Source organism: Argiope bruennichi, chromosome 1, assembly GCF_947563725.1.
Source record: "Argiope bruennichi chromosome 1, qqArgBrue1.1, whole genome shotgun sequence".
Classification (NCBI taxonomy): domain Eukaryota; kingdom Metazoa; phylum Arthropoda; class Arachnida; order Araneae; family Araneidae; genus Argiope; species Argiope bruennichi.
The window spans coordinates 44772265-44844353 of record NC_079151.1 but is presented as its reverse complement, the minus strand read 5'-3'; positions in this window follow the sequence as shown (position 1 = coordinate 44844353).

Here is a 72089-nt window from a genome sequence, read left to right as displayed (position 1 = left end):
ATTAGTATGGATTAACAAATTAAATGTTTTAATTAAATTTATATTTTAAAGCACTTATTTAAAGGAACTAATTAGTTAAATTAATCAATTTCATAAAATCTGTTGCCTGGCAACTTGACAATTATAAAGTACTTTTGGTAATCATAAAATGATTAGCACTCAAAAATGATTAACGAACGTATTCAGGAATTATTTAACAATTATAATAAAAAAAATAATCCAGAATTTATAACCTCTTCTCAATAAAAATATAATAAGACATACAAAATTTACTTTCACATTTCCTTTGTTTACAAGACATTAAATACAATATATTTTTCTATTGTTCAACTTATTATAATTTATTAAGAAGCGTGTAAAATTATGAATAGTGTTTTATTTTCATGAATTATCGTCAAGTCGAACTTTTATGCATGATTCATGTAAAATACGACATATAATAAAAGTCTGGAAACAAAATTATGCTTCGTCTTTTGGAGCTCTTTTCAGATTTTTCAGTTCATTTAACATTTTTTCAAAAATCATTTTTTTTTCTTTTTCATCTTAAATTCTATTTCAAAATACGTGCCCTGAAGGTATTCATATTTTATTCCTTTATCACTTATCTCATACATATCTTTCATCTTTTTCTTCAATAGTCCATTATGTTACGGCAGTAAACCCAGCACAATTTTAAAATAGGTAGTTTTCAATCAATAAATTCTCATTCTAGTGTAAACAACTAACAAAAGGCTCGAAAAAGAATGGGAAAAAGCAATTTACGACCGCCGCTCATAAATTGGTATTTTATTGGTTCTTCAAAAATGAAAGTTAAATAACAATATGTATAAACCTAAAGTAGTCCAACTCTCAAATGCGTCGTTGTAAGGCCTGGACTCACGCCAAACGGCGCCAGATCCTACCACCATTTGCACAAACAAACCTTGCAGGGGCTTCGGTCAAAACCACAAGATTGAAACGCCCCTTCGACGGTGCTTTTCATTTCACGGAGTAATATTTCATTGGCTTCCAAACCTTTATTCTCCATAGACCGCTCCTGAAACACCCAAACTAGATGCATGTGTTAGTGTCATACAGCAAATCGCTGCTGCTTGCTGCTTTTACACTTGGCCTATAGCCAACCGTCTCGGTTGCCTCCTCTCCTCAACAACGGGAAGGGGTTTTGAATCTCTACCGAGTAATGCATTTCCCACAACCAGAGTTATGGCAGTTAATAAATAATGTAATGCAATGAACAGACGGCATGTTTTCCTAGGCAAAGAGTAAACATGATTTGTTTCAGCTTCGGCCCCCGCAGCGAGATTCGGCGTTGGCTCAGACGTTGGGTCACAGATTTTAGAGGGAAATAACAGGTGGTTCATCCCACCCTTTTCTTCTTTGCTTTGGCATTTGCAGGAATGAAGGGGATAAAGCGGCTCCACCGCTAACATTATAACCTATTGTATTGTTTGGTTCAGTTAAGAATGCCTTCAGGAAAATATTTTTTTTCGAAAGAAATTTTAATGAGATGGCGAGTCGTAAGTTTTATTTTCATGGGGATCATTATGATTTGTATTAACTGCTTTTCGCAATGGTTTATGCATTAAAGTTATCAGAGATTTAGATTTATTTGAAATGCCTTATGTTTGTTTAAATACATTTGCTTTTCCTTCACATAAGTTGAGTTTAGTTTAATGTATTCGCTTATAATTCTTAATAATTTATTCCGTTTGAATTTATCTAGGAAAGCTTTTATATCATAGAATATCTATTTGATTTTCATTTCATTTTACAATCATGAATAATGTTTATATAAACATTTATTTAACTGAAAAATTATATGAATTTGTCACCACATAATTTCTGAAGAGATGATATTTGCATTTTTTTTTACATATCTCATTCTTTTCAATGTGTAAATTGAACACGCCCTGGAGACCGCCCTGAAAATTACACGCTGAATAGATTTTTATCTCTAAAAATTCTACTTGGTATGGTTTAGAAATATCAGTAACGTTTATATAATAGAAAATGATGTGGATTATATTTAATATTATTTCTAGACAATTTTCATTCTTTAGAACAACTCGGACTACATTCTGAAATTCCAAAGCTCAGCCAACTTAAAACTTTTTTTTCGTGAAATAAAATTCTATAACTTCCAAAGTCAGATTCATGGTTATATATATATATTATATATATCCCTTGTTGAATTAAATCAATCCATGTAATCTAGCTTGCAAATAGACATTTCAGTTGATCAACAGGCTGTGGAAGCGAGTCTAGTCCATTAAAAAAAACTTTTTAGGCCAATTTTAAAGAAAAAAAAGAAAGAAATAAAACATAAAATATATATCCTGTACTCATAAAATACTCTCATAATCTTAACCGGATGCCTTAATATGACATTAAATTACTGTCAAGACGTAAAATGTTTTCATTCTGAATTCGCATATTATGGTTTTTTAAATTTTATTTATTATTATTATTTTGCATAGGACTGACTCCGATCAGATTTTCTTTTAGCACTGATAACAAATAAGTCTGTAAGTTCTACTGCAATTTCTTTCTCTTCTGCAATCTTCTCACACTCGTTTGGTACTTTCTTTTAGTCTTCAATTTTGGATGTTTTGATTAGTATTCTTTTCCTAGTCGAGGATTTACCATCGGCAAAATGATTCAGAATCTTATATCTGTATATGTAGCATAAGATAACAGGTAACCATTAATACATTGAAGATGTATTTTAAATTGGACCTAAAAATCTTTAGAGCGAAGAACATATTCACAAAATATAAGTTTTAATGCAAAATGTTTTAAAATAAAACATCAATTGGCAAAAAGAATTATTTAGAACAATAATTAATTAAATCACGTAAAAATATTATTTCATTTACAAAAATCAACTTAATTATTTCGTTGTTCCAGGTATGAATATTAATCGAAAATAAATCTCAAAGTTTGCCAAAGAAAGCTGCATCGGCAAATTTAAATTAAAAATCATAACATTTTTTTTATTTAGCTGTTTATTAAAAAGAGTGACTTTTCTAATGAAACAAAAAGTACATTAACAATTTGAGAAAATGCCGAAATCATTTCCCTAATCTATGACTTAACAACATGAAAGAAGTTAATTCGAATTTTAAATATAAATTTTATTACAATAGTTCCTAAATGTGCCAAGCTGTTTATATTTAAATTTTATAAATGTTAAAATTGAACAATGATAAACATTAATACATATCCGTTCTTTAATGTATACGGGGTATTTATAATATCGTAAACCCATTTTTTTTACAAAGGAATACAAGGCTAAGACTTTTTTTAAATAAAATTTTACATGAACAAATAGGCTATTAAAAATTAATCCAGTATTTTATATGCTATCTATCTATCTATCTATCATAATATGAGATAATAAAGCCATAAATCATGTCATTCATATAGTAAATATATCTCTAATAATCACTAATATATTTCTAAAATCATTCTGTTATCTTGTACCAATGAGAACCGTTTGAAATAAGGCATTATTTTGAAGAAAAAAAAATGCCGTTTTCCAACTTCATCTCATAAAACTTCACTAATTACCGTGATATAATGATGCGGATTATCGTGGTATAAAACGTTATACTTCAGATTGAAATTCCGTAGTCACAGAAAAAAATATGGAAATATTTGGTTGAGTAAAAGACAGAAAATATTTTGAAATGGATTGTTAAAGTAAGTTACTCGAAAGGAAATTACTTGCATTTATTTACTATTTTTAGAAATGCCACCGTCTTGTTTTTCCCTGGGTTTCTACAATTCCTCGGTTTTCTTCTCTGAATTAAACTATGAATTGTTGGAGAGGAACGCAGAGCTACCTGGTGACGCAATGAATTATTACCCTTTCCGATTTAGTTATAAAAGTGAGTTATTTTGTATATCAGAATTGTTACAGCTATTTTAAACAAAGCGTTATGTAAATAATTGAGAAATTATGAGTAGAAATATTTTGAATTTCTGGGGCCTTCTTTCTTTACAAAACTAAGTTTGGTACCAAACTAAAACTAAATGAAATATGGATAGCACGTAAAATTTATTATTCATCATATTACCGCTCCGAATACTGATAAAAGGTTAATTTAAACATATTTTTATTTCATAAAAAATTACTATTTCATAGCAGCTTTTGCACTTTTCACACATCGTGTTATATTCCTTAAATTAAAAGAAAAATCACCTTTGAAAAAAAATGATAGATAGGTGATAGAAGAAAACTTGTGAAGGTCTAACATCCAATATTCAGAAATATTATTCAATTTTTGAAATTCGAATTATGTAAAAATATTTCAGCATACAGTAAATGTGTACTGTTAGAAATAATAGATTGCTTTATACTTTATTTGCCGGTTATGATATTGATACAAAATCTGCTCTTTTTAGTACAAGATGGAGATGTTTTCCTAAGTAAAATGTATTCTTATTATTGAATATTCTTTTGCACATGCATTTTTACTTGGATAAAGTTATTACATCAATTAAAAATTTATCCATAATCCATAAAATTTACAAACTGTTGTTCATTCCCTTGATTCGATGTTGGATATTTTCATATACCAGGAATTTAAATAAAATGGAACTAAACAAAAATATAATGTTGGAGTTTATTAAAAAAAAAAAAAATTGAAAACGCTTACACTCCAATGAAATTTACAATTATTTATGAAATGAATTATTTGTGTATGTAAAAGGGCATTGTAAGCAAAGTTTTATGATTATTCTAAAAATTTTAAAGGTTTGTCTTAGATTTCTTTCTAAGCGGTTAACGAAAAGCACATTATTACATGCAGAATTCGTTATTAATATTTAACAAAATGAATTATAATAACATTAAATATATTATAATTTATTTAGTTAAAAATTTTACAATTCAAAAGACATTATTCTAGATATAAAAAAAATACATTACTGGTTAAAAGGTTAAGATACGCCCCTATTAATTCCTAGGATTGCCCTATTTTTACCTCTTATTCATCATGCCCTTCAGCTGTGTGCATTCTTATGTCATTTAAAATCAGGGTAACTTCATAATTGGTTTCAAAAAGATTTCTTTGTAATTTGATGCTATAATCATTAGTTGAATATATTTAATTTATTCGGTAATAAGAAAAATTTAAATTTAATATAAATTTCAAATTAAAAAGCATTTCTTGAAGGACTAAAATTTTCAAAAACTTTTCCCTATATCGTTGAACATTTTATTAACTATAAGATTATAGTTTTCAGAATATGATTATATAAAATATTTTATAGAAAAATATGAGCCAAAAATTTAAAATTCGAATTGAAATTTAAGTACTTAGTCTTTTCTGATTCTATTTAGTGTACTTTAATTATTTTATTTATCTCCTGATTCTAAGTTCTATATATATTGTCACGAAGATGTAAAGAACTACGCAGTTAGTTTAAACAATTCGATTTATTAGGATGAAGCAATTCATAACAGCATGAGACAGAACTAACCCATCACTAATTTGCCTCAGGTTTTATACATATATAGAATGTTCGAGAACAATTCAATTTGAATATTTACGAAAGATATAGAACCTTCAAGATCTTAGATAAACATTAGATAACATTTTAAATAACCAACCAATCAGAAATGAGATGCTCTGCCGAATCACGGCGATTACCGATTATTCTGATTTGTGCAGTAGTATATATACAGATCCAAAATATATATTCATTAAAATTTAAATATACATCAAATTCAGTCATTAAAGAATTAGGAAGACTCACTTACATTTTTATTTCAAGAATATAATTCTTTTGTATATTTTACTATAATTTAAATTTTTTAATTCATTTTTAATAATATTTTTATTAAATTAATAACTTTTTTCTGTCTTTGATATTTGTCATTTTTTTAGATAATTATCTAAGTTACCTTTTTTTTAAAATTTTCATCATAACAATTTTACAATTTTTCTGCTTCTTTATTAAATGTTTTTACTCTTAAATCTACCGAACATGTATTAGCTCTTTAATATTGTTTAGAAAATGAATAGCATGTGAAACTTTTGTATTCACATTTAGAAAGAGTTTATAAACTGTTTAGAAGACTACTGCTTGATGTTCCTGGCAATCCATTTATTCGGACCTCGTTTCTTTTTGAAAAATTTCAGAAAATTTAATAGCATGGAACGCATTGAACTCAGTGCCCAGACTCAAGATGATTCAAAAAGTTTTTGCAAGGAAGACACCTCCATACACCCCAAACTGTTGTGGTAACGCTTGGCTCTAGAATTTGCATTTTTTCAATGAATACTGATGAGAAAACTATTCGGAACAACAACAACAAGGCGCAACCGGAAAAGGAATTTACATTTGTTTGATCATTTTTCGATTCATTTTTAACTCTGCGTTTTGAAGACGGTGCTTGTAATGATTGACAGAACGTTCTCCTTACCAGCTGTGACTGCATGCAAAACTTGTTCCTCTACGGTGATAAATCTCCATCCTCCAGAGCTGTCTGTAGAAACAGCATGCATTTATTTTTTGTTGCGATTTATATTATTTATGGAGGTAAGTATGTATTTTAATGCTTGTTTTGGCAATATAAATTTTTTTTACGATGTTCATAAATTTCAAACAAACAGTTTATCCATTAATGCATTACGGATTTTCTATGAATTAGTAGCAATGAAAATCTGGAATGTGTTCTTCAGACGAAATAAACTATAAAATAACTTATATTGCTTAGTTAAACATGCAGAAACATCTATTTTACTTAATAGCAAACTCTATTAATATTTTCTACAGTAAGTACTATTGTATAATATTTATTTACAAAAAAACCTTGTATTTCTGAGGAATTATTTTTTTCGACAACTCGTCTCATCGAGTTGCCTAGAAACCACAATTATTCGACATTTCTTTTAAATTAAATAATTCTAAATTGTAATTGTTTATTTGTCCTATTTAGATTTGACACTTATTTGTTGTTTGATTTTGTATAATATATCGAAATAGTGTTAGAAAACAATTATATTGAACCTCATAATGTTACTTAATGTTTCAATAGGTATTCACCGGAAAATATCTAATAGATGTTTAATATTATATTTCAAAATTATCATACAAGGTGGGGATTTTAAAATTTTATATTGTCATCTATCAAAGTTCAATAGTAAAATAAATGATAAATAATCGAATTTTTATTTTTATTTTACATTTAGTGAATATTAGCTTTTATAGACACTTGTGTCAAAGAATGTACTATTCTGCACTATTCTTTAAATATTTGGAAAACATATTAATGATTTTCATCCAAGAAAAAAAAATGCAAATAGACATGAACACATTTCATGCAGAAAATGTAGTTTCGAGCAGATGATTAATTTAAAGTTTTTTTAGCTGCATAATATTTAAAAATAATGAAATATTTTTTTTTCATATTCAATAACAAAAAAAAAATGTTTATGGATTTATTGAACAAGTATGTTCTTGCACTAAATAAAGAATATAAATAGCTAATATAACTTCTTAAGCATTTTATTTCATTTACCCATTCAAAATTCCTGCTAGTTTTCCTTCTGTAAGCATATTAGACATTTTTACATTTGAAAGATAGTTGGCAATTTTATCGATTTAAATTAAGAAGTAAATGTTTGATGTAATATCCAAATATGTGATAATGAAATAACTGTATAGCCATTTAGGGAAATTGGGAGCAAGAAATAATTGGGAAAAGCTAATACATTGAAACCCGGTGACATTGCATTTCTTTCCCGATTTTTTCTGACAAAATTAAGAACAGAATGCTTATACATTACTCCAAATTGAAAGTATTAAATAGCCAGGGCAGCTCATATGCTGTATTTTATGATATAAAGATTTATTTGTAGAGAGAACAGTAAAACCGCATTAACATTAGATACTTGGTGAAGAGATGCAAAATTTTGAAGTAAAAAAGCTATTTTTTTTTAATCATTGCAGTTATATTTTTTCAAATCTGTTCATGAATTTAATCGGATGCAAAACTAGATGTTACCAATTACTCTATAGTCTCTGGTGTAACTGGGGACACATCTATGATCGTGTATTGAGTTCTCGAGAGCACTATTATGCATTCACATAAATTATAGATATATTTTCCTTCCCTTAAAAAGGTTTTAGAACGAAGAAGATAACAGTCTGTAAATTGCATTATCGATTTCACCATCTGATCTTATACCTTCAAAATATTATAAAGAATATAAAGTATAAAACAAAAAATATGAAAAGGAAGATCAAATTGTTTTTCAAATGAATATTAATCATTTATATGATGTTCATTCAAATTTTGAAATTTTATCCTATTATAAAAAGTTTGCATCTAATGAAGTAACTGTTCCTGAAACTCTACTATTACACCCTGGAATAATTATTTACAAATAATTTTTCTGGTATATTCTAGTATTAGATATGATATTTTATATAATATAAAAATGTGAAAGAATAAAAAAAAATAATTTTAAATTATATTAAGAATTGAAATTGATTTTAATAAAGCAAGCGCACCGTCTTTATAAATGAAGAGAAAATTGAAGGATGCTTGATGATAATCTCTCATAAAACATGAAATGAGTAAGCAAATAAAACAGCTCAATATATTGTTAATTTAATTATTTAATTCAAATGATAAAACAAAACATATACAAATGGTTTTTTCCTTCACTAGAAAAAACCATCTTGGAAAGATTTGGTTCGGTACTGTCTTATTAATATAAAGAATCTGCAAGAAATGACAGTTTTAGAGTCAAAATAAGTTAATTATTTTATGCCTGATTTGAAATCCTATCTAATTGTTAATTAATTTCAAATTAAAGTAAATAATGTTTATAAAAGTAATTTTAATTTTATGATGAAAAATTATGAAGTAAATATTATATTCGTAATATTTATTAATATATCAAGGATAGTTTTACTTATATATTATTAATTTAAAATAAAAAAGAATATTGTTATAGAAAGAATAACTTTTGGGAAATAAGAAACATTCTGTAGTTGGTTATAAAGTTCAAGACAATATGTAAATAGTTGCTCCTTGAATTTTTCTTTAAATGTCTGATAAGTTCATTTAGATGTAATTGTTTAAGTTGAATAAAAATATAATAAATCCAAATTTCAAATTAATTATAATTAACCACCTACTTTTCAAAAAAAGTAAAATATTTATAATCAAAGTAATCAATTCAACTAATGTCCAGTGAAGTAATTTCAATATTTCACTTTTATTTATTTTGCATCAAGTTATTTGTTGATTATTTGAAGATGATATTTCGAAGTCAAAGTCTTTAACCCTTTGAGTACATTTGACGTATTAGATCGTCATGCATTTGTCGTAATCTATTGTAATATCAAGTGCCTTAAGTTACATCAGTATCCAATGGAAATATATATAATGTGAACTAAATATAATTTCGCATAATATTTACTACTTTACAAATTGAATTTGTTCCCTAAACAAAAAAATTTGCAAATAAATGAGTACCCAAAGAGTTAAAGGTAAAGTAGGGGAGGGGGGGGATGTAAAATACTTGAATATAAACTTATGTATGTTATCAGCAATTTTTTTTTTTTTTTACAAGGCGAATGAAATTTCCAAAATGAAAATGAAATCTTGTTTGACAGTTTTTTTCAAAGTAATCATTATTCATCAAAAGTGTAATGATTTTCTATCAGAAATTGATTTAAAAAAAACTGCTATTAAAATTAAGTCTTTGAATCTGTACTTTTTGATTCTACATTGAATGAAATGTCACGTTTGAAGTTACAATATTCAATTGCATCTAATTACCCTCCCCTTTTCATGGATTTAATGATTATAGGTGGATTAAATGGTGCAGAATTCTCATGTATCAAATGCTGCAGATCAAATAATTGCACCATTATGCAGATCAAATAATTGCACCATTATTTGATCTAATTTTTAGCAAAATATAAGAAAGACGGATTCATAAAGGCAATTTATACACTATAGGTTATAATAAGAAAGAGAACATTTTAAAAAACGTTAAATCATCTTAACCATGATCAAAAGAATTGTATCTCTTATACTTGATGCACTTATTTGAAAGAAATTGAATTTTAAATAAAGTATTATTTTCTAAACGGTGTTCTTAATTTAATTCCACTGCAAGTAAAATGGCATGCTTCCATTTAATGAAAATATATTTTCTATGTAGAATTAAAATACAAACCCTTGGCATTAATTTTAAATGTCAGATTTTCATAAAATGCAATTGTGTTAAATTAAATTAGAGTGACTTAGAGAATTAAATAATCTTTTTACAGCTTACACTGCGTCACTTCATTAATTAAACTCGAAAAGTAAAACAAGTAATATTTAAAATAGAGATTCTCAAGTAGATACGTTAATTAACATTTTCTTCTTTGATTTTAAGTCTTAAATGAAATTAAAGCACTACATTATTTTTACAGACTGGATTCGAGATTTCTATTAAAGCAGAAAATATATGTCATTCTTTTAAAATGTAGCTTCACAATTTTAACGAATTATTTCTTGTTAAGCAGATTTCAAAGAAAAGCTAAAATTTAGTTTTCAGAAATTCAGTCATAATGCTTACAGCTAAATTTAATTTTATTTATTTACTCTTAATGGTGAAAGGAAAAGTTATACAATATTGATGGGTCTTTTTTCATAGTTCGTTAGGAAATTATCGTAAATTATTGTGTCATTTATTCATTTGTTTCCCAAAGAATTCAATAATTTAAAGAATCCATGCACAAAAGAATATGTTTCGCTTTGAAACAATAGAAGTCATAATCACTGTCAGTAATTTTTTGCACGATAATTCAAATAATTATATCACAAAATATTCATACTAACAAATGAATTAATCATAAATTGCTCATACGTTAAATATTAACTTTGTATTGATGCAAATTGGTTAAAATTTTGATACTGAACATATTCTGATACTAACCTTCAGATTATAAAAATGAGAAGTTTTTATGCCCCAATCTCTAAATTAGGATGCGAATTTTCAATGAATCATTAATATTTGTTCAATGGTGTGGAATAAAAGTATTAAGATAGTGAGTCATTGCAAAGAAATAGTCTCTAAATAATTAAAAAAAAGGATCTTTTATTTCTATGTTCATACTCTTTCATATTTCTTATCTGAAGTTTGAGTATTTTCTCATATTTGTAATTACAACAATTTGGGACAAAAATTATTTCCCTGATATAATGTTCTGTATTTTTACTATTTTTGCATAGCTTTAACCCTTTAAAAAGGGCCATTTTTTTCTAGTCATATGTTAAAATATTTTTAGGCTTGAAATTAGAATAAGAAAAGTGTTTTATTTAGCTTATTAGATAAATTTAATTTGATTTGATTGATTAATTAATTTGTTTAATTAATAATTAAGTAACAAATCAAGACACATCATTTTGTCTGAGATAAAGAACTGAAGCATCTAAGTTTCTGACTTACTAAAAATATTTGTCAGAACTTATGCCAACCTACATAATTCGATACAAAAATTGATAAATTTGGTGGGAAGCATACTTCCCACGGCCTTAGAAAGGGTTAATTAATTGTCAAAATTGATTTGGAATAATGATCTTACGAAATGAAATATTGACTATAAAATATTAGGAATAATAAATGTGATATGAAATCTCACAAAAAATATAATGAAAGTACAGTATTCAGTACATTGTAGCAACATTTATATGAAATTATTTAATTACATCGAAGTTTCTAAAAACTAAAATTAAAAACATAAATTTTAAATATATATGTCTTCTATAATTTAAAACTACATCAACTCAGATTTTGATAGCATCTATTCTGTTTCCTAACTATAGATTTGAAAATGTAATGGATTCTTATAACTAACCTAATTTAATAAAGCATCTTTGGATGATCTAAATTTAATCATGCGAAATGAAAAGGGAGCAAATGTAAGAATTTATTAAGCTTAAAGTTCTGTTTGAGTTCTACAGAAAGAAATCAGAAAACTAATTACGTTGCTGAATGAAAAGTTGCAAAATGAATGCGTAATTCTCTAAAGCTATTTTCATAAGTTTGCAATCAAAGGAAAGCTGTCAAGTTGATGTATAATCCATTAAATTCATGTTTACTTTTGGCATTCAAGAACTTCAAGTTTTTAATATTTGATTTGACTTTGTAAGTGAATAAAATGTAGACAATTATTTATCTTTTAGGGTATAATTATAAAATCATTATTTGTCTGATAAAAAAATGCATCGTTCGTAATATAACGAAAGAATATAATACATGCCATTATTTTGACCTTCGATATCTGTGTAATCTTAAAATAAAAAGGATATATCATTTCTCGAAGTCATGTTTGAAAAGATGCTACAGGACTTTTAATGATTAAGATTTATTAAAGGAATTTGGTAAGGCAGTGTTCAGTTATATTGGGTCGTTAAAAGGAAAATTAAACTTATTAGAAAATATAGAATAAAAAAGTTTCTTCTGAATTTCTAAAATTTCATTACAATGCTTGGCATACCTGAGATGAGATTTCAAATGATTTTGCTTGAATAATGTAAATTTATATATTTTTTTGTCTCTATATAATACATAGGATACAAAAATAAAAATCGTGAAAGTGAAATATAGAAATTATTTTTGAAATTAGCTATAAAATTTCAGATGTTCCTGACAGCTTGTATGATTTTTTTTGAAATTATTTCATAGTGAACGGCATTTTAAAAATATTTTTTATGGTGGTATTGCCTTGATAATTAGGAATGAAAATTGTTTTATGTATCGTTCGTCTTGGAGAATTCTCATTAAAGCACTTTCAATAATCATGGTTATTCTCATTATTTTTTGGAAATTCGCTTAATTATTCACTTTTTATAAAATCTATTTAATTTTTACGGAATCGAAATTCGATTACCCTCAATCTTTTAAAATCAACACCAGAGGAGTTTAAGAAATACCATACAGAAAAAATTATGTCCAATAAAAGCTAATAAATGCAAACGTATCACATTTTGGTCATAATGCAGGTATACTATTGTACCAGGAGCTATGGAATTATAGAAAGTTACACTCTTGAGAACGAGAATGTAAAACCTTGAAAAGATTTTCAAGAGAACTACAACTATTTGAAAGTGCTTTTTTAAATCATTACATTCTAACAAAGATACAAATTTTAAAGATATACAATATTTCAACCAAATTTAACATTAAAAAAGTTTGACTACAGTTTGTAGAAATGTTTTTCATTGTTTTAATATAAATAACATTTCTATTTTCTCTATAAAATTTTAATTACACATCTGTTATTCTATTAATATCATGAAAGATATATCTGCTTGTAAATTGTATATTATTTATTTCCATATTAAAAAAAATGTATAATTAAAATTAATTACATAATTGAATTACACAGAAATATTTGATTTTTATCTTTGTGTTAATTTTATAACAATGCAATATAATATTGCTTTTTATCAATAAATAAAATTTTGTACAGATAAAAGCAAATTTCAGATAAATGAGTAAACTCTACTACGATGTTTCTTCTTTTTTATTTATTTGCTCAAATAAATGTTATTATAGAAAATATTTTAATAATATTATACCTCTTCTTTTTGATCACTCCGATATTTATTGTAATTTCTCTTTCTGGTTATAATTCAGTTTTATAGATATTAACTTTATTTTATTACAAATGGATGGCATTCATAATAATTTTAATATGCTTGTTGAACGATTTTGAAATTCGGATTTTTGTTTCTTTTGGAAATTTAGTGTAAATATACTAAATTTGCCTAAATTTGAATATTACAAATAAAAAAAAATAATGAATTTCAGAATATTTATTTAAAATAAATTCCTGTTATTTTCTTCTGTAAAGAAATAATTTCTTTTTTTTTAGTTTATTTTTTGTGGAAAAGTTAGATTGGATTTTGCATTTTCTTCAAAGTAAATTCTACCTAATGAAATTTGGTATTTAATTCAACTGTACTTTATTCAATTTTGATATTATCTACTAACCGGATTATTTAATTCAGGTTCAATACATGAATCCTCTTAGATTAATAATATATATGTAACATTTAATTCCTGAAAGCAGAAAGCAGATGGGGCATTTTACATTTTAAAATTAATTTTAATATCCATTCCGGGAAAACAATTTATTTACAAGCAGGCGCGGACAAGGCACGTCTACAACAGCGCGAAACAAATACAGAAGTAAGAAAGGGAGAAAAGGCCCAAAGAAATGATCATTAGTCTTAGATAACATGTTATTTCCGGCCATGTGGCGATAAAATACACGTATTGACCATTGACAAGGGCAACGGAGGGATCATTTTCACTTGATACGTAGAATTAATTACGCAGTAATTTTTACACAGCTTCAGTTGAATTAATTAAAGTGGAATTGTATCAGGAAATAAGAGTATGAAATTACTATGGGCTAAATTAAGATACAGCTTTGTAAATTAATTTGGATTAAATAAAGAGTTTAAAATATCATTGCATATATATATATTATATTATATATATATATTAATAATAAAGAATAATGTATGTCTAGCGTGATTGTTTGCTCTAAAAGGACAGACTAGCAGACTTAAAGTAACCAAAGTCTACAAAATTCATTCCAGGAATAATAAATGCATCTTGGAGGAATTTCAATGGAAATTTAAATCCTATGCTAATAAATTAAAACTGCAAAAATTTTATGCTTGTAGAAAATTTTGAAAGTTATGGCATAAAAATGTCAATAATTTTTAAAAAATAAAACATATCACTTAAAATACTATTTAACATTTACTTAAAAATAATACTTCGTATTTAAAAATGGCAAATTGAGAAATTAATAAGCTAAATACTTTAGCAAAGCAGCACACTAATTACACTGCAAAATGTTTCCATTCTCTAAAAAATCTGAATAAATCTATTAATAAAAATAATACATTAAACCTCTCCCCCCCTTTTTTTTTAAGTATCAACCCATTCAAAATTAGTTCCCTAAGGAGGATTCATTTTTACATGGTCTTTTTTGGCGTTATGGGAAAAAATAATAAACAAATGTTGAAAACTTTCTTTTTGATGCATCACTACCCCAATACAGAACACTATTGTCATTTGCCTCATGCATTGTATCCTTTTAAAGAATCCGTGATACAAAACACAACATCTATGTCCTCTTTTTCTCAGGCTTGCTGACAATTCACGTTCTACGAGAAGCTTTCAAGAATAGAAGATAGATTTGTCACTTACATCAGACCAAAAATATCACTGACACAAAGTATTTGTATCAAACTATATTTTTCTTTGAGGCATACTGTGTCTTTCTTGTTTATAGAGTTAGTTTTCAGCATATATCTTTATCTTTTGCTTATTTTTACTTAGATTATTTCGGCTCATATTAAGAAATTATTTCATTCGTGAATATAAAGAAGAGTTTTATAAGCTTTTCTAAAATCAACGTAGCCATTTTTATTTCTTAATTGAAAATTCGCAGAATAATCATCATCAATTAAACAGCTTGTAATATGACATTTCATGACAGTGCATATTTATTTCAAGTCAAAACCATTAACAATTAGGTGTATAAAAATATTTAAAAAAATATTTCATAAGAATCCGCATCTATTGGAAGTCCATGCAAAAAAACTTTGCTGTTCTTACGAGCATATCAACTACAAATTACTTGCTTGTGTGAGTGAATGTGTATTTATATTATATAGCAGGCTTCATGAACGAAACAAAATTTCATACACATGCAACCATACAAGTGTGTGTATGTGTGTGTGTGTGTGTGTGTGTGTGTGTGTGTGTGAAATCCTGTTTCATTCATGAAGTATGCGTGAGTCTGTTTAACAACTTTTATACTTCATGATTTTAAAGAAAATACTTCATTTTTATCTTTTATCAAAATTTATTTGTTAAAATGATGACCAGCATGGTGCAGCGTACTGGATGGAAAAGAGGAAAGCGGTAAAAGTTTGACAAATAAAATTTACTACACAGTTTTAACATTTATAGTTTATATCTTATTAAGATTTTGATGCGAATTCGTTAAAACTTAGGCCTTTTATCGGTTAACACTTTCTTATACATGCAATATCCATAGCTAAAAAAGGCAATGACTTCAACAAATGAAAATTTTATGCAACGTATAATCTAAAATTTTATGTTGTAAATAGCACGTGAAAAAAATATTCAAAAAAACACAGCCGATTTTTTGGTACGCAAGTCATGTATTTGAAAGATTCTAATAACAGCTGTTAACAGAAAAAAAAATCAGCAAAAACGCTAGATTCAACTCAAAGATCAATCTTTTGTAGTTATTTTTCAGCTTACAATTAATATACATGTACAATCCTGTTTATTTCTGTTATATATCATATACATTTATTGTATTTGGAAAAATAAAAATCTACGCACTCACGAAATTTCCAAATATAAAATATAGATAGTGTATGTTTTATATTGAAAAAGGAAAATAACCTCTTTATTAGAGATTATATGAGAACATTTCTCGAAGACTGTTTCCTCAAGTTGTACAAAAAAAAAAAAAAAAAAAAAAAAAAATTCATTTGAATAAAAAGTACTGTTACTCCTATTAACGTAAAATATATAGGCTCCAATATATATTTTATAATTAAAAATTATTTAAAACTTATCACTTTAAAAATTAAATACTGATAAATTTTTAAAAGTGATTTCGAATACATATTTAACAACTCTGACAGAATCTGCTATATAGATAATTTTAAATTATAATAAAGGAAATTTATTAATGCTCTTTTAACATGTTTAAAGTCAATTAAAACTCATACAATGAAATAAATTAGAATAATTATCCTTAATATTGGCAATAAATCCTGTAAACATTTACTTTTATTAAATAATTTACACTCTTATCTGTTTTGAAAGGGACACAGCAAAATAATCAACAGTTAATTTTGATTCAAAAATAATAGAGGAAAACACCAGGAAGAATAGCGTGAGATTTATTTAATAACACAAAATAAAAAGGAAATCTTGATAAAATTGAAAAGTAAAGGCGCTTTCTTTTTAAATTAAAAGCATTCATATTTCGCGCGGATAGTCACATCTGCTCAGACGAAGTTTACCGCTTTCCTAATTAATACAGCCTTATGTTAAACTTCTTCTATACTCATTCATTATTCCTTACTTATTCCTTCCTTTTTCTTTCGCCCTGAAACATCCGTCTTCGCTAGCTTCCATCACAATAGAGTGGGTTGTTATTGATTAATGCGAAAGTTTGCATATTTTTTTTTTTTAACTTCGCACTATTACCTGCCGTTTATTCTCCCAGAGGTTTTAACGCTTAATTTGCTTTTCCCACCATTTTTTAATACCAGATACGAAATAATGAGCCGGGGACTTTTAAATGAGAGAGACTGAATAATTTGATTGTATATATTATGATCGGGAATAGATAGTTTTCATTGGTCATAGATTATTTTAATCAACGATCGGTTTGCAATAATTAAAACCTCTCTTGGCAACTATCATTATTCTTCATTTGTGATTGTTAAAAATTCTCAGCGACGTAGAATATTTCTGAAAATGTATCTTTATTCTATATATGTTAATTTAGAAACTACGAATTCTTTCAATTTTAGATATCCTTTGTGTATTGTCTGTGGTAAATTAATATGGACAAAGGATCTGTAGGTTTGTTTAAAATTCCTGGTTCTCTGATTATGAAACATTTTTTTAAGTGAACAGTATATTAAACTCAAACTATAAAATGTGCATTACATTCAAATAATAGAATATTTTTATTTTAAAATCTTACAATAATTTCGACTCATAAATCAGTTTTTTTGAGGTCATTGCCGATTTTTTCGTTGGATTTGAAATTCAGTTCTTCCATCTTATTATATTTACTTATTTCCTCATCGGAATTTCTGTTTTATCATAAGAAAGGAGATTATTTTTTTTAAAGTTACTTATTTTATGTAGTGTTGATAAAACTACAATAGATAAAAAGAAATCAATAAGGAAACTCGAAGTTTTTCCAAGTCATTTTTCTCGTCAAATGAAAGATCATTTCTCAAAATCGTTTAATTGTATTGATAGCGGATTCATAAGGAAAATAATAATTCTTTATTAAAAGAATAAACCTCAATAAGTAATACCCATTAACAGGTAATTCTGTTACTTTCCCACCGTTCTTAAAAGATTTACCATGAAATAATTTTCAAATTTTAGCTTTAATTATCACTGAGTAATTTTTTTTCTTAATACAATTTGATTTGCAAGACAAATATAAATGTTTTATATGTTGTAATATGTATTGTAAATTGTGTTTTCATACCAACAATTTTCATTAAGAATTAGATGATTTGATTTAATTCATTCAAAATTGAACAGTTCACATTTAATGTAATGGTTTCTTGCAAAAACATATCCTTCATTTACAAAGCATCGTTTCTTTTACAACAGTCTTGATTCCAATTTGAGTTATAGAAAATGAATTAGAATAAATAACTACGCCACACCACAAATTTAAATATATAATTCATACATACACTTCAAATGAAAAAATGTAACATTTTTTTTAGCAAAAATAAAAGAAAATTGGAACAAAAGCTATAATGAATTATATTCTAAATCAGACTGTTAATAATAAGACTTTAAAACAAATTGATATTTTGTTCATGTTTTATATCATATTTTAATGATGTATTTTTGAATTTTTAATAAAGCTTTGAATCGTAATTCAACATTGGCATTATTTGTAAAATTGTGTGCAAATTATTTGTAAATTTGCTTCTTTAAAGTTTAGAAAAGAAGCAAATTAAAAAAAATGCAATGCAGATGGTTAACTATTAACTCTAATATAAGAAAAACGTATATTGAACGTTAACAATTATTGCTTTGTTTCCATTAAAAATTATACTATTATCGTCTTTCTAATTTAATGCTGTTATAATGAATAAAAAATTAACATTCTCTTTAAGTTTAGAGAGTTCTGTTTCAATTATCTTGAAAGGACTGTAGGAGGCATTTACATTCTGAAAATGCCTTTCAAATAATAATTAAACAATCAAATCACATATTTCATTTTATAAAAATTGTTTCATAAAACTAAACTACTTTCTAAAATATTGAAAAAAACTTGCAATATGTTGATAATTTAACAACGTTTTTTTATTAGGAGCAATAGTAGTGAAACGTATAATAAAACAAGAATTTTCAAAATATATTGCGAAATTGAATGGAAAAACTTCTATCTTTAGATAATTAATTTAGCAAATATTTTGAAAAAATATTTTAATCAAAACAATATTAGTAATGCAGTAGAAAGTCTTTCCTTTTTGATATAATCTCTTTGTAAATGTGTTTTTTTTTACCAAAAAAATTGAATCATCGCAGTCCAAATTGAGAAATAAAAAATAAAATTATACATTATTCTCCAACCTATCAAACAGCAAATTAAATGTTATTCACTTTTCAATTTGCTTTTGAATACTTTGATTTACAAATCACATCATTTAGCTTAGGTCTTCCAAACAAAGCACATAAATTTTGGAAGGTGAAAAATGCACACCTTGGAAGAATTTTTAATTTTATTCAAATTTTAACTAAGAATTTGGCTTAATTTTGTTTTCCTGTGGAAACTTCCAAAAATATTATTGCTCAAAAAATGGTTTTGAGAATGAATATTATATTATATATATATATATATATATATATATATATATATATATATATATATATATATATATATATATATATATATATATATATATATATTCTTTTAACTCTAGTAGTTTAATATCCGTGCCATTTTATTTTGAAATTTGCAATTAAAAAAATTGCCTAATTTTCAATTATAGATTATACATTGTTAATTTAAAATTTAAACCATTTTCATTGCTTCAGAATATATGGAATAGCATGATTTTCTTCCTTTGTTAAAAACTAAAGAAAATGATTCTTTTAATTATCTGCATTGTTTGCAAGATGATTAAAAAAGGGAAGTTACAATATAGTGAAATTTAAAAGATAGGGGAACAAAATATTTACTTTCTAATAGCGCTGTAATAATATACAATTGGCTCCATAAAAAAGTTCTATTTACACAATAAACATAATTTGTGTAAAACAATACAAATTACCATGCTTGTGTAAGACACTGGTTCAAAATGTTTATAATATGAGAACACCATTCTTATAATAAGAGAAGAGATTAAAAAAGAAGAAATACTATTCTGACGGCTTTATTCATTTTTCTATGCTACGCGATTATTAAAGTAACTTTGTATTTTCTAACTCAAGAAAGCACAGATGATTTTTTTTTGCGTTGATTTTATTGATTTACTTCTTGTCCTGCCAATTTCAAAAATACAAATTTCCATCTTTAATATAAATACTTAGTTTTCCATCTCCTTTTCGACATTTTCGCAGAATGCTATCTGGAAGAAATTGCTTTTCTAAAAGAGTGCGTTCTGTTTCCGAGCGTTTTTATTGAGAACATTCAAATGTCTTATGAGTTTTCCGGAAACGTGTGAACTTTCATTCGAGTTTGTAACTTGCTGAAAATACTTTAATAAATTTTCTCTTTCGCCTTCCTCAACAATACGATCTAGTATTTCGATTTATTTGTATTGAAATAATTCAAGTTGTTCAATTTCTTTTATCCGTCGACATGTTCTTTAAAAGTTGCTGGAAAAGAACGATTTTGCCTTTCAAGGAATGAGTCTTCAGTTGCTTCTAATTATTAAAATATTTATGTAAAAACACTTCTGAAATTTAAATAATAAATTGTTTTCCCTACTTTTCGGCAAACAATTCATTTTGGGTAATTTTTATTATTTCTCACTTAACATTATAAAAGTAAGGAAATATTTTAAAACTTTATTTTTACACCATAATAAAATAGAAAAACTGTTCGATTTCTTATCAGATTAATGAAGAAACTAACCTAAAAATTATAATAGACTGCTTTAGCGATAGAGTTTTTTGAATAAAATTCATTATTATTAATGTTTATAAGAAAACATGGGTTCTTCTTATTACTGTTTAGTAAAAAAAATGAAAATGTCAAAAACTATATAAAATATTTAAAATTTTTCAACATCATAATATTATTTATTTTATACAAAGTTCTGATATTTTTACTGGTTTCGAATTTTAAAAAAATGATCGATTGGGAATGTAAACTATTTTATATTATATCCGTTCAAAGCATAAGTATATATTTTCCAGATGTATGTATTGATTTCGATCAAAAGGAACACATGTGATTTCTCTAAAAGCAATTTTCCATATGATACGAATATTAAAAATTATGAGAATATATCATTTAATCTATCTAAATAATCACAGATAATTTCGCTAGTGTCATCGTCAAAGATCATAAGTAAATGTTTGCATTGCCATTCTTATAAAATGATCTTGACTTTCCAGTTAAGAATTCAATATAATTAACTTGAATTTCCACTTGAATTTAATACTTATCAGTGTTCTGATGGAGTTAATATAGTAAGAAACGAAAATAAAATGATGCTTTGATTACTTGAATTTGTTTAAGGACGAAGATAATTTAACTTGAAATTTGTTTCTTCATTAGAAAAAATGTATTATAGAATGATAATTGAGAAATTTTGGGAATATCCCATATATTTACATTAAAGATGTTAAAATATTACTATTAAGGTACTTGATGGTTTTAAAGCTATTAAGTAAGGACAGAGCAATAATTGCATTACAATTTTACGACTTATATTCAATATTAAGGAAAAGTTCTTTAGATATAAACAGTTTTGTAAGGGAAGAAAACAATTTATATAGAAATATGTTTCTTCATTAGATAAATCATTTCATGGAATTATGATTGAGAAAAGTTGTCAGTATCCTATATATTTCACATTAAAAATGTCAAGATATCACTATTAAGGTACGTAATGTTCTTAAAGTTAGTAAATAATTAAGCAACAAATGGGTCACAACTTCATACATTGTTCATATGAAAAAAACCTACTGCTTCTTTCATAATTCATTATGAAAGAAACAATTTCTCTTTCAGCAGCTTTCAAAAGATAATTTTTTAAATCAGGTTCAAAATTCGTTCCACAGATTTAAAACAAAAATGTAGAAAATTATAAAATGATCCGTGGGAAAGCATCTGGAGATTATACACTTTCGAAAATGAAGTTTTGCCAAAATTTAGTATTTATTTCAGTAGCGCAATTTTCACGTAAAACAGTAGCAAAGTTTTGGAAAGATAAAGTTACATAAAATAAACCCAGATAAATGTATAAAAGCAAAAACTCCAGGAATCCAAAGAGTTAAGTTTGAATTCAAATGTTATAACATAACTTATTTTAAGAACGCGGTGTAATCGAATTATAGCTTATATATAAAAGCGCAAAATTCATCTACTATTTTTAAAAAGAAGAGTAACCCGTTATACCTTAAAAAAAGAACAAGTGCAACTTTACCCGATTCTTTAAAAATCAAAATTAATTTCCTTAAGTATCAAAACTGATTTTGTAATCAAACTTTCAATTAGAAGATAAAAATTGCATTTAATGCACATATACATTTTGAAAGAAATAAGCAGTGTAAAAGAATCGAAAATTAAATACATTAATTTTTAATGCTATAAATTTATTTAGAATGCTCAACGAATTATACATTTTCAGCAAACTTTATCTAATAAATATTAATCAGTTCTACAGTTTATAAGTGTACAAAAACTTCGTATTTTTTTAGAAAGCAAACTTTAATACTTTCAATCTCCACTTATCTTTATGAAAGTGCTTAATTTACCCCAATCTAATTCACAATTAGATTGGAGTAAATTGAGCTAAGTATCATAGCATATTTCACCAATACATATTATCTTATTTTAAGTAATGCAACTTATTATATGAAATTTCAAGTACAGTATTGATCAATATCTTATTCTATTACTTATCGAATTATCTAACTGTGCTGAATTCCCTTCATAATATAAAGTGAATGTTGCACTCATTTGATTTTTGAATAAACTCATAAGTATTGGAAGCGACACCTAACAGATGTAATACAAGTTTATGATAATTATATATATTATATATAAAAGTGGTATACAAATTCAATTAATTCTCTTTATTAGCTGTCAGATTTCTCCCTCATAACTTTTTTTCGTCACAGAATAAAAAACAAACAAGGCAGATAAAGTATATATCCATTTGTCTCATCCCAAATACTGATTTTTTGTAAGTTTATATTTTAAATATTTCAAAATAAAATGTAATTGAACACAACATCTTTAAAACCATCAAAACTTCATTTGAAATACAAGAAAAATTCCCAAGCCCTTTAATTCACTTCAAAAAATTAGAAATAACTTCTTGTTATAGACAATTTTGAATTAACCGAGAGTAGAAAAATATAAATTTTGTGTTAATAAATTTAGTTACCTTATTTATTATTCATAGAAAGAAAGTAAACTTTCCAATTAAAGCAAATATGTGCGTTGTTTTTTCGGAGCATTAAGAAAATAATGATGTATAAAATTTTCTTTGAATGAGCAATTACATATTCACTGCAAGGTTAGCCGACTATTTAATTATATAAGCAGTAATTGATTTAGATAAACTCAAGAGTTTAAAAATGTGTTTTTTTTTTATTTTTCAGATTAAATAAATATATTAGATGATTAAGAAAGAAAAATCCATTAAGTAGTTATTTATCTTTTCATTCTAAATTGCAAACAAATGAAATTTTTATCATTTTAAATTTTGATTTTAAAGTAATGAGTTTCTAATTAGCTTCTTATGAATGAATAAATTTTTATTTCAACTGAATAAGAAAATATTTTATAAAAAGAATGAATTCTTCTATTTTAATTATAACCTATAAATAAATAGTAGAACCTATAAATTTCATTTATGCAGAGAAATCAGTTTTTTCAGATTTATTCAGTCAAACAATAACATAATAGAACATCAATTTACTATAGCTAAATATAAATAAATCTTTGAAAAAATATTTATAATCAAATAAATAAAATAAATACCAATGTTAAATAAAAAAAAATCATGCTTACTTTACTTTAAAAAAAGAATTTAAAACGGCGATCTAACCTTTCAGATCATTTCTCATATAGCAAAACTAAATGTAACAAAAGAAAACTGGTACACAATCTTTCTAAACAGTTTATGGAGAACACCCTTAATAAATTCTGCTTCGTGCGACATCACATCCTAAGTGACTGAAGTTGAAAGTGTCAGTATCATATAGCAATTCTAATGGATATAAATAGCTTTCGAATGGCTCTCCGAGGCATCAAAAGATCCGCTTGGTAGCCAGAATTTAGAAATCGTATGATTCAATGGGACGTAATGGATATTTAATGGGAGATTTTTAGCATACATTCGTTTGGCACTCTGTCGTTAACTTGGCGCTTAATTGTTTCTCTACTTCAAACTTTTACCGGCTGACAGAGAAGCAGCAAATCTGATGAACGATTTTGAACAACTCAAATGTTGATCGAGTTGGCGCAGTTACTAAAACATTGCGAAGCAACAAATAATGGTTGCATAGTAAAATGCATAAAGTCGATCACTGGAGTATCTTTGCACTTGATAAAGAAAAGAAATATTTCTTCCAATTTTTAAAGTTTGAGTATAAAAAAGTTATGAAAATTCTCGTACTTTAAAATTTTAGAGAATATTATTCTACATAAAGTTTATAGTTCAACATATCCACTTGTATAAGCTGATTGATTTCAGCTTAAAAATGGTGGGAAATTTAAAATATTTTAAATTTACTTTATGTAATTTTAGAACAAATAAAAAATTATATGTATTTACAAAACTAATGATTTATTCAAAAGGTACATTCCATGATAAATTCAATAATATTCGAAAACTTTAAATAAAATAAAGGAAACTGTTTTTTTGATTTTCAATAATGAAGTAATGCTTTTGAAATTATGATGATAAAATTCGAAAAATAAATTGTGTTGTCATAAATATCGATAAAATACCACAAGATAAAAGACGGCCACATGTTTAATTTTCGCTAATTCATTTATTATGGTAAGAGCATTTTTTTAATTGAATGTATTATTTAGTATTCCATTCCTTATTTTCAGTGTTTTGTAGAAAATTTCATATGGTTTAAAAGTATATAGAAATATTATATAAAAATAGTTATTTACATATAGTTTAATATATAATTTTAAAGTAATTTCCGTTTACAAATTAGTAATTAAAAATTCTTTTAGTGCACAGTTTATATATAAAATGCAATTTTATCAAAACGTCTATAGTTGTAAACTGTAAAATTTTAGATGATATATTTTTTCAAAATAGATTTCTAAACGTTCACGGAAATTAATTTATACAGAAGAGTTTATTTATAATAAAATTAAACCACATTTTAAATTCTTATTCGTACTAATTCCTTTAAATTCACATTTTAAATTCTTATTCTTACTAATTAATTTAAATTCACATTTTAAATTCTTATTCGTACTAATTAATTTAAATTCACATTTTAAATTCTTATTCGTACTAATTAATTTAAATTCACATTTTCAATTCTTATTCGTACTAATTAATTTAAATTCACATTTTCAATTCTTATTCGTACTAATTAATTTAAATTCACATTTTCAATTCTTATTCGTACTAATTAATTTAAATTCACATTTTCAATTCTTATTCGTACTAATTCCTTTAAATTCACATTTTAAATTCTTATTCGTAATAGTTCCTTTAAATTCACATTTTAAATTCTTATTCATAATAACTCCTTTAAATTCACATTCTCAAAATAGGAAAGTAATTAAAAACTTTATTGAAGTTAGATCGTCACTTAATAAAGTGCATTTTATTTTGAGATTTATTTAATTCACCAGTCAGCGTAAGAAATTGATTTATAATTTATAGTTGAAACATGATATTCTTAAAATATAGAGCCTTTCAATAAGGCATCAACTTAAACCAAGAAAAATTGTCAAGAATTTTCTTTTCATAACGAATTTGCAAACAAGAGAAACATAAAAGTATTTTAGATCAATATCAATCAATTTGTCTGAATTGTCATTTTTATATTTTATTGAAATACGACGAAATAAAACTTATTCGTTATAAAATGAAAAAAATAAAGTTGGGAAAAGTTAACCTTGAAAAGGAATAATTTAACTAGATATGTTAAAACTAGTCACAATTCTCATAAAGGTAAGAAAAAAAATATTTTTTATTTTATTATTAAAATATTTTACAAATGCTTATTAAATCATTGTCATGTATTGCAAAAACTGTTATGCAAATTTTATAAAAAAATTATAATGTTAAAAAATGCAATGATTAAAATCTTCCAATTGCAATTAATCTAAAAGCAATTTCACAAAAAATGTAAATTTCCCATCATTTTCATTATATGGAGAGTCAACTAACTAAGCACATTCAGCAATGTTTCGTCATTCACGTTTGGGAAATAAAACTTAAATAGAATTTTCATTCCCTTATTTGTACCTATTCAATTCGACCACCATCTATAAATTTAAAATAATCGCAAAGAAAACCAACTAGTTCACCTACTATAGCCTAAGTACTGATTTTACCAGTTTTCTTACGATAAGATATTATTCGCCTTTCTCTACCAGTATTTCGACCACCATTTATAAACTTATATAATCTATAAAACAAGGAAATAATTCTCCAGTTACAGCGTGTGTATTCATTTCGCCATTTTCATTTCAAATGATAACTACCATCAGCCTGTTCTGTCATAAAGTTCTGTCTTTCATTTTCATTCCTTCTTATTTTCGAGAGAAATCTTTAAAAGTATTGGACTTACCTTCTAGATATTCCTAGAATAGTACTTAATTGTGTATGTAGAAAAACGTTTTAACAGAATTTTCTAGTTATTGACACTGAAAAAAATACTTAAAGTAAAGATTTTGCATATTTTTATTTTACAAAGAAACTGATAACCTTTAAACACACTTTCAAAAATCGTTTGCCCTTCCACTTCAATTTTTGAGAGATTCTGCAAAGTAAATAAAAAACCAAAATTTATTTCAACAGTGGCAGCGATTTTGACATTTTTCCTCGCCGATTAATTATTGTCATTGCAAGCTTAGCAAATCCAATAGAATCTTCTGCAAATAGAATATTGCAAATCAGGATTTTTAAATGATTCTTTAACTGGATAAAAAGTATGCAACAAAATAGCAGTGTCCAAACGTGCTTCAAAACAGACTATCACAGCTCGATGGCTAGCTTTATATTCCATAAAAACATGGCGATTTATATAAATATTTTCGTACATTAAAAAAATAGTATTGTTGAAGTTACATTGAAATGAGACCTTATCAGTTTTGTTTAAATCCGAAAGTTTCATAAATTTAAAATATATTTTTTTTTATTTGAAAATATTTTAGACATTAAAAGTAAATCTTTGATGTAAATAAATATATGAAAAGCATTGAAAATATATTCTAAAGGTTAATATTTACAAAAATTAAAGTTGGTGTTTTAAAAATTAAAAAAAAATCTTCATTACACCTTTATTGCCTGGTTATGAAAATAAACATTTTCTCAATAATTGGCAGAGTTATCTCAGGCTTTAGTATATAATATATACAGTATAGGGTTATCTAAATACTTTCCAATGCATGTAAAACCTTTCTTTTTAAGTTTTGTATATGCCTATATACTCTACAAAAAAGGAACAAGATATTATTCTTAGGTATTTGATTCTGCATCGTTAGTGGTTAGATAAAGGCTATATTACTATAAAGTTCTTTTAAAAATTGTCGAAACTTTATACATTATTTTGTAAGATATGAAATTCATTAGGACAATACTTTTGTTTCTTATGTAAGAAATGGGAAAGAAATGTGATTATATCCCTGAAGTAATAATTAATTCTTGGCTGTGATGCATTCTTATAGAACAAAATACCGATCTTTTGAAATCTTATCTTCTTTGAAATCTTATCTTATGATAAGGTTTCAAGCAATGCTATTTTATGAATTTTAGAAATTTTTGTAGGTTTATCAAACACCATGATATGACAAAGGAATTTTTAAAGATTTTAAAAATGCGAATTGAATTATTTATGTTTCTTCCAAAATTAACTTAATGAGTAAAATGAATTGGGAACCATTTTGAAATGACACATTTTTGCATTTGCTTTAATTTATTTAGAGTAATTAAAAGCAAAGCTGAAGAATTTCAAATGAATAAAAATGGCATTGACAAGATTTAAAATTTATAAAATCTCATAGGTTAAAGAAAAATATTTATTCCCTATGGGAAATAGCAAAAAAATATCAAAAAGTCAGAAATAGAAAGTAATTTCTAAGAATTCTTGAAGCAAAATTCCGAATTATACGTATAATATTTTATATTTGCAAAATGTGATACTTGATGGAAAAAAATTAGAAAGTCCTTTAACTTTTTTTCATAAAAAATTTGTTGGAAAAATATTCTTATATTTTCTTCAGCAACTATAAAAGAATACAGTGCTTTTGTAAAGAATTTTTACAGTATAATTCCTTTACGAAAATATCCAAACTTTGAAAAAGCCCGGAGCTCAGAAACAATCTGAAATAGGAAATGGAACTCGGAATGATTTAGCAAAAGAAACGATTTGTTCCATCAATTTCTTTAAATAGAAAATATGATTGGGAATGCTGGAATATTGAAGGCTTAGTTATCTTGCTTCTAAAGCATTTTTTCTTTGTCCAGAATGGCCACACATCAGTATTCATGCATAAATGTAAATTTTTCTTCAAAATGCGATCCAGAAGTAGCGATTTTATGTGAATATTTCAAAATGACGCGGAAAAGAATTTCTTATAAATGTTTCAAGGGCTCTTGCAGGAAGCAATTCGAACATAATTTCATGATTATATATTTATGCTTGCGAATAATGTTTTTTCTTCTTCTCAAAGAAGATATTCCTAAGCGCATTTTAAAATTTAAAAGGAAAGGAGGTTATTTCTCAATAAAACAAAGTTTATTTTGAAACAACTGGAAACGCAGAATATTGTATATAAAAGATGTTTAGCTGTCAAATAAAAACAATGCCATGCATTTTTCATTTTTTTTTTAAAAATTAGAACTGAGCATTCAAATATCTTATTTTTAGTGACCGATTGTTTTCGTGCGAAAATAACACATCGCTATGACAAAAAAAAATATTTCCTAAATTATGTAATTTTTTCTCATTTTTAATTAAATTAATTAATTACTATTAATTATTTTCTTGTTATTTAATTACGACACAGATTTAATAAAAAATCGATAAATAAATATTTATTAATTAATAGCAGAACATAAATGTTCTTAATATAAATTCAATGATAAAGACTATCCATGGGGAGAAAAATATCACGAAATATTTTTAAAAAATACAAATTAACTCTTCAGCACGCACACCCCTTTTTTTTGACATTACTACAGGCAAAGAATCACTTTGACTCCAAATTGTTAGGCACATATTTCTTATCGTATTGGCTAAATGTATAAAAATACAATAAGATCAGAGAATGATTATTTTTTCATGCAAAAAAAAATTCTATTTAAGACATAAAAGATTTAGCAAGAAAACCCAGTATTTAATTCAGCCGCCTTTTTTTCCATACATTTCTTGTAATCATTTTCAACCCCCCCCCCTTTCCATTTACATAAAACTTTAAAAATAATAAGTGAATGTTTTTTTTCTGTTAAAAAATAATGAAAGAATACGAAAATCTATATTTGCATAGAGTTTACATAAGAAATTTTTTGTAGCTTAAACAAACAACTTTAAAAAAAATCATAACTTGTGTTTTCTATTTTATATGCCTGCTCAAAAAAAAATACTTATCATTTGTCATTCAGAATGGAATGAACTTTTAGCATCATTTCAAGAAAATGTATTCAAATTTACGAATAGGAAAAAAAACTTTCCATCAGATTTTCTAGAATATTCAGAATCTGCGCTTTGTTATGATTGTGTATCACGATCATTTTCGAAAATTTTATCAGTATCCGACTAATCTGAGTTCACCATTTTTACTATCAATATGATCAGTTTCAAAGATACTTCTGAATCTATCAGTTCGTAGGCTCTCATAATTGTAACATTAAAATAATCTGAAACTCTGGAGTATGCAGAGGTTATTTTGACCCCGATTCTTCGTTAAACAATAAGATACGTTATTTTATTGATTTCTGCTGTTATAATATTCTTCTTATATCTCTCCAATGATAGGAAATAATAGGTGTAAACTTTTATAAATATCTAGAATTTCTGAGCTGAAAATAAATAATGGAGTCAAAAAGACCTTGTGCTTGTGCTGATGGGCAAAACACTTATTCACAGAAAAAAAGTAAAAATTTATACACAAATATATACTTATAAAAGGAAGAGCTGGATCGCAGATATGTTATCCATAGAAATGGTCTGTAGATATGCTACCAAAGGTCAACTTCTCTCATTTTCTGCGTTTTTGAGAATTATTGCAAAATAAAAGATCGGGCCACCTACTCAGCAATTGGGCTGATATTGCCATGTTTCGTCAACTATTAATTTCGTTACTTTACAAGATAAATAAGTTTAAAAAATGAATCTTTAACACGCATTCTCATTTTAAAACGGCAGTTGTTTATTTTGATAAGATGTATTTCAACAAAATTTGTTAATACGAATTAATAGCATTGATATTATGGCCGAAAAAGGCAAATATAAATGAAATTTATTTAGTCACGCTAACCATATTTGAAGAGTTACATATTTTAACTATGACAATACTATGTTATTTTAACCATACTATATTATTTTATATTCTATTGGAACATTAATGATAGATCTTTATTATTGGTTTACTACGATTAAAGAGGAAAGATTATTTGAAGAAACTGTTCCAGCTTTCACGGTTAAAGTTTTGTCAAGTTTTATTATTCAATTTTTCTCGAAATGAAGAGAAAGGTGGTAGAAGAATATTAAATAGGTATCTAGGGATTATGAGAATTTTCAGGAAACAAAAGTTTCCTGTATAGTTAATATGTTTATGTGTAGAAGAGTTTCAAAATTTGTTTCCTCGAATTTTTTATTTATTTCTCTAAGAAATGAAAAGTTGTGAGCGATAGGTGATTATCGAGGACATATTTAGATGCCGTGAACTTTCATCTAACATTAAATGTTTTTATAATGATCTAATGGTTGGAACCCGTGATTTCTGCCGTGCTTTCTTCCATAGACGATTGAATCAGTGTTTTTTTAATTTCTCTGAAAAATGGAAGAAAGGTAACAATTGTTGGAGAAATTGAACCCATGGTAAGGGTGTAATTTGTTCATTGGCTTTTAACTATTATTTCAAATATAGATAGCATCATTTGTATCAAAATTTTCGAATTATATTATCTAATTTTCAACTTTTATCCTACCTTCATGTTCAATTATTTATTTCTATTTTAATATCAATAGTCCATCAACTTATCCAATATTATGAAAAATAAAATCATAATTTTCTTTATTTTGCTTTGAATTTTTTCTTTGTATTTTTCTACCCTTCATTTTGCTGATATACGTTATGTCCCGAGTGACAAACCATGTGGATATTATTAGTGAAAAATAAGATACATTTAATCGGAACAAACAAAACAATTATTTACAAGTCATCATCTCTGAACCAAAAAAGTCAACTTTCACAATAATTTTATAAATTTTTATGAACATAATTACCTAGGCTTAAAAGCTGAAATGTGGTCTTGGTAATCAATTACCAATAAAAATATTTTTAAATTCGCCACAGAAAACTTTATATTTTGTTGCTTGTCGTGCTGAACTGAATTAGCTTTTTATAAGGCAACAATAAATTTCGAAAAAAATTGGTTTCAAACTTTTTTTTAACAAAATTCTAATTTTTTTTTTCAAAATATATAGTATTACAACATTCTGAATATTTCAACCCATTTAAAAGATTCCAAAATAGGTTCCTAGCAGAATTTATTAGTAAAATTATAGGATGCAATTTGAAGCAAATTTCACTTAAGTTTATGTATTAATTAATTATAAATTTAAGAAATAAACTTCTTAAAACAATATATAGAAAGAAGTTTGAAGCATTTATTACAATTTATATATTAGTAGCTCCATATTTAAAAAGTATACTTTTCTTCTAAATTTTGGATAAGGGCAGGGCAAATACTTCAGAAAATATTCACATAATTTTGTGGAAGGACAGTTTAAAAGTACTTTTTTTACATAAAACGCAATTAAAATTTAATTCGAAACTAAGATTTAAAAAAAAAAATTCTAGGTTTACTTCTTAATACAGTACAATCATTTGACAAAATAACAGCCGTTAAGCTTAAAAATAAATATTATTGAGATTATGAAGATAAGCAATTGCATTAAACTACAATACTAATTTACGTGCTCGTATTTAAAAAAATGATAATATTTTTAAATTCATTTTTAAAATGGTATATTTATTCGAAAGACCCAAAATGCAATTCTTTGGAATTCCTTTTTATTTGCTTTTAAAAATGATTTACAATTGGGATTCTATTTTAATAGGAAAACCAACGTAATATAATAGCCCATTTTTTAATATAAAATAAATATTTTTTATTATTTGAATATAACATAGATTAAAATTAACTATGCATAACATCAGCAATAAAGTGTTTTTTTGTACAAAACGTAAATTATTCATTATATTAATGTCTCATGATATCAAATATTAGTAGGGTATAAGAATCATTCTTCTCCTTTATCCTGTACCTGCACAAAATTGATTTTACAATTGAATATTTACATTTCCATTGATTATAAATCATTTTTTAGAGAAGATAAAGTTTCAAATAGCAGAAAAGTATTATCGTGAGAGAATTAAGCATTTAATATTCAAAATTGCTTATTGCAGAAGATATCAGTACTATTTTAGAATGTATCGCAATTTTATTTCTGATTGCTTTATCACCCGAGATCCTATAACAAAATTTTTCTTTACAATTTAACATTATATTTCACAATATAAGAATATTCCAAGTATAATAACAAGCTAATATCGTATAATTATTCCAGTTTTATGTGTATATTTCTCGGTTTATAGTCAGAAATTACTGAAGTTTTTTTGTTTTTTTTAATTGAATGCAGATTATTTAGGAAAAAGTAAACGGGATCACGAAGCGTCATTTATGAAATGAAGTTTGACGCAGACATTCCTCATGATACTTAAGTTTGAAAAGAATGAAAATTAAGTATCATAGAACTGATTATAACCAGTTTTCTATATTTCTACAAACATCAATTGCAATCACTAATGGCCTAAAGCAACATATTAAAATCTCCCATGTGACATTTACGATAGGTATATTGTGTCTATAAAGCCACATTATTTCAAACATAATTTGTGTTTTAATGATCATCGTCGGCATTACAGTCATTATGAAAAAGCCTTTTTTGTGAATTTTTTTTCTATTTAATGAGTAAAATTTAGCAAATAGTAATTTTGAATTTTGTTTGGAAAAAATTGGTAACGTTTGAAAAACAACAAAAACTGAATGTTTTCAGAATATTGCGTACATTGCATTTCATGCTTCTGAGAAAAAAAATGTGTTTTACGAGTAAATATTCGTATGTCAATTATTTGAAAGAAAAAAAAAGAAATTCTTATTATTCTATAAAGGTCTATATTTATTAACAGTTCATACCAGGTTGCTTGATTAATGATATTACTAGAGGAAAGAGAAAATCCTGTAAAATCTTTATTCATGATATTCCTTTGTTAACTAAATTTCTTTATTAATTATTGATAACTGTACTTCAATAATATATTTATCTTTTATAAAAGCTCACTTGTTTTCTTTTCATAAAAGAAGTTTGTTTTAAAGAACAAGGAAATCAAGGAAATTCACATTTACGTTAAAAAATACAAAATCAATTATATAATCAAAAATAATAATTTGTTTTTAATTGCCATCAGAAAATAAAGAACACATATAGAAAAATCGAAATTTATTCATCGTGTCTTTTTAACATAATAGTTTACATTTATCTTATACCACTTAAGCTGTAAAGGTCAGAAGATTCTTATCGAGTTAAAGAAAGAAAAAATATATATTTGAAATACAAATGTTAAAGAGAAATATCAAATTATATACACTATGTCATTAAAAGTATCCGAACACTTTCAGATTATTTCTTTTTAATTTTTCTAGAAAAACTGAACGAACTCTTTGTACGACTTTGTAAAAACATATTCAAAATGGTATTTTAACTTTGAGTTTTGGTCTCCAAGGCTTTTCGAGATTTGAGCAAGTATAAAACAAGAATAAAATGAGTTGTGCTCTTCTCAGAGGAGTATTATTATTTCATAGAAGTATTATTATTTCATTACTCTTTCATAGAGGAGTATTATTATTTCTAAGAGATTATTTAGATAAGCTTAGTTATATTATTTCAAAGATACCGATTTGGAACTTCCAACCATGGTTTTATATATAAAAGGTACACAGCATTCTTTGTGTGTGTGTGTGTGTGTGTGTGTGTGTGTGTGTTTTATAATCAATTGCATATTATATCTATATTCCTTATTTTACATATAAATTTTGTTCCAAAAATTGTTACATTCGCCCCTTTTTTCTGGTAAAATACAGTATTCAACCAAATTTTACAAGATTTACAGAACATTTTAAAAAGTATTATTGACTTATTATATTAATATAAAAAGTTGATTCAATGAATATTAGAGGAGAAAAAAGTATTTTTAATACAGAAATTTTTACTGAGTATATACAAAAATAGCACATATTTTCTTTCATAAATTCAAAGCCAAATTTAAAGCACAATTATGCAATAATTCTAACTGAATTTCAATCGGATTCAGAAAAGTGACTGCAAAGTATTGATTAGAATTTCAGTAGTCCTCCAAGAAAAGTTGGAAGATATTTTTTTTTCCTCGAAACTAATATTCTTTTTTTATTTGGAACTTCATATTAAATTTATTATAACTATTTGAAGTTAGAAATCAATTAGATACTATTTCTCGTTTTTAAATTAAGTGCAAAACATATTAATTTTCTCGCGATTATGAGTTTCTTATGTCACTTGATTTAGATTTGATTAAAATATTCTTGTCAACCTTTATATATATATATTTCAGTTTTGACATGTATATTTGACTGATAATTTAAAATTTATTTACTAAAATACTCATATTTACTCAAATATTCATAGTAGAATTTGCATTTCATTTTAATGCAATACTCGAAAATACTTTGTCACATTATCTCCATGTTTTCTTTAAACTCTGGTTGAAAACTCGGGATTTTATTTTCTCGAATATATATATTATTTTTTAAGAAGCATATATATATGTACTTTCTTGAAATTGGGATAGTTAATGGCATCTGCTAATTTTTCATTTTCTGGCCAATTTATTAAGCTGATAAATTGAAATAGATTAACAATTGCAAATGATAAGTTGAATAATTTAAATCTTTAGTTACTAACTTTCAGCCTCGAATAACAATTAGGTTGAAACCCATTATATTGTCCATCTGGACTAAAAATTAGCAATCTCATCTGTAATGATTAAAATTTTTCTTTCCCTCCTTCTGGATGAAATTTGCTATATTATGAACACACACACAAAAAAAATGTAATATTCATATTTCATCATTTGATTTTGAAAACCTTTTGTCTTTTGAGAAACCGGAATAAATATCAGAAGAGAGCGTATTTCTAGTCTCTGCGTTTGAACATCTGTAAAACAGTTTCTTGAAATCGCTTACAGCGTATGCAAGAATAAATGATTTACATAGAAAAGCAGAGTTGCGTTATTAAAAAGGAATCTATTACAGTCATCTCCTAACAATAAGAAAAATTAGAAACAAGGTATGTTTCAATTTTTTTTCGATTTGTGTTTTACGTTTTAACAGCTATTAAATCATTGTAAAATTTATTGGTAGAATCATAGCTTATATTTCATGACAAAATAAAATAGAACTATTTATGTTTGTTTTTAAATTCGGAAATATAAAGTTATTTGTCTATTTAAATCTGTTACATAACAATTCTTTGTTTGAATTCATGATTCAGCATATCCGTTTCACACAAAAAATACAAACTTTCAGAATAAAACTACCATCTATATGAAATATTTTCAGATTTATCTTTGAATACGTTCAAACTTAATCTACATTTCATATTTGTTATTATTATTAAAAAAATCAATAATTATGTTAAAAAAACAAGTAAGTTATAAAAATAATATAAAGTTTTTAGATTCAAAGCTTGCTTTTGTAAGAAAAATAAGCTTAAAATTTCTTCTTACACTGAAAATTAAATACTTAAAAATATCAAGTAATTCAGAATAAAATTCTAGCATTACTAATGGAGTAATGTAATCTGTGGTTTATAAAACGTTACGGTAGCAAACTATCTAGTTATGGTGAATTAAAATTTAATTCTGTGTTATTTAGTTCTATTCTAAAACAGCTTTATGCAGTTAAATTTTTTTTGAAGAAAACATGTTTGCTGTATTCGGTATATTAATACTCATATAAAAAATCTCTTAACCATTAAACCGTGGAATGCTTCAGTATATTTTGTCAAACAAACTTCACTAAGCGTCATTTATAGTCTCCGTAGTGTGTATAGTTTGCTTATTCTTGTATTATATATCTCTGACCATCGTTTCTTTTTCAAAGAACGATTATATTGACCTAAAAAAATAAAAATCTAATTTTATTAAAAAAAAAAACATTCCAGAAAAGCAATTGGAAAATTCGCTATGACTTGGTTAATAATCCAAAAAGAAAAGAAAATATCAGTAAATCGAAAATAAATATATTTTCTTTTTGAATTAAATACATTCGCATTTTGTGCCTTTGCTAAGTCACATTTTACTGCTGCTTAGTCACACTTTACGCTTTTTCTATTTAATACAGCCTCATGCAAAACTTTTTCTTCTATGCTCATTCATTATTCCTTCTTTTTTTTCCGCCCCGAAGCATCCGTCTTCGCTAACTTCCAACACAATGAAATGGGTTGTTATTGATTAATACGAAATATTCGTACTTTTTCCTTAATTTCTTTACTCTTAATTGCACGCTATTACCTGCCATTTTTTACCCTAGGTTTAACGCTTAATTTACTTTTCCCACCATTTTCTGAAATTACTCACGTAGAAATGAAATATATTTTTAAATAAGGTATCTGATGAAATTGATTACATAGATTATAACCTCGGAACAATAGATTTCATTTGTCATAGATTATTTACTCATCGGCACTTTGTTATTATTCGTAGTCATTAGAAAACTTTATAAAGTTATTCTTTAATTAATATCATATATTCTCATTAGCAAAGAGTGTTAAGGTTTGTTAAATTTAAAAATATTCCATATTCTGCAGTTTTGAATCAAAAGTTTTGATTGTATATTTTAATAGGAAAGAAGATTGAGAAGGCTTATATCTAATTCATTGTATCCGCTTTATAAGGTCAATTTTTATCATTGATGAATGTAATAAAATCAAATAGAATTATTTAGAATGTTCTTTTTTTTAATATTATGGTGGAAATTTTTAGAATGCTCATTGAACATTAAATTTTCAAAACAGCTCTGCTGTTTCAAAACTGGAGATCTTATTTTACAAATGACAAATATTCAATAGCTACATAGCATATTTTTATACGATTTATTTTTGCTTGTTTTCCCGAAAAAGAAAAAAAAAAGACATTCACAAAAAAAGACACATCAGGATTACTTTGGCCATTTTTTTCTCCAGTTCAAAATAAGCAGCATTTTTTTTTTCAAAATTGCTTCGTTACTTGAAAATTTGAAAAACAAAAACAAATGATTTTTTTATTCATTTGTGTGTGTGGGGGGGGAATAAAGAATTTATAATTTTAAGGAATTTCAATATTTGCGGTTCTTTCAACATTTTCCTATTTTACTTATATTTTAAACTGTTTTCAGCATTATCTGTTTAAAAATCTTTTAAATAACTGTTTTAGGATGAAGCACTTCCTACTTAGTTGATGCTATTTACATTTTCTACCTTTTAAGATATAAAAAAAAATAATAATCATATTAATGTATTTTTACTTGTTTTAAGAAATGCGCTAATATAATAGAATATACTATATTATATATCGACTATTCTTATACAGAGTATTAGAATAGATGTATTTTTGAATTAGTTTGAAAAAATAATATATTACTTTATAGGGCATATAGGAGTAAATTCCATAACATTTTTCTCAATGGAAATTCTACGGTCAATAGGTATTGTAAGGAAAGTAAAATGTACTACTTAAAAAACTATATTATAAAAAACTACTTTTAGCTGAAAGCAAAAGAACTGAAAAAAATTTACTTATATATGTATATATTCATACCCATTTTCAAAAATCATTTTATTATTAGAATAAAACTTGCGTTGGGGGAAAAACATTCCGTCTGCTATAAAAGGTTGAAAAATGTTTTTACACAGAACTTTTATAATTGGAATATATTTAAAAAAAATCTGCAGGTAATATTTTTTAGTCTCCAAGTCTTCTAGACAGAAAATATTTTTTGAGGGATAAAGGCTACTTCTTTAATTTTTCTCTTTGTAAAATGTGCAAAAAAAAAAAAAAAAAAAAATGTAATCGAAACATGCCCAAGAGTTTCAGTAAAACAGTGAATATTATAATAGCAGTATGTTTTGCAATATTTTGGAAAATTCTGTTTTATTTGGATATATTAAAGTAGCTTTACTTGGACTTCATTTTAAAAATATATTTCCTATAATCAGAAAATTTTTCCTTTCATTTTTTAATATTTGTGGAAAAATGAATTCATTTAGAATTTCTTTTAACAACGTGTTTGAAATAAGAAAAGAATATACTTTTTCTTATCAATTTAATGCCTTGGTCAGATCTTCATTTGGATATTTTATTTTACTTTTCTTGCTTTTGGAACTTGACAAAATGTTTGTGAAACTCATTTTTTTTTTTTACTTATTACATATTATATTTGCTGTATTATCTTTTAGGATAAATAAAGTAATATACGAATCTCAAGTAAAACAGTTAAATTTCTTATTAATCACCCTAGCATTCCTCAGAAGTCCATCCCATGCTATCCTGCTATTTACTAAGATTTTCCACCTTAATAGTTTTTTTCTCCAGATAATCATGCCACATAATTTTCAGTCTTACACTTTTTTCGGATACCGAACAGTTCAGCCAAAAATATTTTTAGTAGCTTGATTATCATCTAATCCCATTAGGTTTCCTCCACTTTTAAATCTCTATATTGTCATTGATTTAATAACATCTAACTTTTCAAACAGCTTGTATATTATAGAATTTAATTGCACCGAATATGCTTCTTAATATTTCTCTTTTAAATGTAGCAAGAATCTATCTTTCTCAGTTAGTAATCATGTTTCAGCGGTATATGTGAGAACAGACAGACATAAAGCATTTTAAATGAATGATTTTATTTCCCTGCAAAAAATATGTTTTAATTACTTTTTTGTCCGAAAACTACTACCAAATGAGACCCGATTTTGAATCATTGGCGTTGTGTCACTCATTCAGTGTGTTCATTTCAGAGACTTTAAATTTGAATGAACTGATAAACATATATTCTCCTATTTTAAAATAAAGATTAAAATTATCAATTCCTCAATGAACCATAAACTTATATTTGCCTATTTCAAATTAAGGATCATTAAAACTGAGACATGCCTTATATTTAGTTCTATTCTGGTTAGCGGCAAGATGAATCGCATTTGTTTAAGTTTTCAAAATCAGAAAAGCCACCAAGTATTTCAGGGGTTCAAGTGACAATACCATCAGCATATGCAAAAATCTGCATAGATTTATTAAAAATGTTCCTCCAGTGTTAACACCAGAGTCTTTTACAACTTTTTGAAAAGTGAGATTGAAAAGAAAATAAGCGAGTACATCTCCAGTTTGAGGTCATTTAAAATGGCAATAGGTTCTGACAGGTTGTTCTGAGCTTTTACTCTTAGTTTAATTTTGTGTAAACTAATAGTGATCAGCTTGATGAGCTTTTCAGGTCTGATAAATTATTTCATTAATTCTATGAATATATTAATCGTTTAGCATATATATATATATTAAAATATTTTAAGTTTTCTATTAGTTTCGAATGAAAAATTTTCTTGTAAGGATTTTGATTTCGAATCTACTCTATATTTTACTTGTATTTAATCGTAGATCAAAAATTTAACTATTTTATCCAAATATATATTTTTTTTTCTTTTCAAAAGAAACTATAGTGATTTGATTCAAATGAGGAATTTTCATATATTGCCATATGCGAAATAAATGTTATGAATAATATATTAGTCAAGCAATCTAAATCATAGGCATCCTTTCTATTTATTCTTAAACCATCAATTCCTAAACATTACTCTCCGAATCTCCATGCCTTTTGAGTGATCTTACTTTCCCAACCAAGCTTTCAATATAATTAACCTGACTTTCCACTTGAGTTTAATAAACATCGCTATCTGCAGTGTCAAGTTGGATAAAGATAGTAAGAAACGTGAAGACACGTTAAGGCATTAACGATCCTAATATGCTTAAGGAAGCTGACAATTTTAATATAAGTTTAATTTGTAACCAGATAAATCATTTCATGAAATTAGAAAAGAACAATTGTATCGATAAGTGAAATATTTATATTGAAAATATAAGATATAATAATTAGAGTTATTTAAGCAAGTAAACGGAAGAGACGTTATTTTTAAGATTTATTAACAATGTTTAATTTTAAATGCATATAACATTAAGAAAATAAACAGAATCATTTGAAATAATCGGCTGAAAAATGTTTACCCTAGCCTTATTACTGTTGGGGGGAAAAAAGAGAAAAAAAAACTGAAGCCTTACTCATTTGGCGGTAGGAAAAAAATGGAAGATTTTTTGGCGGGAAAGTTAGTTTTTAATTATTAAAATTCTAATTAAAAATTCAAAAAAAAGGACCACATGTTCACATTTCTGACTTCTAACGTATACATGTACCAAATTTGGTAGCTGTAGGTTAAATGGCCTGTAGAGAGCGAACACACACACACACACACACACAGAGAGATTTTTATAAGTATAGATTACATTTAAACTTTAGATACGTAAAAAGATGAATAAATTCGAGCCTATGAGCATGAACAGACGAGATTACCGTGTGATTAAGAAATTGGTGTGAAGTTTGAATTCTAATGGTTAATTTTAAAATACAAGATATAAATGACGATATTTATTACATGTCTTATTATATGTGAACAGAAATATAATGTATTACATTATTTTAACAGAATGTATCATTTGAAGTAGTCTATGTCAAGATTTATTTTAATAAGAGTTAATTATTAAAAACAGGCAATGGTTTGCATACGATATACATCCACATTTGATGCAGAATACACAGTGTAAAATATTTAAAAATTAAAATTTGTTATTCTAAGACCATAATTTTCTTAGAATGTTATAAGAATGCATGCAATGATTGACTTATTTGATATAAAATATATACTTATACTATATATACTTATTTGATTTAAAAACTATTTAATCTCAGCTTGTATATAGTATGTCCACTAAAGTCCTTTGCCATACTCTTGACCTCCGAACGGCCGTTGCAATATTCAAAAAAGAATTGTACAGTAAAGATATCATGCGCTACCGAATAAAACCACCTACGGCGCCACCTGGTGAAAAACTGCTGAGATAACATTCCCATCTCGAAAACAGAATGATATGGGGGAAAAAGGGATTTACATAAATGTATTTTCATACTATTCCGATGATGCTCTATACCACTATAAATCACTTTTTCCCTATTTTATTACGTTTTCGATATAAAAATGCTAATTCTGCCTTTATTCACCAATTAAATGGTAGGTGGTTTCATTCAATAATGCATTGATATTTTACTATACCTAACCATTCCAATGACAGTGGCAAGGGACTTTAATGGGTTTACTGTAATAACATATTGTTACGAAATTTCCGGGTTCGTTTGGATAGTGGAAGTTACATGGTGTGAAGAACGCTCAATCAGCAGGCGGCAGTAGAAAATAAAACAACGACGTTTATTTACACGAAGACACACAGGACAGCACAAGGACGACAACTATATACAGCACAGAAGACGATTATCTTCACCCGGGACATGCAGCATACAAGACTCTCTACTGCAGACAGTAGCGCACAGATTAGTTCAGCACTGGCTTGACTCAATCGCTGCTCCGCTAATCCCTGGAAGACCAATTCTTCACCGCCGATTCCGACTACTCTCTTCTCTGTCGTTTCCAACTATTCTCGCACTCCACTAGTTCACGACTACTCTCGCCGATCTGGTTCACGACGACGACTTTGGTTCACTACTACGGTCTTAGGAGGCGGGGCTAGAAGCCTCTCAACCAATCAGAAACGTTCCAGGCGTATTTCCGTTCCTACTGGACGGCTCGGGAAAATTCGATGTTTCGGGTATAATCTATTTTGGTGCCAAAGTCGCCAAATGGTCGCCAAGCTCTTGGACCTCCTATGGAGCCAGCTATGCTGGGAAGCAGCATCACAGATTCGCAACAATATATATTATATAACATAGCTCATTCAGAATACGGTTTATCGGTAGCAATACGTCGGATAATAGTATTGTAATCCAATCTTTCGACTGCCAATAGAAAAAAAAAGTTTTTATTTAATAGAAAAAGTTATCGCATAATTCGAAAGAAATTTTAACTACTCAACTAAAAAATATGCAACTGCTTCTGAATTATCTGGCAACTTGGAACTTCCATCATGAAATGCAAAAAATGCATAATATTTCATAATAAGGAATTCTCTTATGCAATAGGTTTACATAAATCTCAAAAATATTTTTGGGTTTCAATATTTCAAAAAATAAAAATAATTTCTTTGTATTTCTCATTATATATATATATATATTCGTGCAACATATTATGAAATGAAAATTAAGTAATTAATTTTAAGTTTATGACTTTCAAGTTTCAAAATAAAATACATATAAACTCAATATTTTTTGATAATTATTATGAATGGATGACATTTTATTTCCTGATTATTAAAAGAATTAATAATGGTACTTTCAAACAATTTAGATAACCTATTTACTTTTCAGATTTATAACTAGCCGCCTTTGGCGACCAGCCGGTTCGCCAATCTTAATGTTCGTTAAAATTTTAATTATTAAATATTTTATACAATTTCTACTTTAATAGCTTCTTCATTAAAATATTTTATAACATCAAATTTTGATTGTCATATAATTCATTCATAATATTATAAAGGCCTTCAGTCATAACGTAATATGTATCTCTCATTTTCTGTTAGCACCCGTAGAATTTATGCTTTAAATGAAAGTGGAAAGAATTAATCTTCAATTAATATAATATTTTTTACTGAAACAAAGCATTTTTTTTATAATCTGATTACTGAAAATAGAGTCACTCAGCGTTTAAACTTTATGGGCACTAAAGAATATCTTTTTTAATTTATGTAATATCTCAAGAGTTTGGCAGATCGATTAATTAACAATGTTTAAATTTAAATGCATCAAACACTAAGAAAATAAAACGAATCGTTTAAAATAAACGGTTGAAAACACGTTTTAAAAATACTTAAAAAACGATGTACTTAAAACTATAAGCATATACAAAAAATATATAACTAACATAAATACAATTTACTTACAAAAGCATGCGACTAACTCAAAAATAATTTAAATCATCCCTTGATAACGGTTGTCATGGCAACAATCAGAACAGAATGCGCATGCGTGAATTTTCTTCCCCAGGCTACAGGCAAATACGTGATTTTTTCTACGCCAGTTGGGGTAACGCTATGCGGATTAGAAATTTTTAATTTCCTTTATTCTATTTTATTTTAATTCAAAAGTACTTCAGAATGAATCTGAAAGATCGATTCATTAACAATGTTTAATTTTAAACGCATCAAACATTAAGAAAATAAACAGAATCGATTGAAATAATCCGCCGAAAAATTTTAACCCTAGCCTCATTACTGTTGGGAGAAAAAAAAAATTGAAGCCTTTCTCATTTGGTGTTGGGGAAAATGGAAGATTTTTTTGGCGGAAAAGTTAGTTTTCAATTAATAATTAAAATTCGAATTAAAAATGCGAAAAAAGGAACCCCAGGTGCACATTCCCAACATCCAAGGTATACATGTACCAAATTTGGTAGCTGTAGGTCAAACGGTCTGGCCTGTAGAGCGCCAACACACACACACACACACACACACACACACACACACACATTGAGCTTTATTATAAGTATAGATAAGTAAACTATATAAAGCTAATTTGTTCTTTACTTCGGAAGAATTTTAAATGAAAAAATACTGAAATTCTCTTCACTCAAGAAATGTTATATTAATTGCAAGATTCGGCTAATATTTAACCATTTAGGCAAGTAAAAATATCATTTGAATGATTATACATGAATTTTCAAAGATTTCCAGTTTTCAGATAAAATAAATGTATTTGAAGATGAAGTGAGAAATAATAATTAGGTAATAACTATTTTTCCTTTTCGCTATAAAATACTACCAAACCAAATTTTTATCATTCCCAGTTTAATTTAATTTTGAATTGAGTTTGTAAAGAGAAAGACTTAGTATTGAAATATAGAACATCACTTTATTTCAAACAAATCAAAAAAAAAATTACGAAAACGGATTCTACTTTCCGATCTATACATTATATTTTATCATTAAAAAGATAATTCTGAAAAGAGATTGGACTTTTTAGAGTTACTCATATTTATGTCAAGTAATATTAGCACTTTTTTTCCTTATACTTTTAGATTCAAACAAATACTTGAAAAGCACACTAAGAGAAAACTTTAAGCTGATGTTATCTGTCTTCTTTAAAGACTTTACAAAGCTACTATCAAGTCTTTCAAATTATTACATAAAGTCAAAATGGAATCTTTCACTGAAAACTGATATACAATTTTGCTGAAGAGTTTAATGGAAGACACCCTTAATAAACTCATCTTGACACGACACAATACTTTAAGTAAGCACAAATTGAAAGTGACAGTACCATATAACACTTCTAATGAATATAAATAGCTTTCGAATGGCTATCCGTGGCATGAAAAGACTTTGAAATCTGCTTTGTAACAACTCTTTAGAAATGGCATGATTCAATAGGACATAATGGATATTTAATGGGGGGTTTTTAGCATATATTTGTTTGGCACACTGACGCAAACATGGTGCTTAATTGTTTCTCAACTTCAAAATTTTCAACGGCAAATAGAGTAGAAACAAATCTAATAAGCGATACTGAACAACGTAAATATTGATTTAGTTGGTTCCTTAACTGAAACATTGTTAAATAGCAATCATAGTTTTCTGTAAAATGGAGAAAGGCATTTTTTAAAAAGATCATTGAATTTACTGAAGAGGATAAACATTTCTTTTGAAATTTATAATAGAATATATTATGTCATGGAAATTCCATGCGTTTTATAGTAAAAGGAAAGATTATTCTGACAGAAATTAGTAAGAATATTGGCTTGCCTATGCTGAATTGCGACGGTCCAACAGTCTTGTGTAATTTCTTCCCAACCATGTGAATAACTATCCATTAAACGGAGTATACAGGAGCAAAAATACTAATATATTTCTAATCACTTTTTTATATAAATTACCCTATATTCAAAAAGTGAAGCAAATTATGTATAAAATAATTGAGATACACATATTTATTTGAAAATGCGTTTATAATAATGCAAATCTATAAATTTTGTTAGAATTTTCAGAAAGTTATTAATGAAGTTTATAAATTAAATTTGCATAAATATTATCGTCTTTTGAGAAAGACAAACCACATATTTTTATATAATTTCCCGAAATTCGTCTGCAATTTCTCAGATATTCTTGTAGATAGAATACATTTTTTTTTCATGATATAATCGTTTTGTAGTTTCTATGTTTTGCAGAAAATTTGTGTTATTTAAAAATTTAAAAAAAAATGCAAATATAATATATACAGCTGCATTATTTTCGTTTTTTTTTTCACTTTTAAAATAATCTTAGTATGATTTCTTTTTATACATTAGTCATAAAATTCATTAAGCAGATAAAGTAGATAAAAACCATTTTATCAAAAATAATTCCGATTTAGAATTGTAAATTATCAAAATTTAATTTGTTCTGTGAAATTATTTTTCGCTTATAAGACATCCTTTATATTATCCTTTCATCTTCAAAATGCTTAAAGTTTTATATATTTATAATTTCATTAATAAAAATGTAACTTCACCTTCTGAATTGAGAAAAACATAGGAAGTTCAAGAAGTTTTAAAATAATAATAAATATATGGCATAATAGGAGCCATATATTGTGACAAGAATGCAAACATATATCACGAAAATTTTAAAAGCAGAAAAAAGTTTATTCTATACTTTTTTAAAAATATACTTGGTTGAAGCATATTGGTTTGCTATTATCTCTCATGTAGTAAATGAATTTATAATTCATGGGCATAAGCATTACATTTTTAAAGTACTGTGAATTGTGATTATGCGATGACATGAATAATGTACTGACATTGCGACTATACATGACATAAAAAAATCTTATAAAGCATTTAAATATATTCTATAACATTTTAAACCTTTCTCAGTAACTTTTGAATTGTCTTGCGTATCCCAGAAAACGTTAAAAGTCTGTTGTAATTAGGCAGTTAAATATATGTAAGATAAGAACTTTTTATAAATTTTAAATATAAGAATCTCTTGAGAAATTTTACAATAATTATTAAATTAGGTACGCTAAGTTATTGTGAACATTTAAAATATTTTATAACTCCGCCTGGAGCAAAACAATACTACATTCTCTTAGCAAAACCTTATAGAATAGAATTATATTTCTGAGAAAGTCATATTTCTGTTTGTTTAATGTTCAATTAATTTGTAGAAATTTGTGTATGCAAATTGAATTGCATAAAATATCTTATAGAATAGAATATGGCAAAAGAGATTTTACCGATTTTTGAAAATTCTAAATAAATACTATGTGATTAAGAACATGCATAAAATGAACCTAGTTAAATTACAAAGGGTTACTGACAGACACTAATTTCAGACAATTTTTTGTATTAATTTAATAAGTAGTCTGAAACTGGGAAATTGCTCATAATGAACTATAAAAGTATGTTTATATAGTATTTATTTTGAATCATTAAATAGAAAATTAAAGCATTTCCTATGAAGGGTATTTTTTTTTAAATTAATGTTTTGAAATTCACTGAATTTATCACAGACTAACGAAAAATATGTTTTCTTCAATGCGGGATAATATTTTAATAGTATAGATAAGTAAATATGTAAAGTTATTTTTAAAAAAATACGTCAAGCCGAAATACGTTCATACATATGCATACATGTGTGTGTGTTTCAGCTTAAAGATTCTTTTGAAATAATTTTATATATACACAAGAAAGTTAATTGTGTATATACACACATATGCATATTATATTATATATATGAATGTGTGTGTGTGTGTATTAAAGGATTGTATATGCGCTAGTAGTTACACTATATTAAAAATCAGAAAACCCTTTCTTGGCAAAAGGTGTTGAGAAAATATTCTTATGTTTTCTTCTGCAACCATTAAAGAACGCATTTTATAAAGAGTTCTTTACAACTTAATTCCTTCAAGAAAATCTCCCATTTTTGCGAAAATCTTCCATCAGAGGTCAGTAAAGAACCGGAAATCGGAAATGGAACTCGGAATGATTTAGCAAAAGAAAAGATTTATTCCATCAATTTCTTTAAATAGAAAATATGATCGTGAACGCCGGAATATTGAAGTCTTAGTTATCTTGTTTCTAAAAGTGTTGTTTCTTGCTCCAAAATGGCAATACATTCGTATTCATGAATAAATGTAAAATTTTTCTTCAAAATTCGTTTCAGGAATAGTATATTTATGCTAACATTTCCAAATGTTACTGAAACGAATTTCTTGTAAATGTTTCATGGACTCTGGTGGAAGCATTTTGAGCATAATTTCATGATCGTGTATTTATGTTTATGAGTAAAATTTTTCTTCCTAAAGTTTGTACTATTGTTTTAATTATAAGGAAAATGACAGGTTTTCTTACTAGACATTACTTTGAAACGATTTGTAGAGATGCAGAAGAATATGTGTAAGATGCTTAACTGAAGGAAATAAGCAGTTCTTTATTTTGTTTTATCAGGGTCATCATAGTTGAGCATTGCAGCATCTTATATTTTCAGTAAAATTATTGTTTAGAAGAAGCAATTTAACAAATGACGTCACATAAGAAATTTTTTTCTCATTCAATCTTTTCTCTTTGTATTTAATTATCATAAATAATTGTTGTAAAATTATTAGGTAAATATACAGATACAAAAAATGATTGCTTAGATCATAAAATAAATTATAAACAGATAACCAGGATGATAAAAATATTTCGAAGCTCTTTCTGATATTTAAATTAAACACTTATATTGAAAAAATTTTAAAACTCATATAGAAATGAAAAATAATATACCTTTAAAATTAATCATTAAAAGCACACAATCTCAGAATAGAATTTGGCGATTTTCACAAAGATTTTCTAGATTGTTATGAGAATGTTCATCAAAGTTACACGAGTTTATTTGAGCAACTTGGAGAATCTATTATTTTAATATGTGTTGTCAAGTTCAATTCTGCAAACATTATCTGTGTTTTGTTTTCTGTTTTTATTCTCAAAAGAATCTATTTATAAAGATAATTTAAAGCGAATTTCATAATTATTAATTAGTAGCAACATACTTTTAAACTTCGTTTAATGAACAGCTCGCATAACGCGTGATTGGTATAACGGAAAACAAAATGTAAAACAATGGCTTGATAAATGAGCACTATTTCTCATAATTAATGTCGAAAAGATACCTTGGTCGTCACATATTGAGGCTGATATGTTATATAAATGGTTCTCTCATATCTAACAGTGAATAACTGTTCAATGTGTGATAAAAAAAAATCACTGGATATAAATTTGCAGTATCTGAAAATATATCGATGGAATTGACCAAAATGTGTCAAAAGGTAGAAATAGTCGCAGAATGAATTGCGCATGATTATTTTTTCATATTTAGCAAATTGAATGGCTCAAATATGAATGTTTAAGTATTTTTCTCCAACAGGAACGAAATATCTTACAAATTATCAATCAAAATAATTAGATTAGTCAGGGAACTGAAAGCCTTTTCAAACTTAATGGACTAATGGGCAATAGAATGTCATACAACTAATAAGCATAACCATTTAATAAGCATAATTATTTTCTCATGTAATTTTTATCGATAAAATATCCAATGTCCTTTTGCCAGAAGGTTTGTCATGTTGGTTCCATTGTACAATGTTTAATTACCTATATATAAAATTTGATTCCATAAATTTAGATGCTTCAATTTATATGCTTTCCATGCAATATGAACATATTTTCTTGGTTTCTAGAAATCGTCTTATTTTCAAAAATTAATTTTCTAGTCCAAAAAAAATGATTACTTGGATTTCGCCAACGCAAATTCTTAATCATCAGCAATCTTCACTTTCTTCTTGAAAAAGATGAATATCATGAATAAATTTTTGATAACACCAATTCAAATAAAATATAGTGAGGATTTTTTTTCATTTCTGACAATATGAGATGATATGTGGAATGATATATAATCCCAAAATTTGATAAAGTTTGTTTACATTTAGCGATTGGCTTAGAAATACAAGAGAAATTTAAAGTGCGATTTTCGTTATTTTCGAAAATTACATATAAGCAGGTAAACTTACTACCTGTTTAGAAACTAATCACAGAAATATCATTGATATGAAATGAAACATTGAGAATGCACCTCATTTTACTTTCGATTAGAACTTACCACAATAACATTTCATTACAATTCTACATTACATTTCACAATATAAAATTATTCAAAGTATGATAAAAAAATGTAAGAGATTTGTATACGCATATTTCTCAATTTACAGTTTGTAAATGCTGAAGTTTCAGAAAAATCGAAGACAAATTATACCATCAGAAGTAATCAAATGCTCAAAGCCTCATTTAATAAATTTTATTTATCACACGGTGCAAGTGACATTTGAGTGCGAAAGATGTAAAATTTAAATACCACAAAACTGAATTCAACCGGTTTTCTATATTCCAGCTAACAAAAATAGAAATCCCTAATATTCTTTACCTAACGTATTAGAGCTTCCATTTGGCATCTCGCAATAGGCATCTTGGGCATATTAAGTTAAACTCTTTCAGAGGATATTTGTTTCACTTTATCGACTAATGTTTACAACCTGCATTAAATTAAGGCTGAATAAAGTATAAAATTTTATCTTTACGTGTTTTTGGCTTTAGATAAGTATAATTCACAATAATGATTTCGAATTTTATGTATGAATATTCTACAGCAGGTTTTAAAAAATACAAAATGATGCTATCAGAGTATAGAGTATTATTTTTATTTGGAAAAATTATTCTTTTTTTTGTAGATTTACGTTTGACATTAAAATTAGTTTGAAAAAAATAAATCATATTAGTTATATAACAATTTAATTTTTATTCACAGTTCATCTCAGATCTAGTAAATAATGAGATTACAGTAAGGACGAATACATTTCGTTTGGACTCTAAGAAATGGTTTTCATAATATTCTATTCTTAAATCAAAATTTCTGTTTATAAATCATTATCTATTAATAATTACATAATTATCTATCTAGATTCTAAAGATTAAAAAAATCAAAATTATATTCCCATTAAGGTTTCAAAAGGCATAAACAATGTAATTATCTCAGAGAAGTGCCCTGTTTTCTTGTGCTCTCAGGGCAAATAAAGCCAAAAAGAGAAAGAGATTATGTGTCTGCCGGAATTTAATGAAGTGTACTTAATATTATATAAAACAATTATTATATTATATTTTACATCGTAAAGCCCTTTAAACTCTAATTTTTTTTTAATTCTTATGAAACGCGTTCTTTTCCTGGGACTATTTTGTTGAAGACAGCAGAAAAAAAAACTTAATATTCAAATAGAAATGAAAAATATGAAAATATATACACTAGGCGATCAAAAGTATATAAACGCCTTCAGGATTATATGTGTGTGTGTGTGTGTGTGTGTGTGTGTGTGTGTGTGTGTGTGTGTGTGTGTGTGTGTGTGTGTGTGTGCGTGCGTGCATGTTTCAAATTCCTCTAGAAAGGCTGAACGGACTGCCTTTTGCATGATCATATAAAAAAATACACCTTGAATTTCCAATTTACCGTCAAGATTTTGTCAAGGTCTTTTTGTAGTTCATTCGAAAATTAATCAAGAGGTAAATGATTCGGGTTCTTCCTGTTTCACAGAAAGTGGATTATGATTGGAAAAAGTTTTTCACTATAGATTTATTTGGTCTGTACAATATGTACAGAATTTGAAATAAAAATCAAAAATATATCCGAGAAGATATAAAGATTTATGTTTTAATCATATATCTTTCCCAAGTTTTTTTTTTATGGAAAATGCTAAGATTTCTAACAAATTATGCAACATTTACAGAAAATGAGACAAAATATTATTAAGATACTATATTGAAATAAAATAAAACTTCTGTAAATATTGGAAGTATAATAATTGTTAGCAAACAAATTTTAGCTGAACAACCCCAAGATGTAGCATATTTTCCTTTTTATAATTTCAAACAGAGATATAATATGACTTACATAAAAATTAAACATTAATTTTAAAGAAAAGTACCGACTTTGCCGATAGCTTAATTTCAATTGATCTATAATTATAAATGAAAGACAAAGAGTATTTCACAAATTCATAATCTTTTAATCCAACTGAATTATATAAAAGGTTATTTATATAGAAAATAAATGTTTATACTTATAAATTAAGCCAATAAATTGATAAATTTATTCACCCAAACATAAGACTAAGTTTTTAATTTGGCATATAATTGTAAACTCCTTTTTGTATTAGTTACTGTTTCAATGTGAGACCACTTATTACGGTGTTATGATTATAAAAATTACCTGAATACCAAAATCATCTGTTTATTTTTCATGAAAAAGCAAAGCAAAATAATATCTATATATCTCTACTAATTAAAGAAAGGCTATTTCATATAAATTCTTAACTTGATTCAGCTAATCTTATTTCGAAAAATAAATATTTTTATAATATAATCAGAATTAACACAAAATACCCTGATATTTCTCTTTGGTTTTGGCAATATTTATCTATATTACATATCTTCTAATCTGATAAAGAAATCAAATAAAGGCTCTAAATAACAAAAATTATAAAAAAATAATACAAAATTATAAGATTCAAAGACTAATTTTTAAATGAAAATGGATTGAAAATTTTTCTTACATGAAAGTTAAATATGGTGAATATCAAAAAGTGACTTAGAATAAAAGGATAACAGATTAAAACACCGATTGATTTATATATTCTATGATTAAAAAATAAATGGTAGAATGGAAAATTTATTATCAACTACGACGTAATACAGTGCAATTTAATTTCATGCAAATTTTAACTAATTACAAAGCATAATTGAGCGGAAGATATCTTAACAGTTATAGATTTATAAATGCTCATATAAATACTCAAAATTTTAAATAGTGGAATTAATTTTACATATTTTCTATAGAAAAAAAAAGTCTGTAAATTATGCCTTGCTTATGATTTCCATAATATGTTTACTTCTATTTTATATTTCGTGACTTTTTTTACCGACTTTATTTTGATTTTTGTAAAATATTTAAAAACATGTTTTGTAGCAAAAATATCCCAGAAATGCACTATGAAATAAAGTGTAAAATTTAATTAGCAACACAAAATGAAAAGAAAGTCTTTTTCAATTGGAAATAAAAAATAGCTTCTTTTTTAAAATTAAACGTATTCACACTTCGCAACGATATCCGCACATATGGGCAGATACCGCTTACCTAATTAATAAAGTCTTACATAAAATTTTATCTCCTATACTCATTCATTTTCCCTTACTTATATCTTCCTTTTGTTGCCCCGAAGCATCCATCTTCACTGGTTTCCTCCGCATTAGAATGGTCTTTATTGATTAATACAAAAGTATTTTTTCAATTTTAATTTCTTCATTTTTAATTGTATGCCATTATCTGCCATTTTCCCCCACAGGTTTTAATGCTTACTTTACTTTCCCTACAATTTTCCCCACATATGTGAAGGTAATGGGTCTGGAATTTTTATATGAACTAGAATTGAAAGAATGAAATATATGCGCATATAACTTCAGGTAACACACATTATACCACGTTTGTTAATATACACATTTTCAACAATATAATGGGTATTCTTAAAAATTCATTTTAAAAACACATTCCATTCTTGTTAATTAAGGGATCGACAATTTCGATTGGGTATATTAATATGATTAACGGTACAAAAGATTCATATGCAATTCATTCCTTGTTTCCTCTTTAAAGCAGAATGTAATTCTTTATTCAATTTAGTATATACTGAAACAGTAAAATTTGTTATCAGAAAATATCTCTTTTTAATAATAATGAATATTTTTTTAGAATGGAGAGTCATTATTAACTTGTTCGCTAGTTTACAAAGCAATGTGCATCCATCTTGGTTTGTATTTGCTTCTTTTTCGCAGAATTTTCTGTAATATTGTGCAACTAGATTAAACCATTTAGCAGTTAAGTACTCTAACCCTACGTGCTTTGAATTTGTTTGCTTTTATTATAGAAAAGATTCCGCATAACAGACGGAATCGCAACAGCATTTCAAGTAATTTTCTCTTCAAAAAATAAATAGAATTTTCTTAAATTCACTTACCTACACGGAGAATTAGCGGATTAACAGGGAAAGACAGGGATTCTTCAATATTTACAGAGAACAAGAATTAATAATTAATACCTAACTGTAAGGAATTTCAATAATCCTAGATCTTAATTTTTAAAATTTTAACATCTTTCTTAAACAATTTTCAACATTATTTCCTTATTTTTTTTAAATTTTAAATATATGAAATAAAGACACTTTCCTTTTAAAAAGCGTTACTTATATTTTCTTTCCGAAAAGCTGTTACTTATATATTTATATGTTACTGCTTACATATACTTTTTAAAAAAATTTGCAAATACATTGGTATAATAGAATTCACTAGGTAAAATATTTATCACTTACAGGTTCTTGATTATAGACACATCTTTAGACTGATTTAGCTGCGTAAAACTAAAGCATTGCTTAATAGAGCATACAGGAGAAGTGAAAGGCATAGTAAATATTTTATGTTAAGAATTATAAAGTTAATAATATTCATTAGAAAATAAAACGGGTTTTGCAAACATTTAGGAGCCAGAAATTTGTATTTTAAGAAACAATAAAAATTGTAAAGAAATGTTTGTTAATATTTGTTAAATAATCGTCTTATGCGTGATATGACATTTTAGAATCAGAAAAAAATTATACATTCCTTCACCTCTAATGCAAGAAAAAAATATTTATGCATAAAAAATAATGATTCATGTGTATTTATTAACATTTTTGAGATTTTTTGAAATAGAAAAAAAATTGCCTAGATAGAATGTATTGCTGTCATGACAAAGGTTATTTCATTTATTTTTTTTCACAAAAAACTCACCAAATTTATTCAAAAGATATCGAAAACTTTCTACTGAGCAGCGAATATATTGAGAGAGCAAAGTTATTTTGAATATGTTCAAGTAACATACTTTATTTGGAATAGTAAAAATGACTTAAATTTTAAAGAAAATATTTTTCGATTTTTTCGAAAATAATTTTTTCTCTAAATATCTTATTTTTTAATTTAATGTCAATTCAAAAAAATAAAAGTTTTAAAATCTATATTTACAGCACACTTATCGAAAATAAATTCCATATTACTATGAGAGTAAAGCAAAAATTCTTCTATACATCTAGGTATACTTTTTTTGCATCTAACTTTATGGAGAATGAATAAAATAAAACATTATTCTTTGTAAAACATTTTTTCTTGAATTTATCTTAAAGAAAATAGGAAAATTAAAAATTTATCTTAAGGATCTTAAGGAAAATAAAAAAAAAATGAAATATAATTATATCATTTTTTATAACATAATGACTATTTCTTAATATCTAATGCTAAATTTCATACTGGCATCGATTTAGGAACAGGCATTCTACGGACATTTATTTTGAAATATTTCATATTTTACTCGGATTTAAAATAAGCTCAAATTTTCAAATGATAAAAAAAATATATTGAAATGATACGTGTGTTTTTAATTCAAATGCAAAATTTTCATTTGATAAAAATATATTGGTAACGTTATGTGTAATATATCATCTTTCTGAATATTCAAATTTTTCTTCTCTACTATTGCCATCATCAATCATCCAAAAATAAATCTACATTTCAGTTTAATTAACTTGGATTCCCACTTCAGTTTAATATCCATTATCATCTTCAATAGGCATTTTGGACTAAGTAGGAAAAGAAATGACACACTGAGGTATTAATTTCCAGAATCTGTTAATGATATTGATGATTTTGATAAAAATTTGGCTTTTAATTAGGTAATGTACTTTAAGGGGAAAGAAACTGGACAATTTTATCAATTTAGTTAATATACTCACATTGAAATATAACGATTACGGGAAATAATGCTCTTTAATAAATCAACTGAGACAGAAATTTAATTCATACGTTTATTTATTTTCTTCGTTCAACTAATAAAAGCATTCATTTTTAAAATTTTGATTCTTGCATTTTTCTAGTTTAGTCTTAATTACACTTGACATCCGAGAAATAAAATAAATAAAAAATAGAAAACATAATTTAAAGAAAGTGTACGAGAAATTGAGAAAGAACAATTTTAAATTGGATAAATTGCACTACTTTCTCCCAGAAGTATAAAGGGAACAATTTTATACTTTTTGGTAAAACTTTGTCAAGTTATATTTTTAAAATTATAAGAAACTTAAATATAAAAATGATTCCGGAATGAAGTTTTATGCTGAATTTGGCAAAAAGTAGTTTTTATTTAATTTTTAATAAGTGGAACCTACGAATATTGAAATTTACATTTAAAACAGCAGGTTGAAAATAAAGTCATGAGTAAAGTATGTAAACATGTAAGGGTTAAAATATTTTAAAAAAAAGAGTATCGCTGAATGTCTTATCTTCATGATGAAAACACTGACAACTCTATTGCTTGGTTCAAGAATTTAACTATGCAAGCCTCATTTTTATTTTTCAGAAATTGGCAAAGTTGCCCCATGAGGCAATGCTGACCCAATTTACAATATTAAAAAGATTAATGTTAATGATATTTAAGTTTATGCATACTATCATATAAATTAATTGAAATAGGAAAAAATAAACATATAATTGAAAACTTTTATATGTATTATATCTTTATTTAAGTTAGCTTATTTTCTTTGAATAGTTGCTTTATTCCCTTTGGCATATTTTCCAGGATAATGCTAATAATCCTTCTGTTTAATTTCATTAAAAAAAATTTAGCTTCGCCTTAAAACAATGAGCAGTTTTGAAAAATTAATTATAATTTGTGTAATATGTCTTGAGATAATAACTGTAATTAACAAAAAAATCTTACTTTAACATAAAAATAATTCATTCGCATCTCCCCTTAAATGGTATTAAAAAGCAGGTTGAAGATCTTTTTGCCGTCTTTCAAATGTTTACAGAGTTTCAGGTGTTTCTTCGCAATTTTCTCATCTTTTCATAACTATATTAATAAAGAGAATTCGACTGCATTTTTCGGAAACAATATTCCGTGACTATTTATATTATAATATTATGCTGTTTAAATATTACCAATTGATTTGTGAAATTTTATTTGCAAATTCTGAATAATTCCTTTAGTGCTAAACTATGTTCAATATTATTATTAAGTACTAGAATACGTAATATTTAATTATACAATTGTTGTGCCAAACCTGATGAAAAAAAAATTGTAAATTAAATAAAAATTACTCCCGCTTATTAAAATAGATATGGAAGCGCAATGTGAGCATGGATTGTAGATATTATGCTAACAATAATTCTTTAGATAAATCTTTATAAAAACAGTTTTCTTCAAAACATTGTTTACTCAAAGAAATGTTATATATTTTTATGAACATGTAAAAATTCCTGCGTGATTATGAACGTTAGGAAGTTAAACGCAATTATACGACAATAAGATTGTTTTTCAAAAATATCCAAATGGATTTTTTATTTTTTAAAATGAATTTATTAAATACTCAGCAAGTTGTATATTCTTGTAAAGACATAAAAAGTATAATAATTATATCGAATTTATAATATTTGGAATAATTAAACACAAAATATAAAATATTTTATAAATATTATCATTAATAAGCTTTGAAATTTATTAAATTGGCGATATATTATTGAAGATAAAGTTTCTTACGACCGTTAGATCATAACTCAGAAAAATACAAAAATAAATAAAATCATAATGCTATTTCAGAACAAACTAAAAAAAAATCACTGATATATAAGTAATATACATAATGATAAAAAAAAATCTTTTTTTCTACTGATAAAAAATACTTAAAAAAATATAACACTTTTTCTCATTTGCTCAAACTGAGGAATGTAGCTTGCCAAGAATTTCTTTAAACTTAATTCCTTCACGAAATTATTCCAACTTCAAAATCGTTTGGAGCTCAGAAACAATCCGAGATAGGAAATGGAACTCAGAATGATTTAACAAAAGAAAAGATTTGTTCCATCAATTTCTTTAAATATAAAAAAATGATCGAAAATGCTGGAATATGGAAAGCTTAGTTATCTTGTTTCTTAAAGCATTGTTTCCTTCTCTAGAACGGCCACACATCAGGATTCATGAATAAATTTAAATTTTTCTTCAAAATGCAATTCATAGATAGCATTTTTATGTGAATATTTCGAGACGTTACGAAAAAAGAAAATCGAATAAATGTTTCAAGGTTTCTTAGAGGAAATATTTCGAATGTAATTTTATGATCACATACTTATACTTATGAATAGATTTCTTAGAATAGAAAAAGTACACAAACATATTTTGAAGAAAAATAAAACTATATTTGCTATATTTATTAAATGAAAGGTATATTTTCTTTATATAACATGACCTACTTTGAAACAGTTTGAAGAAATATGGAGAGTTGTATATAATATAAGTTTAACTGTAAAAAAAAATAATGTATAGCATTTCTTTCTGAAATTAAAACTGGATATTGTATTATTTTACACTTCTGGTTATTTTGAGTGCTTTATAAAGGAAAATTACCATTCCATTATAAAGCACCACTCTCTGGAAAGTTTTACCTACTCGTACATGTTCGCGATTTGACAGGGAATGTGTAATCGTTTCATGCCACTGATAATTCTAAAATTTTTAATCATTTAATTTTCTCTGTGAATAATTTATAATATATCATATAGATATAATATAAATTGACTTTCTATCACTTATCTTTCTGCTTAGTATTAGATTTCCAGATCAGAGCACTTCATTTTTACGGGATAGTTGGCATCAGGAGGATAAAGAATCGCCATACAACATGGGGTCCCAAACGACGTTAAATTGGCGAAAATTGCAAAAATATAAAGAATAGGGAAACTGTTAGAAACTGTAAAAAATAAATAAAAATAACAAATGGTGTTTATACGAACTTTTTTTAAAGTGAAAGCACATTCTTAAAAGTTTCTTTTTCATACTGGTAACATGCGGATTTGATGATCTAGGAGGTCGTAAATTACTGAAAACGAAAAAGTAGTTTAGAACTCATATTTGCAAAAATATTAAAACTTGAAAAATAAAAGCTTGAAAATAAGGAATTTTATATTCTATAATTTGATATAAGTGTATAGTGTGAGAACTGGGGCTCTTTAAAGATATTCAAGAAAACTAAATTAGGAACCAGAAAACATCGCTGAAAGATCAGTACCAATGTTCGCAGAGAGCGTTGTCAAATTTGAAAGACAAATTCAGAGCAAGGATTGTAGGCATTAAGTAGATAAAAAATTGCCAGAAAACATAGGATCGCAGGTAACGTTAATGCAGTGAAAAAACATACATCGAACAGACAATGAGTCTGGCGAAGAGAATGGCCCTATGAATGCGAGGGTTAGGAACAATGTAATCGAAAAGAATCCTTCTCGTATGTAAATTTTTCATGCGTTCTAGAAAAATAAAAGCAGCCAGCAAGTATTCATTAATGAGCATTGTATAATTGATGGTTCGTTAAACTGAACTCGCAAACTAGTCAGATTTAACGCATGTAACTAAAATATGCTGGTGCTCCATCATATATTAACCAAATTGTCGGTGTTCCTTGCAGTAAATGTAAATCCGGAAGAACGTGCTGGAAGAAAACAAGGTACTTTTTACCGTTGAGGCGTTCGGGCAGAAGTTATTGTCCAAATAGTGCAAGTTCGACGAGATAATGATGTGGGGTTTTTCGAATGACCAAATATTCGCATTGTGCGTGTTGAAAACACTTTATCTCGTAAAGCAGGTCATCTGAGAATAAAACAAGCAGAAAAGTGTGCATCTTCCTTCTTGGAATCAAGCATCAAGCGTGCGAACTCCACCCGATTTGAGATTTTTATTGAAAAACGTTACCTACAATCCTATGTTTCCTGGAATTTTTTCATCTACTTAATACCTTCTATTCTTGCTCTGAATTTGTCTTTCGAATTTGAAAAAGCCCTCTGCGAACATCGGTACTGATGTTTCAGCGATGTTTTTTGGTTCCCATTTTAGTTCTTAATATCTTTAAAATTCACTAGTTCTCACATTACACATATCAAATTAAGGAATTTTAAAGAATATAAAATTCCTTACATTTTTAAGCATTTATTTTTCTTCAAGTTTTAATATTTTTGCAAATATGGTTTCTATACTTTTTCGTTTTAGTAACTCACGACTCTCCAGATCATCAATCCGCATGTTACCAGCATGAAAAAAACTTAAGAATGTGCTTTCACTTTAAAAAAAATCAGTTTTAACACCATTTCTTATTTATTTTTTACAGTTTCTAACAGTTCTCCGACTCTATATTTTTGCGATTTACCGCAATTAAAAGTCGTTTAGGACCCCATATTGTATGGCGATTCTTTATCCCCTTGATGCCTATTATCACCCCTCTGAACTTGTCGGTCGAATTCGGCAACACTTTGTATATAATTTCCTCTTTTTTCACATATAAACATTTCAAACGAGAAACTGAGATAAACTTATGATTCAAGTGATGGTAATATAATTTACTTGCTTTTTTTTTAATACCAATTATTTTAAATCGGGATTCAAATTTTGTTTTTCTATGGCTCATCCAAAATGAGATTTTATGGATTTCTGCTTCATTTGTTCATCAGAAAAAAGGTATCTGAAATTTGTAAAACAAAGTTTAATATGCAAGCCTGTTTTATGTAAAAGTATTGTTTAATACGATAAAATTATTTTAGGTGAATGTTTCATACATAGATGAAATGAAGTATCTATTAGAAGAAGTTATTCAAGGCATAATTAAGAAATTAATATGACACATGTGTAAGATAGTGATATGTACGAAATTTCTTATGAAATGAGAAAATATCAAGGTCTAAGAAATTTTTTCACCCCTCTTATATAACGGAATAATATTTATTGGAAACTTCCCTATTTGATATATATCAAGATGTTTAGAGAAAATTGAAATTGCAGATTATCACAGAAATATTTTCCAAAGAATATCATTTTTAGAAAAATAAATGCGCTTTTGTTTATTGTAATAAATATCAATCACTGAAAGCAATTTATGTTATGTCTAATAGTTTTATAGTACAGGAACTTACGAAAAAATTAGTAAACTTGTAATTTACAATAGAAGTGTTCCACTTTCAAGTAACTATTTTTTATTTTACTTCTAAACTGAAAATTCTAAGATTTCAGAAATATTCTAAAGCAAATCATTACAAAGTAATCGAAATCTCAAAATGTCATTTAATAAATGGCATTTTGAAGTGTCAGCCCAAGTGATGCTTAAGGGAGAAAGGAGTGGATATTAAGTACCTCAGAATAGAACCAAAGTGATTTTCCCTATTCAAGTTAGAAGCAATTGAAAACACTAATGTTCTCTTTACACAACGTATTAAAATCTCCAGTGAGACTTCTGGCCAGACGAGAGACGTGTCTATTAAGTCAGACTATCAATGATAATTTGATTTATTTTGTCGTCTAATGTTTATCACGTATACCTATTTATGTTAACGAAGCTGCAATCTTATTTTTTGGGTATTTTTGAGATCGGATAAAGTATAATTTGGTAAATGGTTTCTTAGAATCGTAATTATTTAGGATTTAGAAACTAAACCAAACAATATTTTTTAGAGACTTGTGTGTTTCATTTTTACTTAAATGTTCATAAGAAAATTCTACGTTTATGAAAATGATTAAGAGTCTTCAAAATTGCTTTGAGAAAGAAATTTTTAATTATTGTGCATAAATTACATTTTTGTCAATAACTCCTGGTATTGTAATAGCAATACGAATATATAAATTAAATTTTCATTGTTTATATACCAATTTACAGTGATTTTGGTAAACAAAAATTATATTTAATTTTTTCATGTAAAAATCTATAAAATATTTCCCATTCAAGTCAATTTTTATTCAATTTTTTTTTTAAATCGAAAAATACATTTTTGAACATATAATTGTTTTTTTTATAAAAGAATAACAATTTACTTTTTTTAATGTAAAATGTTTATTTTTAATATAAATAAATCAAAAGGAAAACCCTCATTTGTTTAACAAAATATAAAAATACTATAATTAAATACCCTAATGCTGTGCAGATAAATACTTCAAAATTTGTCGGAGTTTAAACAGCGTTCTTCTTAAAGCGATAATTTGCATTTTTATTTACATAATAAAGCATTTTAATCCGTAGAATGAATGAGTTCCAAACAATTAGTAATTAAATGCAAATAATGATATTTAATAATCAAATATATTTTGAAATTACGGGAATAAACTTTAACTTTGCGACCATCTAGTCACATGGTTAAAGGAATCACAAATATTAATAATTCACATTCAAAGAAATAATTGTAATTCAAAGGATTAATTCAAATTCACAGAATTTGTGTTCAAAATTTCAGTTTCTTATAAAATTAAATTTAAAATGCTTGATATTTTAAAAATATGAGATCCCGAAAAATTACTCAAAAAATAGTAATTGGTATTGTTCATGTATATTACGATATAAATAATTAAACTTTATTAAGACTTATTTCATTAACGTCCATAAAGTTTCTCTATTTACAAAGAGAACATTGAGTGATTGAGAACCCATTATCATATTTACTGTAAAATTATTTCACTATCAAAATTATATTCCTTATTGATTATAAATTTATTTTCTTTACAAATAACGCACATTTCTGATATTCCATGATATTTTTTAAAATATAAATTATTCTGTGGAAAACTTCCAAAATATGGAATTTCAAGTAAAGGTGCCAAAACCACCCAAGGAAATAAAATTGATAATTAACTTGTAGAAAAGAACGAAAAGTAATTTCTGAGAACAAGCAGAAAGAGAAAATTCCATCTTTTGAAATTAAAGGAATTCGGGTTTCACATAGATATTCCTAGTTAACTAAAGCTTATCGCTTTCAAATTAATATAGCCTTTAAGAAAACTTATTTCTCCTATACTCATTCATTATGCCTTACTTCTTTTTGCTCTAAAACATCTGTGCTCGTTGGCTTTCTTCACAATAGAATGAGTTTTTATTGATTAACAAGAAAGTCTGCATTTTGATTTTTTTTTTTAATTCCATGTTATAATGTACCGTTTCCTCCTTAGTTTTTAACACACAAATTGCTTTTCTCACCAGATGAAAAACCAGATGAGAAATAACGAGTCGACAATTTTAATGAGATTTGATTGAACTGAATGTACACAAATACATGCTTATGATTGAAAAATCATTAGATTTTAACTGAAATCGGCAAAACAATTTATATTGATTACCTTATAATAGCTGAACACTTGTCTATAAGTGTGAAATCCTCGAATGAAATTCAATTTTTGAGTAAAAAATTTGAAAGCTGAATAAATGAAGAATAATTATTTTATTGAAATATTTTTAGTCGATAAGTTTATAAGAATGAATTTCGAATAAATAAAATTAACGTAATCTATAAAGATTACAAAGTATTTATTTCATACACTATCTTATTAAGTTATATTTAAAGAGAAAAAATTTAAAATTAGCCAGTTAAATTTTGAATGCAGATCTATTGATATTTATGTGGTACTTCAAATTATTGTTTTTAATATCTTGTTATATTCTCTAAGCTACAAATTAAAATTACTATTTCTTTCTTTTGCCTTATATCAGCTTTCTCCTTTGAGAAAATATCAATACCACATTAGGAACATAAAAGATTTAAGTCAACATCATTTATTCCTCACCATTTGGATTGTTTTTACGAAACCTGAATTATTATTTATTTTCCTCTTTAGAAAAAGAATATGTGAAATCGAGTCTGAAAATCATTTTGCCTTTATGGAGAAATTTATATGGAAAAAGAGGAATTTCCTTACTTCAGTGGAATCTTTTACAGGCAGTTCCTACTAATGAATAATTAAAGAAATCGAATATCTTTCAATGTACTTACTTCAATGTACGTTTCTCAAAAATTGTCTTCATGTCTTTGATACAGCACTATTTCTTAAATCCATATATATATTGCTTATTAAGTATCGCATGTTTTTATTAATATGAAGTTTTATATATGTTCATTAATTATTCCGCAGAAATTGTTTTATTGATCAAAAATTATAGTTTTAATTACATTTTTTTTTTTTTTGCACCAATACTTGAGTCAAAGATATGTTAACTCTGATAACTTGGTATATAATATGTTTAAAAATAGTTATTTTATAGAATGTAAAAAATAAACTGTTTTAAAGAAATTTGAAAATTTATTTTAGAAATTCCTATCATTGAGATGAAATACAGCTATTTAATGATGTAGAAAGTTGAAGTAAGAAAATAACAATTAGAAAAATTGGACTACAGTAGATATGTAAGAAAATTAAAGGGAAAAGTTGGAAATTAATATTCTCGAGCTTACAAATAATATTTTTAGAAGACTGATTTTTTCTCACGGTGCTTTATTTTCACTTTTTCGCATAATTTTGTATTCATTGTGGAGTGTAAAGTAGAATAATTCATACTTTGCACCTTGGTTAAAACTAAATCTGCTACGACTTTGCCTCCTTCCTTGTATCTCTGACATATTGAAAGGCTAGTAATATAATGGCGTCATGGCCAATCTCCTGGGCATTTGTAATAAATTTTCATTTTTAAAAAATGGCGTAAGATCTACTTTTAAGATTGTTTTTTCTTATTGAAGAAGTTTCAGACTATGTCTAAGTAATTGCAATTATGTTCTTTCTAAGCTTTCAATTTTATGAAAAAAGAGGTCTTACGAAAAGAATTTTATTTTTAAAGGAAATAATTGGATTTTGAATATTTTTACTCAGAATTCGAAAAATTTACATGAGTTTATAATTGTGTCACTTGAAAATAATTTTATTTTCATTCTTTTCATCAGCAATGAGTTTTTAATGTCCGAGATTGGATTTTTTTTATTGAAATGATCAGATTCCTTATTTTGCTGTTTGAAAATGATATGAACGTATGCATTTGATTCATTTGAAGGAATTGCAAAACATTATTTGGAAGAAATGGGCTGTATTTCCAATAAAATATTCCATATTCTATTTCTTTTTAAAAAGACTCTAAAACTTATCTCACTGTTATTCAGAATCAGTACGCGTGCTATAGCTGATAGATAAAAATCATGCTTTTAGATTTTCCTAAGATGATAATATAGATTCTATTCATATCAAGCATACAACCATCCATTTGTGCATATTTTTGTTAAATGTTTTAATTGAATTTTTATTAAAAATTTAACCTTTAATTCAAAATTATGTATTTAACATTAGAAGACAAGTTGCTATGAAAATAAATGATATGAGAAATTTAAGGAATGAAATTCAGTACTTTCTAAAACTGAGTCTTGACAATTAAAAAAATGATAAAATAACTTATGTTTACTGTAAAATAAATCTAAAAAATGTAGATTTTATTTCAGGAAAAAACAGAAACTGGAATATAAATATTTTGAAGTTAGAAATTAAGATTCAGATACTTATCCATTCAAATCCATCTCATGATGAAAACAAGCCGATGCGATATAAATATTTTCCGTTTGAATAAACGCTTGGTTAAATGAATCTCCATCATACAAAAAATGATTTTCAAACTAAAATAAGCATCTATGTATAATACGCAAATATTTATCTTTCATAGCTCTCAAAATTTATATAGATCATGTATTATTTAAAAAAATATGCAATAGTTTCGAATGTATCAAATATTGATCCTGAAAGAGAAGATCTTTATACAAAGAAACAATATACGAGTTTAAAAATCAAACTTTGTAATGCAAATCAGTAAAAATTTTCATGTTATTTAGAAAATAAAATCTACAATTTTCTATAAATTTACTTATAAGATTATCCGAGCATCTGTGATGCAAAAATATAATAACGATTAAAAAATATTGAGAACACGATTAAATACAAGGTTAAAACAGTTATAAATCATTCTAACTGCATTCTAATTCTTACTTTATATAATTAATAAAGAATGAAAAAAATTATATTCATTTTGTAGTTGCCATTTTATTAACACTTTATAAATTGCAATAAAACATCGAAAAAACTGAGTTCATTAGATTATAGTATTTCAAAAAAAACAACATTTGGATTAATTAAAATTCTTTGATTTCTATGCTTTATTTTATTCATTATTTTAAGTTTATTATAAGGTAGATTATATTTACAAAAAAGTAAAAATCTAATTCTGATTAATGCAAACAAAGAAAAAAAAACAGGAAATTAAGTGTGAAATTTAATCAATAACAAAAAAGGAAGAGCAAGCTTTGTCAAAATTAGAAAGAAAGGAAATTTTTTCTTTAAAGTAAATGTTCTCAGATTTTGTACCGATATTCGCACATCTGCTTAACCACGCTTTATCGCTTTCTCTCACACAGCCTTACGTAAAACATCCCTTCTCTATTCCCCCATTATTCCACTCTTTTTCCTTTCTATTCCACCCCGAAGCATCCGTCTTTGCTGGTTTTCTTTTCAATAGAATGGTTTCTTATTGATTAATACGAAAGTTTGCGTTTTTTTTTAATTTTAAATTCTTTACTTTTAATTTTACGGCATTAGTTTCCGTTTTTCTCCCACAAATTTTAATGCTTAATTTCCTTTTTTCCATCCATTCTCTAAAATCAGATGCAAAGTAATGAGTACGAGATTTTTAAATCGTAGATATTTGAATGAATTGAATGCATAACTGTATATCCATATGATCGGGAATCAATAAGTCTCGATTCATAGATTATTACAACTATCAAACTCCTAGTGATACTTAAAGCATTTCTTAGGCTTTTAAATTATCATTAAATCAACTTTTTTATTTCTAAATCTTCAAATGTAAAACCTCACATCGATTGCGTTAGCTATTTATAGATAAAATAACATCTTCTTAAAATTACTTTGCAGTTTTGTTGTTTCTGACTTTAATCAAGAATTTAATATAATAATAAATTTCGATATATGAATTTCCCCTACTATCACATAATTTTCACATCTTTTTAAGTTTTAAAATATTTAGTTTATTTAATCAAAAGTAAGAAAAATTCATAACATAAAATGTTATGAAATATGGTATAAACTGTTGCGAGAGGAATAAAACAATGATTTCGTATTTTTTATTAAGTTTTATAATATAGTAATCTATTTACAAATTTTTCCGCATATTTTTTTTTTACCTTCTTTTCAGTTTCAAGTTTTAGAAAACATGTAGGATATATGGATTCACGAATAAAATTACTTTCTCAAATAATATTTTCACGCGTTATTTTATTAACATTACAGAATTTTATTTCTTTCCAAAAGCATTTCAAACAGCTGTTGTTGCTGAATGGCATCATATATTCTAGATTTTATTGAATTCATAGTCTGTGGAATAAATTCTCATGAGAGCATAGAAATAACTTTTCTTTGTTCCTTAAAATAACTTAAGTAGCCTAATTAATATTGAGAACAATGTATAAATTGAAAAAAATATTGAAAAATAAAAATGAATATTTTTTTTCTTTACGAAAGAACTACACATTTTTCTTCATTCAAATAAATTTATTTGCATTACCGGAAAACAAAATAATTAAAAACAAGACATAAGAAAAATATATATTTTTTTCATTTAATTTAAAGAGCTGTAAGAAACGTTTATGTTCAGAAATTGTCATTATAAACATAAGTAAGCAATTTGTATATTTTACTTTACAAAAATATGCTTTTGAAGATTAACTTATTTCCTAAAACTTTAATTATACAAACTTATTTAAAGAAAGCAAATAGGAATAAAATAAATGAAGAATCAACATTTTGTTATTTATCAATAGTAACAAAAAAAATAATAATCTGATATTTAACTATTTCTAAAGAGAAAAGCGTTTCCTCATATAAAAATATTTTTATCAATATTTTGAAAGAATTTCTTAAAATATACTGCAAATGGAATATTACTTAATATCTCAGAATAAAGCTTTCCCTTCTTGATATGATCTCTATTTTCTTAAAGTAATCAAAATTCTAGAATTAAATATAAATTACCTATTTTTTAATCAAAGAAAAATTATCTATTTTTTAATTAAAGATAAATTATCTATTTTTTAATAAAAGAATTAAATTACATCAGTCTTTTTTGTGAAATAAAGAATATTAAACTTTATACAAAGCCTTTATATATTGTAATATAATTCTCTATACATGTATTGTTTCCATAAAGATGCACTTCAGAATTTTGGTCTTAATCTACTCATTAAAATCGAAAATTTATGCAAGAATACCATTACTAGAAATAAAACGCATATGTTATATAATTATAGTTAACATCTTAAAATATTTTATAGCATGTGATTTTTATAAATTTACAGTAAATTCTGCCTAACAGTATGAATGTCTAAATAAATAAATTCTGTTCCTATTTAAAAACAATTATTTGTAAATCATTACTTGAATGAAATACATTGTAATATAAAAATCTTCATTTATTGCAAAATAATAAAATTAAAGAAATTATCAAATTTCTTTTTTATTATTGCGCTAGGAACATTCTAATGCTCTAAGAAATATATAAAGTAAGCATATATCATGTCTATTAATAATAAATATGAGCTTGCTTTTGTGCGTGTATGATGACGTTTTGTATGACAAACCACTTCACACATAACTAAATTTGGCATAGATCTACATGAGAAAGAAGATCTCAGAGGGAGTATTTTTAGGTTTTATTTAGAATTGGAATTAACAAGAAACGAAGCAAAATTTTATTTCATCATAACCTCCGTACATACTATAACATAAAAAATAATATTTTAACCATTTTAAAATTTTAAGAATTGACAGTTTAATTATACTACTGTAACTATCGTGTAAATATTTCCTGAATGTTAGCAAGTCTTTAAATGCGTTTTTTTCCTAATTTTAAACAATAGATTTGACCACGGTAGTTAGGAGATAGATAAATGAGATACTAACGCGCTTTTATTAGTACTATGATGTTTGGGACTTAATTACTATCTGACGATTTATTATATAACCAATTAGATAGGAATGATTACTAAAATAAATAGCTTTAAGGTCAGGGATAGTATGATGCTTGAAAATAAATTCTTCTTGGAATAATGATTGGGAGAATTTTCATCAGAAATCTCATATGGTTATTTGAGGATTAATTCCACAGTTGGCTGAATATATTAAATATGAAGAAACTAATTTGAGAATTCAAGTTAGAAAACTTTTCAGAAAGCAAATTTGAAAATAATACAATTCTTTATTTTTATGTATAACAGAGTTCAATAGTCTTTTTTTTCCATTCCAATATTGGGAGAAAAATGGCTGAAATATTGAAACAATATGCTGGAATAAGAATAAGGCAAAACAAACTCCATTTATCAGTAGAAAAATGTTTTTATTCGATGCATAGGATACAATATATAATTCAGAGACAGTTTCAACAACGAGCCTAAAACAATATTATATTTAAAGCTTACTAAATTACCTGGAAGTTAAGGATTTCAATCATAAAATTTATTGGATGACAAAAAATTTATTCTATATTGAGAACATTATATTTTTAAACAAGTACATATGTAATATAAGCGAACAAAAAAAATGTAAGATGAGCTTTTTTAAGAGTAAAAGTTTAATTTCCAAATATAATGCATTTCTACTCAACTTATTTAAAATTATTTCAATTATTGCAGAATTAATTAAAAAATAGTGGATACCGAATACATTCATAAACTTAAAAATTTCGAGTAAATTATTTCTTATTGTAGAAAATTTAATATTACAATTGTTCAATTGTTTAAAATGTAGCTTTGAGTTATATAGTTAGAACACTAAAATGTTGCCATTATGATTCATATATATCAAATAAAATGAATTATATTAGTGAGAATTTTTAGTAAAAATCGTGTTTTAGAAAATCTTATTTTAGAATTTACAAAAATTTAGAAATATAGTTATTTACTTAAAGTTAAAAATCAGTAATGTATGCATTGGAAGTAAAGGTGAATTTTATTCTGAAAACACTTCGAATATAAATAATAATGTAAACATCTCTTTATATACAACGATTTATATATTCTCTGCTACTAAACTTTTGTTCTATAAAATCTTTTAAGCAAATCAAGAAATTAAGAAAAGTTTTTATTTTTCAGATTAACAAAGAGTATTAGAGAAATAAAGCAAATATCAATTTTGTATATACTTTTCAATTTCTTCATTATAAAATATTACGATAAGAAACAATTTTAAGATTTAAAATCTGAATTTGTTGAGTGTAAAATTAAAAGTGTCACAGTTGTCATCTTATTAAATATTAGGATATCTATTCATTTACAATAAATAAAAATTGTTAATTTTACTGCATGTAATTTTTGCATTTATATATATATTTTTATATTAAAAAATTGCATATATTTTAGAGATCATAAAATAATCCTTATTAATGAAAAGGTTCTTTAAGCGTAAAAACTGTGCCCTTCAGATAAATTCTGATGTTTATATCCAACGCTAACTATCTGCGCTCCCTGCGCCATCTTTAGCTTTAAATGTTATGCAAATACTTGCAAAATAAGCTTAAACACGTTAAATGAACGAAAACAGAGCAGGCATATTTATCATCTTTCTATATTTCATGAAATCACGATCAAATCTTTACATTTTTTTCATGCAAGGCATAAAAACACATGACGAAAATTGACATATAATCTTTTTATACATTTTATGGAAAACAGCTTCTTTAAACATGGTTTGGCGCGACCCTAAGGAAACGCAAATTGAAAGTGACAGTATCATATAAGTCTTTAATGAATATAAATAGCTTTCAAATGACTAGCCAAGGCATCAAAGAACTTTGGCATCTGCTTTGTAGCCAGCCTTTAGCGATCGCATGATTCAGTGGAGTATAATAGATATTTAATGAGAAATTTTTAGCATACATTTGTTTGGCATTCTATTCCAAATTTGTATCTTCAAAATATGTAAGAGAGAGGAACTTAATAATGTAACTTTTGATTTAGTTGATGTTGATGTGCTTAATAAAGTTGTTAGTGAAACGTTATTAAACACATCGTGGACACATAAACATAAAAAGCTCTATGATTGAAAGAACGTTGAACTTGATAAATAGAATTAATATTGTATTTCATTTTTAAAAGTTTTTTACAAATTGCATTAAAATTTTCACGATTTTTATGTAATTAGAAAAAAATATTTGCTATGTAACTTCAAGCTACAATATCTCATACGGATTTAATTGATTTGATCCTAGCATATTGTGCTTTAGTTATTTGTGTTTTTACTTAAAACTGCGCAAATAATTAAAAATAAAGAGAAACAAATGGCAAAAAAAGTGATGCATTTATCTAGAATTAACTCATTGCATTCCTGTACCGAGTCTGACTCGGTATCGTTTCTGAATCATTCATCACTCTGAAGAATGCTTCATTTTCAACTCCTCGTTTGATAGTGAAATTTGAGTAAATTAAACTAAATTAGAGTTTTTCACTATTAAAAGAGATATTTGCATTTATATATAATTATGAATATTTTTTGGAATGCAAAATGTTAAAAAAACTTTCATGGGATATTAGAAACTTGACAGACATTTTCTATAAAATAAAGTAGAAAACTTATTTTTGTGATTGAAAGTAATAAAACCGTATGTTTTTTTTTTCAAATTATCATGACAAACTCTGCCAAAACATATTGCAGACATTGCCAGTACCATGCCCTAAATTTTTACACTTTTTTCATATATTCCTAAATATTTACTGCTCCATTTCAAGTTGATATATTTTTCTTTCAGCAGAATGTGATACTTTCCATGTCGTTTCATGTTTCTGCATTTCAGTAATTTCAAAATTGAAAATAAATCCAAACATTTCTGTATCATTTCACACATCGAATAATTTTAACATTTTATTATATAAATAGATATAACTGATATTTTTTATACAAAATGTTATTTCACCAAATAAACAACTGCAGATAGAAGATGAAAGCTTTCAAATATTTTATTTCAATTAGTAAAATTATTTTATTTCTGACTTTGTGTTTGTTTCATAGGTCGTCGAATATAATTGATGTATTTTTCAATAATTACAATAATAGATGTGGATAATTTCTTTCAAAAAAATAATATTCATAAACTAAGGTAAAATTTTATAAAATTGTGATCTACTAGCGACATTTATATCAATATTTCAAAATATTACGAAATATAAATTCTTATGAATGTTTGATAACCTCCAACAGAAAACAATCCTAAACATAATTTTATGATCATTTATTTATGTTTTCTTTATATT